General features: G+C 33.3%; 1 protein-coding gene and 1 pseudogene across 4 annotated transcripts in view; both read left to right on the forward strand.

Moving 5' to 3' along the window:
- Positions 1-21,520: 21,520 nt before the first annotated feature.
- LOC145629197 (putative LRR receptor-like serine/threonine-protein kinase At1g53430) lies at positions 21,521-42,293 on the forward strand. 2 transcript variants are annotated; one of them, XM_081681738.1, is made up of 24 exons: positions 21,521-21,887; positions 26,571-26,748; positions 27,057-27,128; positions 27,246-27,314; positions 27,407-27,478; positions 27,574-27,645; positions 27,899-27,970; positions 28,046-28,117; positions 28,224-28,295; positions 28,416-28,487; positions 28,586-28,657; positions 28,931-29,002; positions 29,075-29,140; positions 29,334-29,393; positions 29,474-29,512; positions 38,380-38,429; positions 38,503-38,861; positions 39,033-39,231; positions 39,331-39,468; positions 40,471-40,583; positions 40,667-40,877; positions 41,005-41,236; positions 41,623-41,773; positions 41,908-42,293. In XM_081681738.1, the coding sequence occupies exons 1-24, from the start codon at positions 21,776-21,778 to the stop codon at positions 42,148-42,150; spliced, it is 2,868 nt and encodes a 955-aa protein (XP_081537864.1). In that variant the 5' UTR covers positions 21,521-21,775; the 3' UTR covers positions 42,151-42,293. The 2 variants fall into 2 exon arrangements, with proteins under 2 accessions (XP_081537864.1, XP_081537865.1); XM_081681739.1 differs by lacking the exon at positions 21,521-21,887 and having other exon boundaries at positions 26,714-26,748; positions 26,935-27,128.
- A 27,840-nt stretch (positions 42,294-70,133) lies between these two features.
- Positions 70,134-72,089, forward strand: part of LOC145629198 (tRNA-splicing endonuclease subunit Sen2-1 pseudogene) — a 10,830-nt pseudogene continuing 8,874 nt past the window's right edge. Inside the window, exon 1 of one of the 2 annotated variants that reach the window (XR_014111598.1) lies at positions 70,134-70,283. The product of XR_014111598.1 is annotated as a tRNA-splicing endonuclease subunit Sen2-1 pseudogene, transcript variant X1 (transcript). The remainder of the gene's footprint in view (positions 70,284-72,089) is intronic. The other variant, XR_014111599.1, reaches the window with a different exon arrangement.

A 72,089-nucleotide genomic window follows, 5' to 3' on the forward strand; every position in this document is an offset into this window, starting at 1 on the left:
TGGTTCAACTCATCGCCTCCTGACCTGGGTAATCTGAATTACCCTTCAAAATTATACGTCTTCCTAATGCGATAAAGGACTGGAATGTATAATTGGATTGCAAACCCCTCAGGCGGCCATTTGCCTCCTGTCTTATGATAGGACAGGCGGCTCTTCGCCTTTTGTCTGATTCCCAGACGACCTTTTTCCGTCTGATTCTCAGCGCTTGACGGGCTGATAGGCCTTTTTTCCGAAACGCTTGTTATATGTGCGGCTGTGTACTTGGTTTGGGGCAATCACTGTTGTGATTGATTGACTTGCAAACATATCATGCTCTTTAAAGCATCAGACGTTTCCAAGCCAATCAATCGATTTTAAGGTGAAACCAACCACACAGCCGCCCACGGGCAAGAGCAGCCGGACTATCAATTGACGCATGCTTTTTATAAGTTAGGCAAAAGCGAAAATATTAAGCATACTTGAAAAACTAAAAATGCAAAACTCAAGCGAAAAATAATCAAAGCCGACTCAGTCGGCACATTAATTAAAAGACTACCCAACCAAACGGTTATGGTAGAGCATTGTTAACCGGACCCCGTCTGGGAAAGTGATGCAAATTGTTAATTAACCCGGCTCCTCAGCCGGTAAAGACAACATATACTCGGCACGCAGGCCAAAAAGAAAGTAGTTTGGCATACAGCCGCTGAATCAGAAAAAATAAAAATGGCATACTGCCGCAAAGAGTCATTGCTGAGCTGCAGACGGGTCCACCTGGTCATTACCCCCTTCATCTTCTTCGTCAGAAGGAATCTCATGCGCTTGACTTTGGACGGGGTGCCCAGGTTCCGGTAGCTCAGTGTTAGCCCAGGCTTCAAACGACTCCGGCTCTGGCTCGCCTTTCTTCCTCAAGAATATAAATTCTTCAACATATTTGTAAGCCAGTGCCAAGACACCATACTCCTTGTTTGGATACAAGGCGTTCCAGGCAATCTTCATCCGGGCATCGTTGTCAGCCTCACTCTCGGCAACCAGGCGCTCTTGTTTTGCCTCCAGGGTTGCCTTAAAGTTCAGATGTGCTTGGGTAGCCGCCTCCTTCAACTCTTTGACTTTAGCCTTGAGGTTAGTGTTCTCTTGGGAGACCCCCTTGAGAAATTCCAGCCGCGCCTTAACCTTGCCAAGTTCCTCTTGAGCTTTTTTTAGCGCCGTCTCAGCATCCCCGGCTTTTTGTTTGAACGCCTCCAGGTCCTTCTCGAGCTGCTCAATCTTCGACGCCTATGTCATTACTGTGGCTTTAGTCTCAAGTTCATTTATTGTACAAGAGTATAGAGCAACGTTTTCAGCGTCTCTGGCTGATTTGTTGCTCTCTTTACCTCTTCCCGCTTGCGAGAGTATGGACGTTTGAGACCGTCTACCCGCAAAAGATCCTGCATAGAACGAATCAGGTTAGATCTGCAGGCGGAATAAGACTTGAAGTTTATTTTCTTTACTTTCTTTATACCTTACCTCAGCCAGAAGGGATAGAATGCGTTCCAGATTCAACGTCTCTATCCCAAGGATGTTGTCTGTATCCTTCTTCCGGACGGCATCAAGCATGGCCTTGGCATGCTTCTGGACGTCTGGCAAGCGCGGAGAGTGATCAGCACCACAATCAACATTTGATGAGTGCGAAATATAAGCGACACCAATCTGTTGCCAACCGTCTGAGGAAGAAGTCTGTTGGGAGTGGGATTTCACTTGTAAAGGCCACCCTAACTCAGGCGAGGACTCAAATGGGTTTGCCTTAACTTCAGAGGCGGCGTGGCGAGAACCACCCACAGGCGCTGTAAGACCTCCGCCAACAGATAGGGGTTAGCAAGGTCAAGACCGAAGTCGCCGTCTACCTCATGCATCTTCCCCCCTATGCGCATCTGAGTCTTCCCGGCTTTGGCTCCAGGAGTCAAAGAGGAGGCAGACTTCTTGCTTTTGGAGGGGTAGAGACGGAGTCATCCCTTGCCCGTTTGAGAGACTTCTCAAACGTTTTTGGGATTTCGCCTCCCTGCAAAGCGGATACAAGTTAGTTATGCATCCGGAAATGAAACTTGTGAAATAAAAGAAGAGGGGGTTAGGCGTCTTACCTGATCGCAGCCGCCTGCTTCTCCGCAATATCTCTGCGGATGGTGGCGGAGGACCGTTTGGGTGTCTTCCAGCCGTCTAGGTGCAGACAGCAAGTAGAAGCGGTGCTTCCAGCCGTCAAATTTGGACACTTTGTCCAAAGTCATCATATACTGAGCGAGTGTGGTCAACGTATACCACGCCCTCCAGCCGCCTGGGTAGCGACTCAGGTAATTGCATATGGGCAAAGGCCTCCCAGCCGGGATGCAGCCCTTGGAACTCACAGGCGGCAACATACCCTAAAATGTTAGCCTAAGAATTGGGGGTAAGTTGCCACACTCCAAGGCCATAGCATCTTAAAATTTCCTTCACCTCCTCATGAAAAGGAAATCTCAGCCCGACTAGGAACGCCGCCTCATAACAGCCAAAGTAGGTGACAGGCTCAAGTCGTATCACCTAATCAAAAGTAATTCCTAAAACCACTAACTAATAATAGATAGGGAAGTAGGGTCGAATCCACAGGGAAACAAGTCTTTTTATTCCTAATTAACTAATATAATCTAGATTATGAAGTAACCAAAATATTATAATCAAAAGGAATTAAACTACGAAGATTAAGAATAAGGAGAAAACAATGAATTAAAAGGCCTAGGGCATAGGTTCACCAATAAATAATTGTAGACATCCATTTGTGTCTCCCCAAAACCAAACCCAGTGATGAGTACCTTTCACGTCGAATCATAATCGAATGAAGCGAAAGTGTAGAAAAGTCTAGTGTTGCGGAAAGCTTTTATTTTCTTTTCTCTTCTCTCTGTTTTTTGAAAACTTTATTTTAAGAAAACAGCCAATCCAGTTTGGTCGGTCCATGATATGGGTCCAATAATGGTGTAGTTGGATGGGGCTTGCAAAGACCTTTCCAATGATATATTATAAGCCCAATTCCGATGAATATTGAGAAAGTTATGGCCAATTTACTAAACTGGGCCCGGTTTGAGCTTTATGTGCGGCCCAATGATCTAGGGGAGGGCCTAATATGATTTATCATTCCTAATGCAATTAGGAATGGTTTTAGTCTTCTAGATTCTTCTAGAAGGTTCTTTTCATTCCTAATTCAATTAGCATTGATAAATTGACCTTTGTTGACTTTTCAGAGTTTTAATCAAAATCAAATAGCATTTTCGAAGAAATTATATTATTTTATCCTCTAGTACGGTAAATTTATCAGATTTTCGAAAACGCGTCGAAATCAAGCTTGGCGTCTAACCCCAGGCCTTGGCGCCTGGAACCAGGCTTGGCGCCTGGCGCTAGCCATTAGTGCCTGGCGCCAGCTAGCCAAAATTTGGCGCCAGCTCTGTTTCCTGAGCGTCGGACTCTGTTTTGTTAAATTATCTTTTTTGGCTGATTTTCTCTATAAATATCGTATCAAAAACTCCGTTTTCATTCACCAATTCTCTTCATTCACAAGTTCTCACCTACAATCAGTTTCAGTTAGCATTCTTTAAATCTCTTAATCATTCATCTTTCTCATTCATCTTTCCCAAAACTTTGTTTTCTCATACAAAATTCCGCATTCGCAAGATCTAGAAACACCTAGCCATATTCGAAGTTGCCTTCGCCCTAAACGTGAAAGGTTTTAATTTCTGAGGGTTTGGTCCCAAATCTCTCTTCCAATTATTTAATTTAATTGTTTGTTTATTATTTTCCTTGAAGTTACTAACGTGTGTATTTTGTTATTAGAAAGAGGTACGAGGCATCAAAGTAAGTGCTTTAATGATTTTTATTGATATTATGATGTAGAAATCATGTTTACATTGTTATTATGATATTCCTAGTATCATGTCTAGGTTATTTTTAATATTAAATATGATTGTTATGATGTCTTTTATTCTCTTCCTAATATTTATGATTGTTAGTATCATGTTAGGGTTAAAGATTTGATTTTTATTGCTTAGCGACATGCTAGGGTTTGTTATTAATCTCGTTAGTATCATGCCTAGGATCTTGCAATTATTATTATGCTTTAATATTAACATGAACATGATTATGATTATAATTGTTATAATTTATGATGATAATGAATATTATTATTATTATTATTATTATTTTGATGATGATTATTTTATTTATGATGATATTATTATTATTATAATTATTATTTATGATTATTATGATATTGATTATTTATTATGTTTCTTGATATTTATTTTTATTGCTTGATCACGCTTTTATGCATGTTTAAAGGGAATTTGGTACTTGTAATCATGCTTAATAAGATAATTAATAATCTTGTTTAGGGTTAATGTGTTTATAATTCAAGTGATCGCCAATAATAGATTTGTTTGTGCATTAATATTCAACCAACATAGATTAAACAGGTTTAGGGTGAATCTATTGCTTGCATGTTAGTCAGAAAGCGCACATGAATACGATCAGAATAAAGTAGAGGCCTATTATTAGGGCAGGTTCAATCTCTTTTAGGTTGGATTTGTACCTTCATCCCCGAACCCTTATTTGGTTCTAGACCTTATGGAGTTGACGATCTCTTTGATCGTTAAGGGGTGTAACCTTCATCCTATGAACGGTTTACAAGTTCCTAAAAAAACTTGTTGGCGACTCTTTTGCTCTATCTTCTTCCGTTTTGGACGCCACCGTACTTTAGTGTATGATCACAGTGGGGTTCAAGATAGGGGTTTAAAGCTTGAAATTATTCCCTACAATAATATTCCAGGGTAAACATAATAATCAATTATCAATGCTTACATTAATCAGATCATAAAGGGCTTTCGCTACGTATTACAATCACACAATTAATCTACCGGTATTAAATCTCATCTCTCGAATCTCGACTTAACAATTTATAAATTAACCTGACTATTGAAACTAAACCTAAACATTAATTCTCATCTATCAAATCTCGAATCAATATTGTCAAACTCATGCATAAAAGATCTGCGCAAATCTAGTCACAGAGCATTAAATCAATCAATAGAAAATTAATCTAGCATTGACAATTAACAGCAATAAATTACCCCTTCATATTATTTATGGATTCCCATAAACCCTAGAAATAAAACTACTCACACATAATTAAATCTAAACAAATCAAAGTAATAAAACAAGACATGATCAAAGGAACAAAATAAATAACTAAGGTTAAGGGAAGAGAAATTGTTACCAAAGAAATCTGGAATTAAGAATAGAGTTAAGAATAAAGTATATGAGAGAGAGAAACTAATCCAAAAGCTAAGTAGAGAGAGAAAATCTAAGAAAGAATTAAGAAAGAGTGAAAAATAGATCTTAAACTTGCTTAACGGAAAAGTATTTATACTAAGCAAGAATCCTAAACTAAAACAAACTTAATCGTCGAAAATTAACGCCTTAAAACAACACACGCCCGATCGGGCTAAAGGCCGCCCGATTGGGCGCGTCTTTTTCTCCACGTACTCTTCTAAACAGCCGCGCCCGATCGGGCGCGCCTTTGGCCGCACACCAGCACACTCTCGCGCCACGCCCGATCGAGCTAAGCTTGCTCGATCGGGCCCTTGCTTCACCTCGAGGCTTGGAACTTCGATTGGGCTTATTTCTTCGGCCCAATCCGGATATCCACTTAGGGTCTTGAGCATTCGGTCCAAATACCTCAATACCCCGATTGCCGAGCCCTTAATCACCGGCTTGATGACTCTAATCGGCCTTGGGCTTCAAAGATGGTCGTGCTCCTCCAATTTCCGTAGTTGATCCATGAAAACCCTGGAAAAATGCTCCAAAAGTGCAATTTCCTACAAAACTCAACCAAAACTACGAAAACACTAGAAAACACCAATTAGTAATAAAAATGGCTTTAAAGAGCCAAAAACACTACTAATTATGACCAAGGGACGGGGGTAAAATACTATATAAAATACACATATCAGTAGGCATTGGCGTTCCTCTCGTCATCTTTCCAAGAGACGATGCCTTCTGCAGGCAGCACTCGGATGCTATAATTACCGGCTAGGGGGCGCATGAGTTTAAAATTCTCTATGTCTTTGTCCATGTTTGCCCTATCTTTGACTGAGACGTGGATTTTGAAGGGGTCGTCCTTCTCACTCCATTTTTTCCTCTCCTCCACCTCACTATCCTCAAGCGGTGACATAGGTTCGTCACTGCTCTCGGAACTGGAGACAGAGCTTTCTCCGGATGACTCCTCATCTTGCGAGAAGGGCATAGAGATGGCCTCCTTACCGTCTCCCTGGTCGCATTCATCAAGAAAGGAATCTTCAGGGGTTGAAGGGGCACGCGGAGGAGACCTCTCAGCAGCCGTCGAGTTTTCCCTACCTGACGTCTCCCCCTCGGGCGGTTGCCCGCCTGAGCTCTTGCTCCTATAATCGGGATCTATGGCCGTCTGCATTGTCCGAGCCATTGTGTCCTACACAGAAACATAGACGGTCGGATTCCAAGCATAAGGGTGGTCCCAACACCCCGAGGCGGCACTCCCAGTCCTAGACTCAACCGTAGTAGGAGACCAGCTGGACCCTAACCTAGGATGTGTCGTGTGTGTTGGTGATGCATCCATTTATTGCAAATAATATATACAAGCGGGAAAAAAATGAAAAGAGCTGACAGAGACAGAGGCGGTACCTTTAGAATTGATATGTGAAGGTAAGACGGAACCGACTGTGGCAGACGGGAATGAGCTTGATTGCTTGCGCTTGACACGGGCGTAAAAGCAGACTCTCTCTCTCTATGTTTATCTCTCTTAAAGTTTTTGTAAACGTACAAAATAATGAGGTAAACGGCTATATATAGGGGTAAATTCAGGAGTACCTCCGTAATTTCCGCATAAGGTGAACAGTAAAAAATTGGCAGTAAAATCACCCCCCAATGGAAGAGTGACACCTGTCACAGATGCCACGTAGAATGCCACGTCACATCTGTGAGGGGCAAATGTTTGGGGTAATTTTACCCTGACACGTGGTCCAACCAGAAAGTGACACGTGTCACCCTAGGGTTAGTCTTAAGTGGACCAACCCCTGTTTGACATGTGTCATCCCAAAGAAATGGGAAAAAAGGCGGCCTTCATGGCCCAAATCCCAAGAAAGTTGCAATGCGGCGCAGCCCACCAATGATTAGGGCTTGATGACCTAATTAGAGGCATAATTTCCAAAGACCCTACAAATAGGGAGATTTCCTCCATTTGAAGGCACGTTTTACCATTTATTACACATTTACTCTTTGAAAGAGACATCTCGAGCTTAGAATCCGAGTAGATACCCACCTAAATTTCCGCACCTTTTTACTCCAATTCAAGTTACTAACTTGATCGTCGGAGGCGGAGCTCCAACCACCCGGAGTCTCCGTTGTTTTGCAGGTACAGCTCACGCCAGACCAGACTTTGTGACGTAACTCTCTCGAGGGACAAAAAACACCCAAAACAATTACCATTAATACAATAGGAAGTACTACTAAGGGGGTGTTTGGTATGAAAATTTGTATCATAGGAAACGTAAACAAATAAGTGTTTTCGTTTCTATTAATTTGGTATGAGCTATAAGTAACAAATACCGTTTCCAAAGGTTAACAAAATCCCCCAAATTGTTACCCTTATCCAACTAGTGGAAACAAAATGTGTTTCCCTCCTCAATTATAAACTCCTCAATTTGTTTCCATTTTATAAAGATACCAAACATATATCAAAGGTAATGTGTATCATTACCCTTTCTCTTACTTATATAAATCCTTTCCATTCCATTTATGGAATTTATACCAAACGCCCCCTAAATATGTTTGTAATAACACTCCTATAATAGTAGCGCAACCAGTGTTGGAGTAAGGTACACGTATTTAAAGAAACCCTAGACAAATAAAGTCTAACAAAACTCGTACACAAAAAGATTTTTAAAAAAAAAATAGATACAGAGAAGTACCTGAATCAAGGTTGGCAATGACAATTGGAACCCCTCCAACTATGGCTTTCACTTTCTAGTGCAACGACGATGGGATTGCCTTTAGCTCATGAAGCCAAGGATGTCCTAACAACAGATTGAAAGAGGCCTTAATGTCCACCACCTGAAACTTGGTGCGACGTTCAATGGCCCCAGTAGTTATGTTTAGTATGATAGTACCCACGGCTTGACGGCGAGTATTATCATAAGCGCGATTCCCTTGAGTAGAGGGAGTCAGTTCTTCATTCTTTATGCCCAACTTCTTTGCAGTGCGGAGTGGGCATACATTGATTGAGAGCCATTATCAACCAGGCTCATAGGAACATTCATCTGCCTACACACCATAGTGAGGTGTAAGGCCTTGTTATGTTGGTCCCCTTCCGGGGGTAGATCCTTGTCAGAAAAAGAAATCAAATTGCTAGCACTTGGCAATTTAGTAGTGAGAAAGTTGACCAGTCCTTGAGGAGTCATATCATCATCAACTCCTATTTTCACCAACGCATTCATCACAGCCTTTCGATGCTCGTGAGAGGTGGCCAAAAGTTTCCATACATTCATTTCCACCTTGGTCTTTTGTAATTGTTTGACCACATCGTTGTTCACAGGGTCGATGGGGTCAACTATTGGTTGTGATTGCGGTGGAGGTGGAGGTGGGCTAGGCTGTTGCAACTGTCCACTTGTGGTGAGAACTTTGACCTCAAGGTCTCCCCAAACATCTTCATTTGTGCCAAGAGACGAACAGGCTATATCCTTGAGATAGACGTCTTCATCGTCACTATCCCAAATTCCATTCACTTCTTCATAGCTCGAGACAAATACCACTTCCGGCAAAGGTTCATTCACAGGTTGAATGAGTATTGACGTATCAAAGGAGACTTCATCTCCCATGATAGCCAAAGCATTAGAAAGAGGACAGGTTTGAATGTTAGGCTTCTTACCCCCTAGAGGGACAGGAAGTTGATTAGCATCAATTAGGTCTTGGATTGCATCCTTCAACCTCCAGCACTTCTCAATATTATGACCCTTGCCTTGATGAAACTTGCAATAAGCATTGGGGTCATAGCTAGCGGTTCTATTCTCTGGTCGAGGTTCTGGAAACGGTCCGATTGGCATAATCAATCCTTGACCATGCAAACGGTCAAAAGCAGCATCATAAGTCATTCCTAAAGGCGTGTAAACCCTCCTTTGCCTTTGGAATCTTTGAGGAGGAGCATTAAGGGGCAGCACATCATTGATATTGATATTGTTGGTAGCGTTATTGGGCTTGGAAGATGAAGAAGAAGGAGTGTCGTTCTTCTTGTTTTTCCAAGTGTTGTTATTATTGCTGCTACCAGCAGTCTTCATCAGTTCATCTTCGATATTGATTCCAATATCGTATACAACTTTAAAGGTACTCAGAGGCAGAAACTTCAAGTGTTGCTTGTACTTATGAGTCAAATTGGCAATGAACAAGCGAACCATCTCTTTTTCTTTGGGGGGATCCACCAAAAGCGCAGTTGTTTCCCTCCATCTGCTTAAGTAAGTGGTGAAGCTTTCATTCTCTTTCTGTTTGAGAATGGAGAGTTCACGTTCAGAAGTCTTGGCCTGAATGTTACACTTGTAACGATTCATGAAGCTTTCAGCAACATCCTCCCAGGTCGCAACATGTTTGGATTCCAAAGAGTAGAACCATTGTTGACAGACGTGCTCTAAGGAAAGAGGGAACACCGTAGGGAAGAGTGTCACATCTACTCCCTTAAGAGCCATGGTTGCAGAAAAAGCCTTCAAATGGAAAAGCGGATTATCTGTAGGCTTGAACTTGGGAATGTCAGCAGTGGAAAACTTCTCAGGAAGCTTGTCCCTTATGGACGAAGGGGCGACAGGTTGCTCCACATAAGTGAATTCTTCAGAAATCTTACTCATCTGTTCCTTAATCTTGTCCATTGCAGCGGCAGTGACACTGTTATGATTGTCTTGCTCTACCGTGTTGACTCTAGTAGTGAGTGTTTGCATCATGTTAGACAACATTTCAATTGTCCTGTTGATGTTCTCGATATCTTCCTTAGTAGCCATTGGTTGAAAGTAGACTGGAGATGGATCTTGTGGAGATGATTGTGGTGGTTTCCTTGTACGCCTCTTTGGTATAAGAGATTGTTGAGGTATTGACTCGAACTGTAACAATCTACCCCTGCTTCTTGACCAAGTGTTGTGACACCGAAACAAACACACCTTTAATGACCAAACTTAACCTTAACCTATCCGGAAAAATTAATTTTTGAATTTTTATTTTTTTTTTAAAAAAAATAATAATATATGGGAGGATACTATCCGACTTACTCCGAAAAAAAACGACACAAAAAAAACGACAAAAGACTACCCTAAAATACGGTCATGAAATGTTGCACGACTAACGGAATAAAGTGTGTGAACACGACATGTGAGTGATTAAGTGAGGTTATGGACGCGTGTTATGACCGTACAGCTAGACATGACACCAAACTGGACACATAAACCACATACGTACGCATAAAAACCAAAAAAAACTGATAGGACAGTTCCCCTGGGCATCGTGTCACGATACTGACTGTCGTGACACGGTGCAGTCTACCGTCAGACGATAGAAAGCGCCGTGTCACGACACTGTTCACCGTGGCGCGGCAAGACTTGCCGTGACACGGTGCTTAGTTCCAGGTCTTTTTTGTGAGTTTTTCCAGATTTTAGTCGATTTTAGATCCGTACTTATTACTATGTGGAAATAAAAACCCTCGGTCATGGGTTAAACAAAAAATAGTAAACACATGAAGGTTAGCACCAAACAAACCATGTAGCATTTAGTCACGATGATGTAAAAAAAAGTTCACAACCTAGGGTCAAGTTCTATGTTCAACTATTGGTCAAGATTTGGGTGTCAAAAGGGTACCATGGTTAAGAGTTTGGACGCGTTAGCAAGGCTGTCTCCCTTGAGGGTGTATGCCAACTGGCGGCTTCGCGAGTTCGTGATGAAATCGAACTCAACTCCATGGTTTGGATGGATTTAATAACTCGGATGAACCTTATTGCCATGAGCGTTTTTGGGTTGATAGAGCTTAAATCACCCGGGGCTAAGACGCGTGTAGAACACACACGTGTTTTTTAGAAAAATCGAAGGAAGTTGACTGTGAGAAGATAAAACAAGCCACCGGACTGATTTTAGGATTGCTGTGACACGGCAGAGATTCCCGTGCCACGGTACCGTGACACGGCAGATTCTACCGTGGCACGGCAGTCAGAAAATCTGACTGGTGCCCTGTTTTCCTTCGTACGCAATCAAGTTTTTCAATTTCTCCTACGGGACATACCTAAATGCGACGTTAAAACGTCTATGCTTATGCAAAATGCCAAATTAATCACAGGAATATTTTTTCAAGAATCTTTCAAGTCTCATCCGCTCATCTTAATTAAATACCGATCACTCAAATCGATAAATAACCAAGAATCCTCCCCAGTGGAGTCGCCAAATTGTAGGCGTCGCTCAAAGTGTGCCTACGTTAAAGCATGTTGTGAATATGCTTGGCACTCATAGGAAGTGGGAATTGACATATACGATTAGGGACAAGGAAAGTAGGGAGTCGCCAACAAGTTTTTAAGGAACTTGTAAACCGTTCACGGATCATAAAAGGCAACCACGATAAAGGGACAACGAAGCCAACAACGATTGACCCGTGAAGGTTACACCACATTCATAATCCATGAGATTACTAACTCCATATGGTTCGGAACCACGAAAGGAGGATCGGGGATGATGGTACAAAGTGAGTCATGGAGTCACATTCGCCCGTATTGGCCTCTACTCGATTCTTATAGTGAAAAGTTATTCCTGCGATCTCAAAGGCATACAAACAGAGATTCAATTTGCTCCAAACTATTATTAAGCTAAATTGGTTGAATATTAATGCAACACATAATTCTAAAATATTGTGATCACTTGAATTAAATAACAAGATTAAAAAGGAACCTAAACCGGTTGTCCAAATTATCTTATTAGGCGTGATTTTCAATTACATATTCCCTTTAACATACAATGTGGTGATCATAAACATAATAGAATAACATCAATATTGGAAGCAATTTAACAATAATTCCAACAATATAAAATCGTTAGAAAAATAATAGAAATAAAAGGAACACAATTCTTACTTTGATTTTGTTTGCTTGGAACTACAAAATAATAAACGAGTTGATAACTTCAAGGAAATAATAATAAAACAATAATTAAATTAAATAAATAAAGTAGAGTTGATTTGGGGTCAAACCCTCAATCAGTTTATAGAAAAAATGTGCTAAGGGAACACACGGAACCTTAAAATGATAAAAACCCTAAAAAAGTATACCGCGACACGGCAAAGTGTACCGTGACACGGGAAATCCCACCGTCAGACGGGAAACATTCCCGTGACACGGTGTACTTTTGTGTGGCGCGGGAAATATTTAGTGAACGGGGGAAGAAAACGTGTTAAGGGTTTACGCGGAAAGGACACGGAAACCCCCGTGTCACAGCAGGTGTCCCGTGTTACAGGGAAACCCACCGTCAGACGGGACAGTTTCCCGTGACACGGTGGACTATTGCCGTGACGCGGGAATTTTTAGTCCGTTTTTCCGTCTAAATTCATTTTTAACCCTAATTTCGTTCAGCATTTTAATTGTCGATTGATAATTTCGGGCCATTTCTGATTTATTATTATTTGGGCTGAAAAGAAGAAAATAAGCAAATAAAATAAATAAAATGTTTGGGCCAAAATAAATAATAAAACAATAAAATAAAAAAGGTTTGGGCTGAAAATAAAAAATCTATGCTTTGACCAAACATCAAGACTGATCCATGGACTATCCAAAAGTTTGATTTAGTTAAATACGATTTTTTTAAGCACTCTCGGGATTAAATACTGAACCCGACCAATAAAGGCGGTGAAAGGTTGTTCATCATCGGGTTTGGTTTTGGGGAGACATTTTTAGGTGTCTACACTGTACAATAAAGGACTATATAATATACTCCCTCCTTACATATTACTCGCAACAAAGGAAAATTTTATGTCTCACAAATAATACCCCTTTGTTGCGATTAATTTGTAACGGAGGAAGTACATAAAATATAAATTATAAACATACAAAAAAAAAAAACATGGCTCTCCCTTCTGCTTTATTTTATTGTTCCATATCTCAATTATATTAAAAATTTTAGTATTTTTTTTTATTATTATTATTTCATGTCATCAACCTGTATTAAAAATTTATAAGAATTAATGATGTGGTTCATAAAAATATTTAACCATGCAAATTCAATTTTTAATAATAGAGGATTAAATAAATAAAATTGAAATATTGTACAATAAATGACTATATAATATACATAAAATATAAATTATAAACATACAAAAGATTGAGCCATAAATTCTATGCACCAATGTTAATTAATTCCATAAAGCTTTTGGAATACCACGAGTAGCTAAGTATTCAAATCAACTACTCCCTCCGTCCCATATATAATATAGTTTATGTTTTATTATTTTGGATATTCAAAATGTTGTTCTTATTTCAATTTTTGAATCTATGTAAACACCATTATTTTTTTTATTTTTTTATTGTACATCCTAAATTATCCTTGAATTTTGCACATGTGCGCCTTGTACTTTTTTCCACTTTCTCTATCTAAATTTTGTCTATAACTGTATTTTTCACTTTTATTAGTGTATTTAATTCATTTTATCTTTCTATTTCTTAAATACCATGTAAAAACACAAACATGAACTATATTATGGAACAAAGCAGAGCCGGACCTTCGTTGAGGCGGGTCGGGGCCAGGCCCCCCTTAATTTTTCTAAGCTATTGGTTAAAAGTAATATAATGTTTAATAATTACAATTAAAAAGTTATAGCATAGTGGTTAAGTATTGTTATTTTTTAGCAAAAGGTTGGAGGATCAAACCTTAGCCCCCCCAAACTTTTTGGCCCAAGATCCGCCACGGAGTAGACAACAAACATGATCATTGATAGAAAAAAATCAAGATATAGTCATACAACTAACAAAATGAAAATAAGACTCTGTGATAAATTTACACATAAAGTGTGTGTATGTACACTAAAAAAATTTAATAACTTTATACAAGAAAATTGTTAAAAATAAATTATAGTACTCATATGTTATTCTATGAGTAAACATAAATTACTTGTTAGAAATTGTTAAACAAATCCTATGAGTAAAAAATATAGTACTCCGAAAATCCTTTTATGCATGTAAATAGATAGAGCATCATATTAACAATTTAATTAACAATAAATCCTAGAGCATAAAAAAATTCCAGCCACTTATAAAAGAAATTGTTAAAAAATCCTAGAACATACATAACATCAATAAATTCCATGTTTTTTTAGAGAAGATATTGTATTAACATCAATAATACTCCCTCCGTATTATTTTTTTAGTGAAAATAACAATTGATGACAAATTTAAATGAACTACGTTACAAATCAGAGCATAACTTTTGCATTAAATACAAATACTCGTTTTGATTTTCTTTATTAAATACAAAATGTACATTTTAAAAAATTGGTTATGAAAATTTCTAATTATTACTGGAGTTCTAACCACCACAACAAATTTAAAAAAAAAAAAAAAAACATATCTATCTATCTATATATTATACTAAAAGACAAGCGCCTCAATGTGAGGATGACAAATGTCACTATCTCATTGGCTTATCTTATCTATAAAATAAATCTATATAATTACTGTGTACATATTTAAGCATAGTTATTTTTGTTAAAGTTCAAACAATAAAAGCAAGTTTCTATACATGCATAAGATTTTCATGATTTCCTAACATAAATATTGATTTAATTTTTTTATAATAAATATATACTTTCCAATACTACAAATAATCCATAAAATCTTTCCAATCTTTATTTATAGTTAAGTTAAAGAATAATAACTAATTTGAAGCAATATGATTAAAGTGGCATAATTAAGGAAACAAATATTTCGTATTTTGAAAGGCTAATATTGTTTTTTTTTTTATGAAAATTAAATAAAATCGATAATATTTAGTTTGACGTCAATTATGAAATCAATACAAACATTTAAAAAAAAATCAGATATACAATAAAATATTGTGCACCTATTATAAAAGCTACCATGTAATGAATGAAAGTTATTTATGCTTTATTGATAAAAGTTACCCAAAATATCAGATGTACAATAAAATATTGTGCACCTATTATAAAAGCTACCCTGTAATGAATGAAAGTTATTTATGATTTATTGATAAAAGTTACCCAAAATAATGTAAAAGTTTTTTATACAAAAGTTTTTAGTGTAAAAATTACTTTTATCGTTTGTTGTACTCCTTGACAAATACTGAATGCTGAGCCGAAATGTTGTCTTGGAAATCTTGAACATAAATTTAATTTTAATCGGCCTTTCATTTTCTATACAATGTCTTTTACAATGATCTTTTGTTTTTCTTGCATAAAAAAAATAATAAAAAACTGAACCAATAACCAATCTACACAAGAGGAATAAAAGTTAAATTGAATTAGACATTTGACGGAAAAGGGATAGATATAAAATATATTATAACTATTACTCATGTTTTAAATTGTAATATTCGTATTAACAATGCAATTACTTATAATTTTTTTAAGAAAAACTAACATTTTGATTTAAAAATCATGCATTGCTCATGTACTATACTAGATATACAACAATCATGTGCAATAATTTATGTTGTTTTATACATAATAATACTTTTAACTATAATAGTATGTGTATATAATATAATATTTTTATAATATAAAAAAGTATACGTATATAATATAATATTTTATAACATGTGTCCTCCATACCAAGTGTAGTCTCAATCACCACTACACCAATTGGTTGTTGGTGTAGTGGTGATTGAGACTACACTTGGTAGGGAGGACCAGTGTGCTCCCCTGCAACAACAATCGGAAGGGGAGTGGAACCTAATAACCTAGAACTGATCCTCAAATCTAGATTAGCCCAAAGGGTGAACCGGATAGAACACCCAAAACTCAATGCATATATGACGGGAATTAACTTATCCTTTATCTATCTTATACAAAACTCCAAAGTCTATTTTTTTTTTTCAAAATATGATAATAACATTTGTAAATTTTTGTTAATATGAAAGATATAAACCTATCAAAATGTATATATAGTTAAATTGTTTAATAACTTATATCGAATGCGTAGTTTTATTAAAATTATTTGCATGTAATCATTAAATGTGTTGGATGTTGTGTAGCTATGCAATGTCCAAAACTTTAGTTGAGCGACTTTGATTTAGTGATTGTACGGTAAAAAGATATTGACTTCGATCTTGAAACCTAATAGTCTAATAAATTCTAAATAGAAAAATTAAAACAAAAGGAAATGAAAATAGTAAATGGCTTTAAATATTGAAATAAACATAACCTTTTAAATCAATTTAGCGAATTCGAGAGACAATTTTAAGGCATTTAAAATTAAATGGGGGAAAATATATGTAAAAAGAACATTTTTAGATATATAAATGTTCATGCACTATTATAAGAGTTTTGTTAACCTTTTTATAATTAAGGTAGGGATAAATCTTAGTAATATATACTCCGTATATTTTATTTATATAAAATTATTAGTATCCATACCTATATACGAAGTATTTGTGTCGTATACTATATTTAATCAGTTGTTGGTTATATATATGACTATTATATAATATATAGTTTTTGGCACAATGCTTAACTTAGGAAAATATATGTTCTGGTAGGTCAAATATAAGGTTATTATTGTGTCTATAGATTTAATGAGTGCGACGGGTAAATAAAACATGTATATATTAGATTGATTGTAGCTACTGATGCGGATGGTATGATAAGAAAATTTTAGTTTTTTTCTCAACGGGAGATATAAATAAATTAGTCCACTTCTTATATAGCTATGTGGAGTATTATTCAATTATTTTTCAATTAATAAAATAACATTATAAAAAATTAAAAGAAATTCAAATAACATAAAATACTATTCAAATAACGTTCCTTTAATTTTTTTTTTTTATTGACCATTAGTATAAGTCCTTTAATAGTAAATGAATTACCTTTGTTTTTATTTTTATTTTTCCTACGGGTTTAATAATTTGATTAAATTTATAATCCGTGCATCGCGCGGGCACTATGCTAGTTACTAGCTATTTCCACAGCATTATGCTCTTTAACGTTGGCCGAAAATCCATTATTAACTCTTGTATATGAGTAAATCATCGAATCTTTTGCTTCCTCAATGCTACATTAAACCACAAAATCGTAGAGTATGTATTTTCTTTTTGTATGCATAGAATAATATATAGTAATAGAAATAATAATAGTAGTAGTAATAATAATCCATAGTACTACTGGAAAAAAAAAATTTGACCATTAAGTTTTGTTGTATATGTACCTTCCTAAGAAGGATGCAAGGAAATTATGATGATAACCCGTGACTCGATCAAAATCCTCAGTTGTAGCACCTGGACCATGCGAATATGCTCTCATAAACACTATATATGACTATATTTGAACAATAAAAATCGCAATTGATATCAATTTTAAGTTGGATTTCATTTCTTTAATTGTTAATTTTTGTTGGCAAAGACGAGCGATAAAATTTACCTGTTTAACTGCAAAAGAAGGCACATTGAATAGGGAAAAAAGAAGAAAAATTAAAGCAATCTTCATGATATAATTTTGTAGCACTTTAGAGGCTTAAACGAGATGGAACAAAAATGTTAAACTGATGTATCACCTTGGTTTTATAAGTTATTAATCTTAAGATATCTAACAAGCTAAAAATTCGAAAATATATCTAAATTGTCTTTTATCATTTTTATTTTCTCATTCTCCATATTTTTATCTTTTTCTTTGACTTAATTAATCAGATGGCCAGTTTACATATATATTATGGAGTAATCAAGTACTCGGCTCAGCATATATCTACTATTCTTTATGGAGTACTTGGTAAAAAATGATAATATTATTTCACATGTTACTTTGTCTTAATAAGGGACGTAAGTGAAATACGACGTACGAGTAATTATTTATTTTTCCAAGCTAAATAAAGGATACAATTACACAGAAGACAAAGTACTACAGCGAATTAGTGATTATTGAACTCAAGACTCACGAGTTCATTATCCATATTTTTTTTGAGTCTATCTAGGCGCATAATACCTATATTTTCTCTTTGCCAATAGAAGGATAAAATAGTCATTTTACATTTATTATGGTACCTTTTATGTACTATTATGAATGTAATAGTAATACCATTAGATTATAGATTGTCTTTTAGTAAGACTATTATATAAAAAGTGGTATAATATTTGATGAACAATTTACAATACTTATTTATACCATTAGAAACATATTTGTACCACTAAAACATCTATACTAATCTATTAAAAGACGTTTCTATCAACGTCCACGTGTCACGTAAACTCCCCTCACTATGTCACGTCACCTACTCAGCTACTCATAACACCACGTGGCTCCTCCTTTCATTTATTTTCATTTCATGTCATGCACTTATAATTTTTTAAAAAAATTCTCCACGAGATTTGAACTCACAACCTTTAATTCTAAAGCTAAGTGTTTTACTACCAAGCTATGTGACTTTTTTACACAATCTTTTGAATACAAAATATAAATATGTAGCAAATGATAATATGAACAACAAATTTAATGACAAGAAAATTGAATCATAAATCACAACCTATATTAATGATCAGTTTCATGTAATAATCCGGGGCATCATCCAAGCCCAAAAACTAGTTTGTATTCAAAAGATTGCATACAAAATCACATAGCTTGGTGGTTAGACACTTAAAGATAGAATTAGGCCCTGTTTTTTTTAAGTTTTTGGCAGAGTAGAGTAGATTAAGGCAGAACTTCGAACACACTGCAAAGCAAAGCAAAAGAACAAGACCTTAGAGGTTGCGGGTCCAAATCTTCAAGAGAACTTTTTTTTTTTATTAAAAATTATAAGTGCATGACGTGTATTGAAAACAAATGGAACGGATAGCCACATGGCGTTATGAATAGTTGAGTTGGTGACGTGGCGTAGTGAGGGGATTTTATGTGACATGCGGACATTGTTAGAAATGTTTTTTTAAATTTTAGTGTAGATTAGTAAAGATTTAGGACTTGTTCTCCTCAACTTATTTCAGATGCTTATTACTAATTCCTCAATAAATTCAGACCAGACCAGATAAGAACCATTATGATCAGACTAGATCAAAACTTTTAATCATCATTACTTATTGTTAAATATCGTTAAATTGCATATTAAAAAAATTATGAAAATTGCATACTACCTCCGTTTCTTATTAGTTGCAACTTTGGGGTATTATTTGTGAGATATAAAATATTCCAAAGTTGCAACTAATACGAAACGGAGGTAGTATTTTAAAATTAAAGTTCATAATGAAACAAATTCAATAAGATCCATTTTGATAATGTATTTCTTTATAGATTAGCTTAAAATGCGGTCAAATTTTAGTCAAATTATTAAATCAAATCAAATCAAACTAGACTAGATAAAAAAAAATTAGATCATACCAGATCTAAATTAGATCTCATTGTTCCAATGGAAGAGAACAAGTCCTTACCTATTTGATAGTACTTTTATGCTCATAAATAGACCTGACAATCCTTACCCAACCCGAACGACCCGACCCACGGCTCGAAATTGACCCGAAATCAATGACCTGAAAATGACTCAAACCTGAACCCGACTCGAAATAGAGTGGACCCGAATGTCACCCGATGCCCAAAATGACCCGACTCGAAACTCGAATTTAATCTGACCTGGAGTGACCCGACCCGTTTTTAACCTGAATCTATTGACGTGAATCGCCCCGACTCAAAGTGACCTGATCCGAAGTAACTCGATTTCTAAAGTAAATAGGGTGATATGGTTAATTACTTAGTTTAGGGCTTCTTTCTTTCCTAATAAGTAATAGGTACTCACTTTTTTTTTTTTTAGTGTTTTATATTTTTTTTAGCGATTTTACTATATATTTCCAACTAGGAAAATTTTTAAATTACCACCAAAAAATGTAACCATTTTCAAATTAACCACCCGTTTAATTTTTTATTTTAAATTACCACCCCTTAAATTAAATAAATGCTCAGATTACCACCCATTTCAAAAATCGAGTGGATTTTCTGTCTGTGGGCCCTACCTAACGCTTATTTTGACTAATTCCCCCCCCCCCGGCCGTTTTTTCTCTTTAAAAATGTTCTCCTAACTTCAATTCACATTTTTCTCTTTGAAATTTGGTAGAATTTGGTGAAGGAAATGTGAATTAAAGTTTAGAGAGCATTTTTAAAGAGAAAAATCGGGGAAAAAAATCAGTCAAAAAGGTCAAAGAAAGTGTTAGGTGGGGCCTACAAACGGAAAATCCACCGGATTTTTGAAATAGGTGGTAATCTGAGCATGAATTTAATTTAAGGGATGGTAATTTAAAATAAAAAATTAAACAGGTGGTTAGTTCGAAAATAATTACATTTTTTGGTGGTAATTTAAAAATTAACCTTCCAACTATTTTTTGTAAGTGAATTTATTTGTGGTGACCCGACACAAACTTAGCCCGACCCGAAATAACCCGACTCGAATTGACTCGATTCGAAATTGACCCAACTTGAAAATTGATCCTAAAAATTGAACCGACCCGAAGTGCTGACCCGAAACCAAAATTGACCCGACCCGACCCATAATTTGACCCAACCGGAATTGACCTAAATCGAACAACCCGTTTGCCGGGTCTTCTCATGAAATAGGTGCTTAGGGATGGCAGTGGATCCGGACCTGACCCGGATCCGTAGATCCAGATCTGTTTTGCACGGATCTGGGTCTTCAAATTTTGTACCTGTCGGATCCAGGTCCTACTGAGAAAAACGGATCTGGATCCGGGTTTGGCCCCTAGACCTGGACCCAGATCCGTTTACCCCTTTTTTTTTATTAAAAAAAACTAAAATTTTTTGTTTCTTTATTAAAAATGTTGATGATAATAGTAGTGATTAAAATTAGCCCTTTCAAAAGATGAATTTTGGATGCTCATATATATTGGATACATTATCGTTGTTTTTTCACTTGCTCATTTGTAACATCGTACTTTTTCGTTGTTTATAATTTTTATTTTAAAATATAAGTGTATAAGTTGGTTATTTACTTTGTGTTTATAGATTAGTTGTATAACTGTAATTTAGGTTGAACTTAATAACTTGACGAAAGTTTGAAATGTATTTCTTGACCTAAACATTACATTTATTGTAAAAAATTAGGCAAGATATATTGGACTCATTTTGAACCCGGATCTGTTAGACCCGTCGGATCTGGATCAGGGTCTCCATTTTCTAGACCCGAGAGATTCGGGTCGAATCTGTATCCTTATTACAAAAACGGATCTGAATCCGGGTCAAATCTAGATCCCTATTACAAAAACGGATCATTCGGATCCATCCGAACCCACTCCAGACCCGACCCGTTGCTATGTGCCAAGAGTTTATTACAGTACCATTTTTTAGGCAACATCTCAAAAGTTTTGATGGAAGTATGGAACCCACCTTAAATGGATAGCCAAAGCAGAATTTGACGAACCAGAATTTTAACCAACTCCGTATTTAAAATGGTCAAGCCACCCTCATTTACTTAATTATGTTGCATTAACTCTCCCTCTTCTCTTCTCTTTCGCTTTCCCGTTTCTCCTGCTTTGGTAAAGTAAAAGACTATCATCTATAATGGCGGCTTGGTTAAGAAAGTATCTTCCAATCATACTACTCGCAATCAATTTCAGCAATTGCATCATTCAATTTGGGTCTGTTATTGCTCAACTTATTCCCGAAGACGAAGGTTTGTTTATTTCATTACTGTCTTTTTGTTCCTATTTGTTTCTTAGCTATTTGAAAACAAATTCATGAATCATGTTTTTTTTTTTTTTTTTTTTTTTTTTTTTTTTCTTTTCTTTTGTTGGAGTTACAAGCGTGATAGCTACCTGCTCATGAAATTACTGATTAAGCTAGTTGAAATCAAAGTTACTCATTTGAATAGTTTACACATGAGATTTTATTTTATTTTATTTTTTCTTTTCCCACTATTTATATGCTAATTTTGACAATAGTTTTTTTTTTTTTTTTTTTTTTTTTTTTTTTTTTTTTTTTTTTTAATAAAAACTAATTTTATCATAAGCAAGTGTTATTATAATGTTTCATAACGTCTAAATTTTACTCCCTCCGTCCTTAAATTACATTTCTCTTTCTCTCTATTACTATATGAGGAATAAATGCTAGAAAGAGGAATGCAATTTAAGAACGGAGGGAGTAATATTTATTTTTATTGATATTTAAGTGTAAACATATTACGTTGATATACGAAGTATCATACCTAGGACACATTTTGAATGTGATAATCATTTTGAGACAGAGAGTATTATTTTTTCTTGTTGTTAGAGAGTGCTTGTATTAAAGTAGTGAATGTTTTAAAGTTGTACGCTATAAGGATAACGCGACTACACGAGTGGTACCCTTTTCGGCTTTTCCCATAAAACTAAACTTAATGCGTACCCGATACGTTAGAGGCCTAGATGGCTAGGCCTATTTATGGAAATATAAATGTTAGCCCAACTAACCACTTCTATAACTAATATTAAAGTAGCAACCGCTGACATCATTCATTTATCCATATTGTACACGTATGAGCTTCTCCTTTAATTTTTTCCTATCAAAACATTTTTTTTTCTTTTTATATTTTTTTTATGGAAAAAACTAAATATTGACTACAAAATAATTTAATACAGAATACTATACAAATAACTCTTCACATTTTTTTGGAAACGGTTTCACAATTTTTTTTAATAAACCTTTTGACAACCATTTACCCAATGGAATATTAATTTATGATTTTTTTAATAGTATATTGTTTTATATAGCTCTTTTTTTCACTATATCTGTGCATCGCACGGGAGTTAATCTAGTTAATTATTAATTCTAATACATTAAAATAATCACTAGAATTATTCCAAAAGTACACGTGTGACGTGTCACATCTATAAAAAAAAATTTCCCGCCAGAAACTTTTTTTTGTGAGATTACTGATAATTTTTTTTTTTTTTTTTAAAAAAAAAAAAAAAAACAACGTAGACTCATAGTAAATTAATGTTAAAAAAGGGAATGTTGATGCGGACAATCTCCGTTCGGTCAATTGAATTTCCTTTACAAAACGGCCCAACCAAAACGTGGCGGCCTTGTTTTTATACCATGGGAACATATCATACTTTAAAAATATAGATTTGAACGTAGACGAGGAAGATTAAACACTCATTTTATTACTCTTATTACCATAACATAGAGTTGTGGAAAGACCGAATCATACACTAACTTGAGAATGGAAGGTGTATGCGCTCTAGTTCTAGTTTAGGCAAGGTATATTGTCGGTTGCCCCGACTTGTTATGTAGTGAATCAATCCCCACATTCTTTTTTAGATGGAGACACCTCTTGTTAGAGATATGACTCATATGAGATATAATCAATTATTATTTATTTTTTTTTAAGACAAAATATAATCAATTTCGAAAACATGAGATAGAAAATAATCTTTCTATATATATATATATATATATATATATATATATATATATATATATATATATATATATATAAGAAGATTACAAAAGACTTAGGCCCTATTCAGTCAACCTTAAAAAAATAATATTAAGTAAAAATAAGTTCAGTTCAGTAAAAATAAGTTCAACTCAGTAAAATTAATTTTAGTTCAGCAAGGAAAAGTTCAGTTCAGTAAAAATAAGTTAAGTTCAGTAAAGTTCATTATCTTAAAGAAGAATTATAATAGAAAATTAGTAGAAATAATTTCAGTCAGCAAAAATAATTCCAGTTCAGTAAAATTAATTTAAGTTCAGTAAAATTAATTTAAGTTTAGCAACTACTCCCTGCGTTTCATAATGTTAGTCCCATATACTATTTTGGGCGTTTCAAAATGATCTACCCATATTGAATCTATTCCTTTTTTAATTTTATTTTATTTTCCTAATCTGGTCTTATAATTTCTAATCCCATTAGTGGATTGATGACGTGACAGTAATTAAATATTCTGATTGGTCATCAATCCCATGAAACAAGCATTGTAATTGATGCTTTCCAAATAAAAAATCACAACATTTAATAAGATAGAATTAATTAAGCAATTTTTGTACTAAAAAGTAAGATTCCAAATATTATTCATTCTCTTATTTTTTTGTGATTGATTCTATATGGGACTAACAAAGTGAAACGGAGGGAGTATAATTTTGTTTCGGTAAAAATAATTTCAGTTCAGTAGCATTAGGTGAAGAGAACGAGGCCTTATACTTAGATTAAATGACTTATTATCATGTTGAGGATAATAAGCTTACTAAAAGAGTTAAGATTGCAATCTCTTTTTATCTATCCATAGGGGGTTACGACTATTTCCTTTGAAGTGTAAAGGATTCCAAATTTGTAATCTTGGCTTTTAATGAAAAATCTATGGTAGCTTCATCTAAAGCTATAGTGTCTAATGATGGTGATGTTAGAACGACTTCAAATACTAGAGATGAGGAGGAGGATGAGCTTGATCGTGAGATGTTTTACAAGGATAATATGCATTTATTGCAATAGCAACAAGATTCTTTGGTATCTACTTGGCCAAAGAAGAATTATAAATCACTTCAAAAGTTTGAGTCATACGAACCTCTTAGGCATTATGACCAAGTAAACTTGGTTGAATATGCACTTTCGGTGAGACAAGGATAGTGAGAGTTGGTTAGTTTTTATGGAGGAAGAGATACATTCTCTTCATTAAAATGAGATAAGGGAGGTAGTCATATTGTCTTTAGACTGCTAGGACAACTTGTGAGTGGGTAAATAAAATAAAAGAGGATCCATCTTAGTAAGATTAAATAAGGTAGAATGCTAGGCTAGTGGCCAAGGGATTTTCCACCAGCCACTGGATTGCGTGGCATGTAGACACGTCCTATGGTTCACCAGTAGTTAGTCTTGTATTTAGGTTTATGGCGAATAGCCGAACCTAGATAAAGCACATTAGGAAGCAATGAAATGAATTTTACATTTTGAAAAGGGTACCATTAACCAAGTTTGTGTTTTGGTTGAGATACATGTTAGTTAGTGGCTTTGTTGATTCGGATTATATAGTGATCTAGATAGATGGCGTTCTACTATTGGTTATGCATTGAAAGTGCATGGCGCTCCAGGTAGCGGTCAATGTAGGCTACGTGGTTCTATTGAGTACATGGCTATGGCAAAAGAAGTTAAGGAAATGATGTGGTTGTGGGGACTTCTAGATGATTTGGTGTTAAGGTAGGAATATTAGAATCTTAGTTGTGACCTGTGATAGCCAAAGTGCAATTCATTAGGCAAAAAATTCAATCATAAAGGTAGTAGCTCTCTTATATAGGTGTATGCATCTGAGAACCTTGCAAACATGTTAACGAACGTTGTGATAGGAAGCAAGTTCAAACATTGTTTGGAATTGCGTAACATTGTCCCACGTTATGTATCACATGAAAACTTAAATGAGACTACGGGTAGTTTGATCTTGATTGAGGGTACGTATGTAGTCATTGTCATGGTGATAGCGTAATTTTGGATTTTGAGTTATGATATGTTTAGGAAACAAGAGTCGTGTTAGTTTAGTGAACTAGTGTTTATACATCTTATTACACTAAGGTTATGTTTTCCTTTATAAACCCCTACATATAAACATATTTAACTTCCATCAATAATAAGAAATGTTTCCTTAAAACTATTAATTATCACACTATCACAATACAGTAAGATAAACTACCGTTTGGGCCAATAACGGTTACCAGAGCTCAAATCAGGCGTACAATATGTTCCAATAAGTTCAATTAAGATTAGATTAGTGCACCTTTGGTGAAGAAATTATACCTTACATGGTTTTAACCAATCCTTGAGAGATTTATAACTTCATCCTTCCCAATGACCCTGTACTCCTTTCTTCCACCTTATCGTATGTTTTCTCATCACTCGCAATATAAAAGATAGGGTGAAAAGGGGCAAAGGGAAGGGGGAGAAAGTAGGAAAGCATGGGAGGGCAAGACAATAAAGAGAGAATAAACTTTTAATAAAAGGAAAAAAGAGCTAGCAATTCAATTTAGAGTTGAAGCTATAAAATATATGGGAATTTGCATATGAAGCATAGTTGTACATTCGACTATAGTTCAAAAGAACACTTGTTATTACAAAAAAATGTCATGTGCCTTCATGAACTAAGTTTACATAATGATGTTGGCTTTATATGATAAGGCATGCATGAAATAAAGTGTAGGCCATCATTTCATTACTAAAAAATTGAATGCACTTTAAATTGGGTCGAGTTTTTAGTTAAACCGTTAATATGGTCACTTTGATTACCAACATAACTTAGGTGGTCACTTGGTCTTTTACACACTTGCAGTTGCAGTATGTAGTTCAAACTTGTCGATTTGATATTGCTTGACTTTATTACTTGTTGCCTAACAGTGAAAACACTTCAAAAAATCTCTCAAAAGTTGAAGAATTCACATTGGAATGTCAACCGAACATCTTGCAGTGATAGGGGTCAGAGTTTCAATAAAACCTTCATTGACCGTATTGCTCTTAGCAACGTCATTTGTGATTGTTCATTTAACAGGGGCACTGTATGCCATGTCACAAACATGTATGTTCTCTCCCTCCCCATCACGCCGTCTTCTTTTTCATATATACTAATGTGCAATCTCTTGCTTACATGCATGCATACTCACAATTTGAGACTCTTATTGGTTGGTGCATATAACTTATTGCAATTCTAAATCATCTTAGTGTTTTCACATTTGTATTCTGATTCTGTATAAAATTGTGGTAGCATTCAGCAGTTGCCAGAGCTATCTGGCTGTGATGGGGCGAACTTAGTTGGTTTCTTATGAATTTTCTTTGGCTTGTTGGGTTCCTTTTTTCTTCATTGAAAATTGTTCTTCGAGGTTGCAGTCAATTAAAGGGTCTCAATCTTACTGGATTTATGCCTGAAGAATTCGGAAACCTGGCTCATCTGCAAGAAATGTAAGTTTTTGCATCTCATATGTAACAAAAGGTAGTTAACTGTTTTGCCGAATGTGAATTACAAGTTGAGCACTCCTAACTGGTAAATATTCTAAGGAGTTTATCTTTATGATCCAGTGATCTTACCAGGAACTATATTAATGGAACAATCCCAAAAAACCTGTCTAAAATTCCACTCGTGACTCTGTAAGTATGTGTTACATTTTTAAACACATGTTTTGACGGTTTTTTAAAAGGATATTTTCCATGTTTTTATCTGAATCCTTTTTGCATTGCAGAGCAGTTTCAGAAACCCGAATCACTGGTTCAATTCCTGACGAAATTGGACAGATTATCACCCTTCAGAACTTGTTAGTCTTGTTTCTGGCTGTGCCTTTTTATTCCAATGTCTTGACAACTAATCTTTATAGTTGACCTCTTTATTTTGCAAATTTGACTTTTCCAGGGGATTGGAAGATAACCAATTAGGAGGACTTGTGCCGAAGAGCCTTGGGAATTTGAGAAACTTGAGAATCTTGTGTGTCTATTTTTTAGTGAACTCTATAAACTGATACTTGGAGCACTTCACTAAGTTTTATATTTAAGATTGTGTCAGTGCAAGATAATTCTTGCTATGCTTCAATATGGGATTATTCAGTTCGTCGTTTCCTACTTGTCATGTTTTTGAGTTGAAGCTATTGCACTAGTTTCTTGTTGCCCTAGTTCCTATATCATATGATCATATTATACAACTCAAGATTCATTTGCAAAATACTTGCTTATTCTTGTAGAGTACTTGCTTCAAACTTCTTTAATGGAACAATACCTGAAACATTCGTCAATCTAAAGAACATTACTGAACTGTAAGTCACCTTTGTTAATTTCAATGTGTAACCAGACTCCATCTCTGCTAGCTAAGAATTGTGTGCTTTTTCCAGGAGGCTCAACGGAAACATGTTCTCTGGAAAAATACCTGATTTTATTGGCAATTTAACCACCCTGGTCTCATTGTGAGTAGATTACTCATGCAGGATTCCAATTTGCTGATATGTGCTGCTTGTATCTATACTACTCATTTTAATACATGGTAACTTTTTTTTTTTTTTGTGTGTCTAGGGATATTCAAGGTACATCTATGGAGGGACCTATTCCATCTAGCTTATTGCGTTTGACAAACTTGCAGACCTTGTGAGTATAGTCTATTATGATTCTCCCCTATCATGTCCTTTTCATCTCCTAGTATATGCTTAGCTTAAGGAAAGTACATTCGGAAGGTAAAATAGTGATGGAGTTTACTTTGATTACCAGGAGAATTTCAGATCTCGATACTTCAAGTATACCTTTCCCAAACCTTGCAAGCATGAAAAACTTAAAGTATCTGTGAGTTGTCAGTTATATGATTGATCAACATTAATAATTACATGTACCCTATCGCTAGCATTCCATTTTTCTGCTGACATTCTCTCTTTTGTGTTCAGCGTACTTAGGAACTGCTTGATTACCGGTCAAATACCTAATTATATCTCTAACTTGGCAAACTTGACTCTATTGTAAGTATAGTGTTTTTGATCTACCAGCATTTCTATTATACATCCAGATACACCCGCACTCCTTAAACAATATAGTTCTATAACCCAACTTCTAAAACATATATGTTGGGCATGGGTGTTCCTCTCCAGGTGAATGCAAGTTGTAGTGAGTAATAAATCTGTAACCGACGTACATTTATGCTTATGTTCACTTATGATATAAGTTATGACATTACCTAGAAAATATATGAAATAAAGAGGATAATTTTAAAATTTGTTCAATGACTCTTGCAGAGACCTAAGCTACAACCAGATGAGCGGTCCAGTTCCTGAATCATTGGAAAACTTGCAAAATCTTAATTATCTGTAAGAAAAATGCATACTGAGTAGTATATTTTCTAACAAGATGGTTGTTATATTAATTCTAGGCTGATACAGGTTCCTTACAAACAACTCATTTTCTGGTGCAGTACCACAATGGATATTAAACAGCAAGAAGTACTTGTAAGTTATATTTTTATTTTTTACTCCTTTCTTCAGGAAATTTTATACCACCCCGTTTACTTTTTAGTTGCAACAAAGGGGTATTATTTGTGAGATTTAAAATATTCCTTTGTGACAACTAAAAGTAACGGAGGTAGAACATTTATATGAAATGCAGGAAGGTCCAATGATACCATTGTTTTTGCTTTTGCAGTGACGTGTCTTACAACAATTTCACCGGTTCAGCCCCAACTAGTTGTCAGCAATCAAATGCGTAAGTATAAAGCAATGATGCAATGAGTAAGATGTTCTGTCAATCAATTTCACATTACTGGTCCCTTTTTAATGCAACAGGAACCTGGTTGCTAGCTATTCATCTGCGAGAAACAACGAGTAAGTTCATCTAGCAACAATTTTTGCTCTACATTTTGTTCATGGAGTAATACTTGTATAATACTCCATTTCATTTTAATGGCTATACTTTGTTATTTTTTCCACAAAAACCAAGATATTGATTGGAAAGTAAGAGAGAAAAGTAGAATATTATAAGAAAAGAAGAATAATAATAAAGTAATGTAAGCTGTCAAATGTTGTAAGAATAAAAATAATGTTAAGAAAAGAATGATAAAGTAATGGAATGTTGTAAGAAAAAGAATACTAATATAAGGTAAGTTAGACATAAGTAGAGAAAGAAGTATAAATTAGTTGTTGGTTGTTATCTCCTTATTTGGAGAAGACTAAATTAGAAAAATAGTAAGAGAAAAAGAAGGAAAGTAATTAGAACGAAATAATCAATAAAAGATAATCACGTTAATTTGCATCTTTAGATAATTAGTAATAGATTGATTATTAATATGTAATCAAATTGATTGTTAGTATTCAGAAAGTATTTTTATCACATTGTTTGAGAATAGAGCAACCCATTTCAATTTTGAGAGCATATTATCAAATATAACTATATAAGCTTATGTTTATAAACATTTTGCGAGTTATCTTATGATATTGTAGTCATATAATCGTTAGCCAATTTTGTTTATCCATAGAAGGGAAAACAAATATTATTTCTGCTGCAAGATTATTTGTGAACTTTCCCAACATTAGCTTGGGTCATATGTCTCAAAATAGAAAAAGTAACGTGTAACCATTAATCTTATATGGCCAATAATGAAAAGCTTAATCATTAAGATGAAATGGATGTTGGAAACTTAATAAAAGTTTAAGCTTATGGTTGGAGCCCATAATTGGTTTATGTACTTTATCACAGCCACTCACATGAGAATCCCTTCGGGCTTAAAGTGCAGATGTAGAATCAGCCCACCATACCTACTACTTAATATTCTACCCTGTAATGATGGGTGGATGAGATTTGAAGCTGTGACCTTGTTACACTACCTATTGTTACCATACGAGAATTAAGATTGGTGGAAAGCTTGATTATATTTATGAAATAAAACAACTATTTATAGTGCTATAAAAGAGTATTAAATGGTAATAAAATCACTAAAATGTACATAAAATCATTAATATGCACATTAATGATTTACAAAGAATAATGTCAAAGCTATTCACATAATAATATCATATGTCAAGAGATATATTATATCGCTTAATATCTCTACTATGACATGGTCGAATGAAAAGTCCAATCATAAAAATAGATAAACAATGACCGCTTGATTGGTGGATGTCACAAGACGATATTAATATTGACTAAAAAAAACGTTGTAAAACATTTCATTTCTATATCAGTGGATATACGGAAAATAATGTAAGATAAAAGTGAATTTTATAGGACAATATTTGCATAGTGTGTGCCAAAGGCAAATAAGAGGAGAAAAGAAAAAGGGAATGTTGTTTTTAAAACTCTCCATCGTGGTTGGAGAAATGAGTTTTGTGTGTTAAATAATGTATGTGTTTAGTAGTTAGTAAATAATTAGTTTGCTAATTATTAGCCTAGTTTTATGCTAACTATTAGGGTTTGGATCGTGTATACATGCCTATTTAGGGTTTCACGTTTTTCTTCTGTCGCACCCTACTTGGCCGCATTTTCTCTCTCCTGTTTTCTTCTCATCTTCGACAGCCTATCATGTTGGTTTCCAAGAACTCTTTTCACCCTGCTCTTGTAGTGTCTAATATCAAGAATCATATCTCCATTACCCTTGAAATGGAGAATGTTCAATATTTTACATGGGCGAAATTATTCAAGGTTACCATGCGCGATCTCATAAGGTCTTGCACCGTATTATTTCCTTTACCAAAGGGAAAGAGAAGGCTTCTTCGTGGATCGAGGATGATGACAAACTATGGGACCCGTGATGCAACGGTCCTTTCGTGATTTATGCCACCATATTTAATGATCTTTTACACACATTCTTGATTCAATGCTACAACAATGGAGGCTTTGAATCATTTGCATGACATTTTCCAAGACAACAAACACTCTTAAGTCGTTACACTTGAACATGATTACTCCACTCTCAAAATGGAGTATTTTTCTAATAATGTATCAGCTTATTGCCAAATGCAGCTGACTTTTTCTTCAGCATATACGCCCATAATTTCTATTATAATCATCAATGAAGGTAATAAAATAGCGATTACCTCCCAAAGATATTGGCTTTAATGGTCCACATATATTTGTGTGTAACTATTCTAATGGCGCTTTAGCTCTCCATGATAACCGCTTTTGGAATGAAAGTCTAGCTTGTTTTCTAATTGTGCATATTTCACAAACTTGTTTAGGGTCTTCTAGGTAATCCATGCACCATATTCTTTGATTGCAAAAGTTTTAGGCCATTGAAATGCAAATGCTTAAAACGTTTGTGCCATTTCCATGACTCATTCTCCATAACACCATAGTAACACTTTTGAACCTCGATGTTAAGTTGCAGCAAAAACATGCGGTTCTTAGCCATTTTCGATTTAGCAATAATTCTTCCACTATTATCTTTTAGTTGAAAATTATTACCCTCCATAAAAACAAAATATCCTTTTTCCAAAAGTTGTCCAATACTGAGAATGTTACTTTTCATATTAGGTACGCAATAAACAATAGTAATGAATGCTTCATTTCCATTCTTAAGAAAAAAATCGTATTTTTTCCTTTTTCTTCAACTTGTAGTTTGGATGAATCTCCCAAACTTACATTACCTTGAATATTCTCATCAAGGTCAATTAAAATTTCTTTTCTCCTACACATGTGGTTGCTAGCTCCAGAATCGAAAAACCACACGACTTGCTGATTTACTAGCTTCTTCATGCGCTAGTTTCTTCATTGTTTCATGCTCTAGTTTCTTCATGTAGGACTTTCTTCATTTTTTCTTGACGATTCAACAAAATTTAATCGATTGCCTTGATCCTTTTGTTTGTTCCAGAGCACTAAGATGCATAGCATTGAATGTCTTTTATTTACCGCGTTTGTTGAAACTCTTTCCACCTCTGTTTGACCCTCTCCCTTGGCAAAAACTTCTCTCATTACATTGGCTATGGTAGTTACCACGAGCTCTTCCTCGTCAATGAAATCTGCCTCGCCAATTTCCACTTCTTTGTTCATTTAATGACATCTTTGATTCAAGTGCTTTTGCTCTATAATAACTGATTCATCATTCTTCTAAATTCTTTGTTCATGTACTTGAAGGGATCCCATAAGTTATTCTATTAATAATTAATCAATATCTTTTGGTACTTCTATCGCAGGTAATACATGGTTAAATCTTTTATTCCATGATCGAAGTACTTTCTCACACTATTATTTTATCTTCAATTTTTTCTCCATTTAATTTTTGTTGGTTAACATTTGTATGTAGGCGTCAGATATTGCTCATTACTAGTCATTTAGATTTCTTTAAACTCACCTCGTATTGCTTGTAAGCGAATTTTCGAACTCTCTCGACTCCTTAAAATATAGTTGCAAGATTATCCCAAGCTTCCTTGCTTGTGGTTGCATTCGAGATTTTAACAAACATATCACGGTCTAATCTTATATAAATAAAAAAATAATGCCCTTTGATCTTTCTTCTGATTTTCTTTCAACCCATCTTTCTTTTCTTGAGTTAATGCCGTTTTTGTCTCATTTGATGGTTTTTTAAACCCATCATTAACAATTTCCCACAAATCTAAGGAACCAAATAGTGGTTTCATTATGAGGCACCAATCTTCATATAGGTCGTATGAAAATTAGGGGTACTTGTGGCTGAACAAAGTTTGTAGACATTTTGAGATAATGTAAATAATCTGGCTCTACTACCAAATGTAGGAGTTATGCAATTTATAAATTACTAACTTAAATATAAAATGATAAAATAAAGGAGAAACAGATATGGGTTACAACCCCGAAATATTACTAACTCAAATATAGGATTATTTAGGTTTGGGGAGAAGTAATTCCTAATTGGTGTGAGTTTCAAGGTTAACCTATATAATAGGGTTAGGCTTATTAGAAAATCAAAGATGGTATTGAGGAGGAAAATCAAGAGGGTGAAAATAATGATGGTTTTATTGAGGAGGAAAGTCATCATGAGGGTGAAACTTATGATGATTTATTGAGGAGGATAATCAAGAGGGTTATTGTCTTATTTGGTAGGAACTTAATAAAACAATATTTTGTTTTATATGACGAAATTTAAATTTCCTCATAATCATTCTCTTTTATCATCGTGCTTTGCTATTTAATTTGTATTGTGTTTGAGGGTGAATTCCCAAATCGCTCCATTGGACACATCCGTTATAACATTCTCTTACATAAAAAAAACTCACCCAAGCTAAACAACTTTCTAATACATATAAATGATAAGTTGTGTAAAACTAATATGTTGGACACTTTGAGACATGTAAGGAACTTAATCAAATCGTGGAGAGAAAATATATTTCTTATCTAACACTGTTCCACTTGAAACATACTCTATTTTAGAATGACAAAGTCATACCATTTGGAAAGAATTTGATTTATAGAGGATTGAATTACCTACTAACTACTCCATGTTCCATATGATAAGGAGTGTTCCGAATCTTTAGGCCCAGTAATAGCCAACTAATCATGATTATAAGCAACAATAATGGGTGAATTAGTTGCTCAACGACTTACTCAAAAACCTCCTATTTCTTTGGAAAAGAATTCGCACGTTTTGCAAAGAAGGAGTTTAAAACAAACTTCCTTAAAACGATAAGTTAAATTAATAAAGTATTTAACTAAACATATAGACCCGATTCATTCCGTTCCTTAACAAACAAAATTTTAGTTAACTCCTACTTTTAAGGTAATCTCTTTGAAATTCTTTTTCCCTTAATTTTATTTTTAAATCATTGTTTTATAAAATAAAATCATTTTAGAAAATAGTTTAAGCTTAAACTAAATCCCCATAAACAATGAAATTAAGTTATCTTTTTTACTAAAGAAAATCAGATTTTATTTAAAAAACTTATCCTTTATCAAATATAATTTAATACTCCCTTTGTGTCATATTACAAATCTTGTATTCCTTTCTGGGTAAACAAAAATTAAAAGCCTATTTCTATTTAAAAAGTTGTGCTTTTTGACAATATTACCCTGTTTTTATGAGTTGTCATCTTTGTTTTTTTTTTTTTTTTTTTTTTGTACTAATTATGTCTTTTAACATCAAATACTCTTTCTCTCCCTCTTTATTAATTCCCAACTACTATTTCTTTTTCTCTTTCTCTCTCTAACCCCACATGCACATATGTACTCCCAATCATTTGTTTTAAGGAATCTATAACCTCCTTAATTCTCGTGAAAAAATCCAAATAGGTTTGTAATGTGAGACGGAGGGAATATAAATAATAATATCAAGTCAAAACTAACTTCCTATAGACTAGGCATATATAATGCAATGCCCATTAACGTGGAAAACTAACTTCTAGAACTGTGTAAATTTGTAATTTTGACTTCTCCTTACTGGATAGCAACACTGAGTTCCTTACGATGTGAAGTTCCAATATAGTTCCTTTAGCTTTTTCCAAACAATTTCTCTTATCCTATGTTACCCGAACTCTTCATTTTACCTCAAGTACTCGTGTCAAGCCCTCGACACACTCGAACATGGGTATGATACTTGGACATTTAATTTTGTTCAAAATCATAGAATATTTTCACAAAATAGCCGATTTAGACACTTAGACACCGAACATGGGTGCTCGAGTCCGAGTAACATAGCTCTTGTCTAACATACTAAAAGATTCTTAAGAAAATATACTCCTATTTTTTTGTCCTTATGTGCTTTGGTGTTCTTCTCAGAACTTCTCTTTGCTTGTTCTACTAAGAACAATCATGGCCAATATTTCCTCTAAGGAACCACCGCTTATTCCTTGCAAATAACTTCTTCTCATTCTTCTCTGGAAGTCCATATAAAGTCCAACGTTACATTTGTACGCTTAAACTTCTTCTCTTTGTGTTCACCCTCAGGAACTAAGCACGATCTATACATTATATGTTGGGAACCATTTTCGACAATGATCTAAATTATACTCCACAATGTTCACGCTTTCGTGACTTGTTCATGCACATCTCAATACCTATATTAGTTGGATAATCATCATTTTTCACAATCATCAAAACCTTGTAACATATTTTGTCTTTACAAAATGTATTGTATGTCCTTTCTCTTCATAGAAACTTATTTTCTGCTGCTCTTCTTAACAAAACTGGTGTGAAACATGTTTTTGAAGGTGATAAGTTAGTGTTTTTTCTTAATGGGACTTTGTGGTGAAGGGATATTTGTCTGGTATACTATTTATTTTAAAAACTGTATTTGCTGCTAACTATATTAATAAAGCTTTCACTTCAGCTTATATGATTAAGTCTATTAATTTTTGGCATGTTAGATTAGGACATGTATATTATGGTTCTATAAAACGCTTGCAAAACATGTCTTTAACGCCTAGTCTACCGGTAATGGTCATACATGTGAAATTTGTGTCAAAACCAATGTATAAAAAAGCTCAAGGCGCACTGAGCCAAGAGGGGTTCCGTTGCGCCTAGGGCGCGCCTCTTTAAAGTGAGGTGCAGTATATGAGCTGTAAAAATTTTTTTTGCCTCATGTGCGCCTCAAGTGCTCCTTAGGTGCGCCTAACCCAATACGCCTTGCCCAGATCTAATTAAGCGCTCATCGCCTCGTGCCAAAACATTCCAAGAAATCTTTCAAAGCTATAAATAATAGACAATCTAAATTGCCTGAATTGGTTCATACTGACTTAGGGCCTGTTCTCTTCCGTTGAAATTCAATTCAATTCAGTTCAGTTCAGCTCAGCTTAGTTCAGCTCAGTTCAGTTCAGTTTAGCTCTTAATATATATCTAATGATATTGCTAATGATATAAAGCCAATTTTCATTCTTTTAAGCTCTTATTACAACGACGACGACGACAACAACAATAATAATTTAGGGTTAGATACTAGTTAGATACATGTATTAATTAAAACATTAAAGAGAGTGGGTTAGGGTGTTGGACTGTTGGGCCGTTGCCTCTGTTAGCTTTTCGTGTTTTTTTTTTTTTTTAAAAAAAAATTTGTTTAAATGGGTTAGATACATGTAAGTGTTTTGTGTTCTTTTGTCATAATACTATTTTATTTTTAAATTAAATAGTATATGTGTTTAAAATGTTTAGAGGTTTCAAGTTTTTAATATATTTTCCATAAATTTTATAATTATATAGTATATTTTTCGTAAATATTTTAATATGTACATTTGTATATACACATATGTATAGCAATAAATAATCAATAAATAATCAAAGATCACTAATCCGTAGTTAAAAATCACTAATTAATAAGTTCAGTTCAGCTCAGCTCAGTTCAGTTCAGTCAATCAAAACAGACCCTTAGTTGACTATAAGAATACCGAAAGCAAAGGCGGTTCTAGATATACCAAAGTGTATCGATTGAGAACCAAATATGAGGCTGAAAAAATGTTTTTGGTTTATAAAGCAGAAGGTGAAAACCAATTGGACCGTAAGATTAAAAGACATAGGTCCAACAGGAAGGAGGGAATGGAACCACCTTTTTAAAGGAACTTTGTGAGAAAAATGGAATTATTCATAAACTTTATGCTCCTTTTACTCCCCAACAAAATGGCATATAGAACTCTTATAGTGATGATGAATGCAATATTAATTAGTTCTGGTTTGTGTGATAATATATGGGGAGGGGGGAGGCTATACTTTTTGCTTCTTATGTGTTGAACAAAGTGCCCCATAAAAAAAACTTGATAAACTCCCTATGAATTATGAAAAGGCTATGCGTCTAATCTTAAATACTTGGAAGTGTAGAGATGTATTGTTAAAGTTAGCCTACCTTCCTTCAAATAGAAAAATGCTGGACCTAAAACTTTTGATGTGTGTTTGTTAGTTATGCTGAAAATAGTGCAGCTTATAGGTTCATGTTTTTGAATGATAGATCAACGCACCAAACACATTGAGATGGATATTCATTTTGTTTGTGAAAAGTTCTAATTTGGTGAGGTACCTTTTCTTGATGCTCCTTCCCGGTAACCAAAGTGCTGACCTTTTACCAAGGGGCTTCTGTGCACTCTCTTCGATGACTTACGAGACAACCTAAGCGTCTGTAACCTCCTGCTCTGCTATGGGGGTGTGAGTGTATATTTTGTGATATTGTAATTTTTGTTTATTAGCTAATTACAATGTTAGCCTTAGTTAACCCTAATCACTCTTATATATAATATTGTTTTGGATAAATGTGAAAGCACAGCAATCATTTCTATTAATCTCCACACCAATACACCATATACCCATCATGGAAGACTTGTGGACTTGTGGTTGGACTTGGACAAAGTTTGAATACGTATTTTATAATTTAACTAGTAAAGGTTACCTATGATACCAAATATTTGTGTTAGATTTTCTATGAGAAAATCCACCCTCTCTGAGATAAACCTGCAAACATATCTTAATTACAAGTTAATCTTTTTCTTTTGTTTTTCAATTAATAATAAAAGCTTTTTAATAAAGTGGCACAAAAACAAATGTTAATTTCAATTTCTACATACCTTGATAATAATGAGATGGAGAGGAGACAAATTTGAATTAATACACCAGGAATAGTTCTTATTTTCATTAAATCTTATTCTTCTATCTTTCACAATTAGAAAAGTCATTAAATTATTTACGATATACCACATTAATCCAAGACATAGTAGCTAGGGAGATTCGTCTAGAGAAATCATTCATTTATGCAAATCTCATTTTGCATAAATAATGATAGAATTGTCTAATATAACTTTTGATTCTGCAGGGTAACCTGGTGCTTGATGAAGGACCTTCCTTGCTCCACAAAGCCCCAGTGTAAGGATTGACATTGTTGCTTAATTGACTCGAAATGTTAGCTTCCTGTTTTATGTTCCCACATGTTTTTCAGATCATTCGTTGTTTATTAACTGTGGAGGAAACCAAGTGAGCTTCAAAGGGAATGTATATGAAGAAGATACAATCTCTCAAGGCCCATCAATATTCTTTTCATCTGGACAAAAGTGGGCTTACAGCAGTACAGGAACTTATCAGTTCGACGGCACTGCTAACTTTGTAACACAGACTTCTGATCCTAATGTGTCTGGTATTTTCCGAACTGCTCGATTGGCACCTCTGTCCCTCAAATATTATGGCCTTTGTATGCAACGAGGCAGTTACACAGTGAAGCTACACTTTGCTGAAATTATGTTCACTGATGACCAAACTTTTAGTAGCAATGGCAGACGCATCTTTGATGTGTCAATTCAGGTGAATCAAGAAACCAGTCGAAACTTCATTTTACATTTAATTTTCAAAATGCGCTCTATACGAAAGAATTCAGCTTCTGATGTATTCATAACTGAAAGATTTGACTTATTAAAGTGCTAATAAACTGCATTGTTCTCTGCCTTTTCTTTTTTTTTTTGTTTGGCTTGATAGGGAAATGAGGTACTTAATGATTTTAATATCGCGGCAGAAGCAGGGGGGGCTGGCAAGATGCTCACTAAGGTGTTTAAAAATGTTTATGTTAATGATGGTACACTTGAAATCTTCTTGTACTGGGCCGGAAAAGGAACTACGGCTGTTCCCCTAAGAAGTGTATATGGACCTCTTATATCTGGGATCACTGTGACACCTAGTTAGTCTATATTCTATTACAAATTACTAGCTTTCCTCTATTAATATGCTTAGATTTTAAGGCATAATTTCTGATGTCTATGTTTCTTTGCCTTTGCAGACTTTAAAGTTAAAACAAGATTGTCTGTTGGGGCCATTACTGGAATCGTACTTGCTTCATCGTTCACCATTCTTGTATCTCTCTTGGTAATTTTCTGGATGACAGGTTTCATAGGTGGAAAAGACCGTGAAAATGAAGGTAAGACCTCATTGATAACACCATTTTTCAGATTGATTGTTCAATAACATTGAAGGGGCTGATCCTGCATAATTACTTTGCTTTTTAAATAGACATAATAATATCCTGTAAACAAACAAAATTGTTGGATTTTATTTTGATATTTTACAGGAAAGATGTTTGCTTGATACATCTTACTCGTATTCTTTAGTACTGAATTCAAACAAATATTGTAGTATAAGATTTCTGAATTCTCTGAACACTTAAACTTTTTATTTAGAGTGAAAGCAGGAATGTCATGACTATTTTAGAGTGGATACACCAGATATGGCCACATCATTGTGGTTTTTATTTGGAAGTGAAAGCAGGAATACCATGAGTCCATGACTATTTTAGAGTGGCTCGTACTTTTCTTTAAATAATATTTTTTTTGTGAAATCTTGCCTGCAATTGTTCTTCTATAATTGAAAGAAGTACATATCTGTTTAGCCTTAGCTTCTAGTTGAGAACCGGGAATCTGTAGACTGTAGTTGATAAAAATTACAGTTCACTCAGGAAAATTCAAGTGAAACTATTTTTGAGATTGAAGAATTATTAAACTTTTGTAGATGAGAACCTTTTTTTCTCTTGCTTGTTCCAATATAATAAAATAAGTCTTTGCCTCCAGTGCAGTAACATTTTTAAGAAAATTCTGGTAAAGCTCTGTGTATTACTTATCTCATACTGTTTTGTTCTGGTCTGTGTAATTTATGTTGCATATTTGGGTCTGTTTGAAAAGATCCAGCATACATACTTTCTTTTTTTACAATGGACATTTTTCTTCTAAATTCACTTTGCCCCTCCCCACCTTCACTCCCACCTGAAAGAAAAAAGTTGACCCTCTTTCAATTGCTCAATATCCGACTTAAGGGTTAGTTTCTTAGCATAATTGTAAATTCTTGTCTTCTTGATGCTTTACAGCAAACGAAGAAAATCTTACATTTTGGAATGCTACTAATCTCTGTTTCTATATACAAATTGCAGAACTCCAGAGGCTAGATACAGGTTATTTTACTTTAAGGCAGATAAAAGCTGCTACAGATGGCTTTAGTCGCGAAAATAAGATTGGGGAAGGAGGTTTTGGGCCAGTGTACAAGGTAAACTATGGTCTATTTGCACAAGTAAATAGTGCATTTATGGGAATAGTATTGTGACTTGCTGTGCTACTTTCTGGCTTTAGGGTGTACTTCCTGACGGCAAAGTGATTGCTGTAAAGCAGCTGTCTTCCAAATCAAAGCAAGGGAACCGTGAATTTGTCACTGAGATAGGCATGATTTCTGCTCTACAACACCCAAATCTGGTAAAGCTTTATGGGTGTTGCATTGAAGGAAAAGAGCTATTACTAGTATATGAATACATGGAAAACAACTCCCTTGCCCGTGCGCTCTTTGGCAAGTGCCTTCCCAATGTGTTGTAGAAAGTTATTTCTTTGTGTAGTGAAATTGATTTATAGCCTGTTATGAAACTAATCAACTGTCCAATCGGTATTTTGTTTTTATTTTTTTTTTTCATGAAAAGGGGATCAGAAGTTGCACTTGGACTGGCAGACAAGAGTGAAGATATGCTTGGGAATTGCAAGAGGATTAGCATATCTTCATGAGGAGTCAAGACTGAAGATTGTTCATAGGGATATTAAGGCAACTAATGTGTTGCTTGATAAGGACTTGAATGCCAAAATTTCAGATTTTGGTCTAGCAAAGCTTGATGAGGAGGAAAATACTCATATCAGTACTAGAATCGCTGGAACATTGTAAGTTCAATTTCTCCCTTTCGCTTCTTGAATATGTTCACATACTTTGTGCATTTTAGCGCCATCTTCCTGCAATTAGCTGAGAAGACTGTAAGTGAATCAGTAATTCTTCCTCTTTTGTTAAATCTTAATGGGTTTTGGGCCAATCTTCAAACTTTTAATTCAGAAAGAGTCAAAGAGCATATTCATGATTTCATGGCAATGGGTAACAAGATCATGCAGACTCTTAACAAATCAACCGATTTAGATATATGATCTTAAGAGGGTTTTGGGAAGTCAAAGCATAATACTGATATCTTAGGCTTCTGTAAGCAGAACAATTTAGCTTGCAAGTTTAATGTTTAGTCATGACACATTATCTCATGTATTTATTCAAATTTGGACAGTGGATATATGGCTCCTGAATATGCAATGAGGGGTTACCTCACAGATAAGGCAGATGTCTACAGCTTTGGAGTTGTCGTACTTGAGCTTGTCAGCGGAACAAGTAACACAAGCTATATGCCGAAGGAAGAGTTCATATTTCTTCTTGACTGGGTAATCTACTCGTATATATTGCTTTGACATATACTACACTACTCCGGTGATTTATCATAATTTGTTTCATCATTTAAGATCTTTTTAAGACAGATCGTAACTCTATTTCTGGATTTGACTTGGCAATTTGACAGGCCTATGTATTACTAGAACAAGGGAACCTTCTTGAACTTGTGGATCCAACACTAGGCTCAAATTACTCAGAAGAAGAGGCGCTAAGACTGCTGAATATAGCTCTACTGTGTACTAATCCTTCTCCCACTCTCAGACCCACAATGTCTTCAGTTGTGAGTATCATAGAAGACAAACTGCCAGTCCAAGCACGGATTGTCAAATGTGGTAATAGCATTCACAGCTCTCAGGAGACTGCCTCATGATAAGTTGAATTGTGTGTTGAGGAGATCATTGTGTGTTGATGAGATCACTGTCTAACCAAAAGTTCAAATGTATATTCAAGGAAATTGAAAGAATTAGACCAAAAATTAAGTAGGTCATATAGTTAAGAATTTTAATTTTGTTTTCTCCATGCAGCCCTGAACAAAAATCCTACAAACAAAACATGGGTCTCCCTCATTGAACACGGTATAACCTAGTATGAAATAAATATTACACGGTATGAAAATAACATGACTTAATATTTTCTAAATAACATGGTATTATTTAATGCAATATGAAAGGAACGTTGTAATTGATTAACAAGAAAACCCACTATGAAAATAACATTACTCAATGTGAAAAGAAAATAAAGTTTACCCAAAAAAATCAAATATGTTGGCCACACTTTTTTTTCAATGAGCCATTCAAATATTATGTCTGCTATGTGGAATTAATATGCTATAATATAAAATTCATATTAAAAAGTTTCTATAAAGGAAACCAAAACCAAATTTCAATAATGGTCACACCTTTATTCATCAACTAATTTATTTATACAATTTCACTAATGTTCTTATCCTTCAATGTCTTATTTACTCTTATCCTAGAGCCTATCTTCTAAAACTAGACACCTAGTGTTAAAATAATATCCCTTACGAAATTATTATATAAAATAATATTATATCTATATGCATTTGTATTTCAATTACCCTCCTTCAAATTGAAATTTTTTTATATACCGCCGTGTGTAAGTACACACAACTAACTCAAGGTTAGTTTTGACTCTTTATTTGATGATTAAATGAACAACAATAATCAAAATGAGAACAAAATATTCATAAGTGTACAGTGAACTCAGAATGTATATAACATCTCTATATTCAAATCAGTAAAAATATTTAGACTTGAATATAATATGAAAAGATACTTGCAAAATATAAATATAAAATGTTATCTAATTTGTTGCATTAAGCACGTCCATCGTCTCAATCTCATTAAATGGTTTAGTTACACAACATAATTTCCACACACAATTACCATTTAAAAAAAAATTCCACTCACAATTAAATGTAATAACCAAAATTAGAACATTGAACTATCAAAATGTTTTAAGACACACATTACCCCTTCAAAAAAAGACGAACATTAGAGTAATTATTTTGATTAGTGCTAACTAATAATAGGACCATAGGACTTTGGAAAGATTAAATGTAGTAATTTGCATTGATTATATTTCTATTGTTTGTATTGATCATGTGCTCAAGTTATCCATGCATTTATATATGATCCTATAATTGTTTAGCAATAATCAACAAAACATATGTACCATAAACTTTTAACAACCGTAGGAAGCGACCCTTTATCCCAAAAAAATGTGGGAGTGACACTTACATGTTGCCTCTACTAATAAATTTTACTTTCCAATATTACTTTTATTTGTCAACGTTTTGTTTGATACTCCAAATTATTTTAGAGTTTTAGGCTCATTATATAGCAACTTAGCTAGAATAAACTTAGTGAACATTTGTGATATAATGTACAACATTTGAAGCTTATTCGATCATAAAGTTTATTAAGGCATTTGGTTCGCTGAATGATATGAGTTTGGAATTAGGAATGGGATTAAGGGGTTAAGTATTGGCGTATAGCGCCTATATGTTTTAGAAACATATAAGATGATAAAATGTACCACTACAGCATAATAGGTGATAGGTATTTTAGGAAAAAAATAATCAACAACAAAGGATGACAAAAAGTATTAATACATTGCATAATAATACACAAAAAGTACTATTAAGACAAATTATACTTTAAATGGTACGTTATACATGCATAATAATATACAAAAATGTATCACTGTAAAAAAACATCAAATGAAAAATAAAAATAAAACCCCAAAATATCCTTCTATATGCATGCTTAACATATAGGTGTTATGCGCCTATATGCACTCGGATTAAAGTGGTATCTCATTGGAACTTGATACTTAATACTATATATGTATATGACTAAACTCTGAAATGAAATGTCTCACTATTCCCTCTTTATTTGATACCTAGGGGAATGGAACCTCGTGGGTTTGAGGTATGTGTTTAAAATTCATACTTTTAACAACCAAATACTTACCTCCGTTTTTTATTAGTTGATACGTATTCCTTTTTAGGATTTTTTTTTAGTTGACACATTCCTTTTTGAGTAAGTTTTATACCTTGCTTTTAAAGTGTACCCTAGGGGTGTTTATAAATCGGTACGGACCGAAAAAAAAAGGACCGGACCACCCCGGACCGGACCGGACCGAATTAATCGGTCCGGTCTTCGGGTCTTAAAATACATTTTCCGGTCTTCGGTCCGGTCCGATCCAAAACCCTATAAAAACCGGTTTTGGACCGGACAGATTTTTTTATTAAAAATATGTGTGAAACCTTAAATAATGGTTAAAATTATCCTTAATAAGCCTAGTAAACTTTAACTTTATAAGTTTTTTTTACACTAAACATACAAAAAAAGACGTAAAAATGACGTTACAATATAGTTTTTCCAATACTTTTTTTGTGTTTTCCTTAACTTTATTAAAAATTTAGTATTCTTTTTTAAAAAATTCTTAAATCGGTCCAAAGCAGTCCGGTTCGGGTTTTGGACCGATTCTTTCGGTCCGGTCCGGGTTCGGTCCTAACTTAATCGGTCCGGTCTTCGGTTCTTAAAATTCTAATTTTCGGTCTTTGGTCCAATCCGGGTCGGTCTGGTCTTGGACCGATGAACATCCCTAGTGTACCCAACTTGCTTTATCACTCACTCTCTCTCCTCTCCTTAATATATGTGCTTAAATTGAACGTGTCAACTACATAGAAGCGGAGGAAGTATATGGTAAAAGTTTTAGTCATTATAAACTCATACCTCATACCTATATTTCATGAATCAAATGCCCCAAGTGTATTATATTTTATATATGAGATATTTTTTTTCTTTCTTTTGCTAAAATTAATACTACCTCCGATCCGTTACATATTATTTGCATCGATTTGACATAAAGTAGAAAGGAAAGATGTCTAATCCTTGCACATAATATATAACGGAGGTAGTAGTTCGTATTGTTTTTGTCTAAAATTTCCTGTTGGAGGGTAATTTCAAACCCAAATTCTTAAATGTGATCTGCCACATATTTAGTTGATGATGTTATCACTTACATATAAGAAACTAATCGAGTAACTAGGATTACCACGATGATCGGATGAGGGGTTATTGCAATAGAAAAGTGGGATTACTTTTGCTAACAAGTGGAATTATTCTTGTAATAGTTAAAACAAAGAATTGGGTTACTCAACTGAACAAGTAAGATTACATTATAATTTAATTGATGTTACTAGTATAATAAATTGGAGTTACACATATGAACAAATAAAGTTTGATTTACAAAAAATTGGGGTTACTCATATATTGTATAAGGGTTATTCTTATCAACAAATGCGGTCACACAACACTCGTTATGTAAAATAAAATAAAAATTACAAAAATTTCTCATTGAAAGTTTATTGGTCTATGCCCTTTATAACAAAATAATTACCTAAGAGTCTAAGACTACTCTTTAAATTCTTATTGAACCTAGAAATCTCATTTAATTATTTAACTAATCAAGAAAATCCTTTAACAAGCTTTAGTATATGGAATTATATACTTGGTCCATTTGGACACTTCATGATTCATTTTGTTGATTTAAACGGAACTAATAGTGGGTGGTCGGCTTTTTTTCCTAACTAATATTATCCCTAAATCAACGGCCCACATTTGAAGCTTAGATTTTATGTAAATGACGTATGTATAATTTACCTGAAGTGCCCCATAAGATTATATATGTTTGTGGAATTATTAGTCTTCTACAAGAACTAACTTAATTAAATCATGATTAAATAATGTTTTAAGATTTAGTCAAAAATCAATAGTTCGGATTATTATAAACAAAAAATGATTAATTTATAATATAGTTACCTGAACCGGGGTGATGTGTCGTAGGCCGATTGGGGATGCCTATGAGTTACAAATAGTAATATTAGAAGACAATGACAAGTTAGCTACCCTATTGTATTTGTTATGCTTTAAATTAACAAAGAATTGAAAGTAGATTATGGTTCTATTGTCGGAAGATTAGTGATAACTATATATGACCACTAACAAGATACTCTTGCTTTCTGTCAGAAATCATTGAGGTGAAGTATAACAATAAGATAGGGACTTTAACAAATACTAATTCTTTTTATTGCTTTATATCATGATTTTATAAAGGAATTTTTTAAGTTATATTTAAATGAAAAGTCTTGAATTTTTTCTGAGTGCTTAAGGTTTAGAGTCAATTGCAGGATTAGTAATACGTAAAAGCAAGTATTGTTTTCCACAAAGCCAAAAAAAAAAAAAAAAAAAAAACAAAACAAAACAAAAACAAAAAAAAAAAAGACAAAAAAAAAAGAAAAGAAGAAGTAAAAGCATGTATTAATTACTAAGAAATATAATCATTTTAATCAACGGTTAAATAAGTTCTGAAAACAGTTTAAGAAACATTTAGTAATTATGGGTGAGCTGGTATCTAGTCAACAATGATGGCAATGAGCTATTTGAAGACTGAATTGAATTTTTACATACTTTAACAATGTTCTTTTTTAATCGCAATATTTTGAAATTTAACACTATATACATAGTGTGTACTATTTAATTTTGACCGTTTTTGTGATTTATACATTAAGAAAAAATAGAAACCGTTGTCATGCAATATATATTTTCAAAATACCAATTTTTTATTTTGTGAAAGATAATTAAAATATTTACTATTACTTGTATAAAATGTGCACTTGCAAATATGAAACTCCAAGCGTTAGCTACAATTACAAATAAATGGAAGAAGTGTAAAATAGCTAAATATATTACTCTTTCTGTTCCTTTTTATTAGTTATGTTTTGATTTTTTTGACACTATTTATCCCACTTCTATTGGGGAGCAGTAGCATCGGGTAGAATCTCCTAATTTATCTATGCTAATATATTAAAAGACGTTTATAAAAACGTCCATGCGCCACGTAGACTCTTCCAAATTACGCCACGTCACTTCACTAACAATTCATGACACCACGTCAGTTTACAGACAATTGATGACACCACGCCACCTACCCATCACCGATTACAACATGCCACATCATCACTAATTATATAAAACATGAATATAAGAGGATTCAAACCCCAAACCACTTAAGAAAAATTGACTATTAAGCCATCTAAGTTAATTATCAATATATATATATATATATATATATATATATATATATATATATATATATATATATATATATATATATATATATTCATATAGGAAAAGTATTGTGTAGAACGGACTCACGTGAGTCCAATCATACCCAAAAAAAATTAATTGTTAGAAATTAGATAATAATGGTCAGATTTTAGATAATAATAAATATTAGAAATTAGATAATAAGTGTCACAAATTAGATATTATTGGTCAGGTATTATTAGATAATAAGTATCAAAAATTAGATTATATTAATCAGATATTAGATAATAAGTATCAGAAATTAGATACTAATAAGTGTCAGAAATTAGATAATATTGGTCAGGTATTAGATAATAAGTACTAGAAATTAGATAATATTGGCCAGAAAGTAGATGTTTTCTCTATGCCATGATCAACTGAAAGTCCCTGACATTCTAAAGTGCAACAAAAGCCTTGTGAAATTGAATTTAACTGGATGTTAATTATCTTGTGAAAGATTACAAAGATGATTTGGAGTCAGAGTTCTCGGTCTTAGAGAAGTTGATCTTGAGATATTCGGATATAAACGATCAGATGCTTACTAAGTTAAGGAGGATCTGCCCCAGATTGAGCTACCTGAATCTGCAGAAACCAGGAACGTGACAGAAGCAGGGGTAAAGGAAAGGAAGTGATGAAATCGTGTAAACGTCTAAGATACTTAGCTTGTCCTTATGTTGTAAGAATACGGATATCAATGTAATAGCATGGAGGGAGGAGGGAGGAGGGGGAGGGGGAGGGTCGCCGGTCGTCGGGATGGGGGGGGGGGGAGGGGGGTCGCCGGCCGCCGACAGGGGACTAGGCAGTGGCATTGGAAGGGGATGAATGTGTGCATTATAAATCGGACTCTCGTGAGTCCGTTCTACGCAAAACCTTCTCATATATATAAGTATAAACCACATGGTGTCACGAAAATAATTCCGTGTTTTTCATTAAAGTATAGCAAGGGTATATATATAAAATAGAATAGGGCACATGAGATAGGCCCGATAACTATACACTATACACACAATAGGCCCTAACACCCCCCCTCAAGTTGGAGCATGCAAATCACAAATGCCCAACTTGCCAAGTAAATACAAGAATTGACTTTTACTCAAAGCCTTAGTGAATATATCCGCTAATTGATCCGTTGTCTTCACATACGACGGACTAATGATACCATCCTGAATCGCATCACGAAGATAATAACAATCCACCTCAATGTGCTTAGTACGCTCATGGAAAACCGGGTTCTTCGCAATATACAACGCAGATTGATTATCACAAAACATACTCATAGCACGGGGATGCGAAACACCCAAACTCAGAAGAAGGGCCTTCAACCATTTCAACTCATCAGTAGTTTTAGACATTGAACGGAATTCGGCCTCTGAAGAAGACTTGGCCACAGTGTCCTGTTTCTTAGTCTTCCAAGATATAGGAGAAGCACCAAGAAACACCAACCAACCAGAAATAGAACGGCGCGACAAGGGACAACCTGCCCAATCTGAATCACACCAACCGGTAATATGTAAATCACACTCTGAACGCAAAAGAATACCCTGACCCGGACATCCCTTCAAGTATCGTACTGTACGAAGTGCCGCTTCCCAATGATCCTGCCGCGGGTGTTGCATAAATTGAGATAAAATATGCACTGTGTATGCCAAATCTGGTCTAGTAAAAGACAAATAAATCAAACGACCCACAAGCCGTCGATACTGCTCTGGATCAGAAAAGAAAGAGGACTCTGATTTCGCCAGAGTATGATTTTGCTCAATAGGAGTACCTGCCGGACGAGCACCGAGCAAACCAGATTCCGCAATGATGTCAAGCGTATATTTCCGTTGGCATAAGAATATGCCTTCCGGACTACGAGCAACCTCGACACCAAGAAAATACTTCAAAACACCCAAATCTTTCATATGAAAACAGTCACTTAAGTATGACTTGAATGTCAAAATCGCAGAAGAATCATTACCAGAAATTATCAAATCATCAACATATACCAGAACACTAAGTTGAATAGACCCAGATTGCAGAGTAAAAAGAGAATAGTCAGCGTACGATTGCACAAATCCGTACCTTTTCAGAGAGGCGGCCAATTTAGAGTACCAACAACGAGGTGCTTGTCGAAGACCATACAACGACTTCAGAAGACGACACACCAAACCAGATTGAGAACTAACCATAAAACCCAGGGGGAAGTTTCATATAAACTTCCTCATCAAGATCGCCATGTAGAAATGCATTGTGAACATCCATCTGATGCAATTCCCAATTCTTTGCAGCAGCGACAACAAGAAAAGCCCGAACAGTGACCATTTTAGCAACGGGAGCAAACGTCTCGTTGTAATCAATACCCTCAACCTGATGATTACCAAATATAACAAGACGAGCCTTCAATCGCTCGAGTGTGCCATCGGAATTAAGCTTAACCTTGTAAACCCATCTGCACCCAAGAGCTTTCTTGCCCGGAGGTAATTTTTCCATTACCCATGTTCCATTATTTTCCAATGCATCGATTTCCTTTTGCATTGCCTCTTTCCACCCCTCATGTTGCATTGCCTCCTTGAAATTACGAGGCTCAACCACCGTATCAACAGCTGCAATAAATACACGGTGTTGCACAGAAAATTTATCACAATTCACAAAATGTGCTAAAGGAAAAAAAATTTTTTTTTAGAGTTTTAGGGTTTAGAGTAATTTAGGCTCCGATACCATGTCACGAAAATAATTCCGTGTTTTTCATTAAAGTATAGCAAGGGTATATATATAAAATAGAATAGGGCACATGAGATAGGCCCGATAACTATACACTATACACACAATAGGCCCTAACACATGGTTTAATTATTTTACAAAAAAAAACACATATTTTAATTCAAAGAAAATGAAACATAAATTACAATGTATATTAATGATCGGTTAGTTTCATGTATAATCCGGGGTATCATCCGGGCCTAAAAACTAGTTCCTAATTAAAAAGAAACAAGAAGAGTACTAAACTTTACAATTAAGTACAGTCTTTCCTATAAACATGAAACTTTTTTTTTTTTTTTTGAAACCATGAAACTATTTTTAAATGAACATTATTATAGATAGATGAAAGTCAATAAAGCAAATTTGAAAATTTTATCTTCTACAAAATGAACAATTGAACGAACCTGAAGTTTAATCGAAATGAAACATCTTGTTATCTTAATGTGAATCAATATCATAAAATAATTAAAGCCAACTCGAACATCTCAATAAGATAAAAGAGAAATTCACACCCTCAATTTGATTATCTCATTTTGATTATAGGTAAACTTCATTCCAAATGGATCGGATAATAACACTTTATTGAATAATATGTAAGGAATAATCTATTTATGAGGAATCTTGTTTAATTAGTTTCATCAAAAATTCTCATCTACTATCTTGAAAAATGTGGAATCTGATACTAATTACAAAATATCACTTAATTTAAACTTGAGAAAATTTTGAGGGGACTCACGTGAGTCCGGTTTATAATGCATACATTCACCCTCCACTCACGTAAAAAGCGGTAATATTGTCTTATTTCTGATAAAAAATTATCTTATTACTGACTAAAATAGTCTTATTCCTGATTAAAATTACCTTATTCCTTACTAAAATAGTCTTAAACTTGATAAAATTTTCTCTAACGCCCACATCAAGTTCTTGAGCGGCAACAACCATTCTTCCACATATACCCTTGGAGGAACGATTGATTCTAATGCTCTCTTTACATCAAGCAACTATCATGAATATACAATTTTCAGCAAAGAATTCTCACAATCCCTTAAGATCGGAAACATGCATCGCCAGAAGAAGTGAAGAAGATGATGGAAGAGATGGACAAAGACGGCGACGGTTACGAAACACTCTAAGTTTCACGTCAGATTTGGGTGCAATAAAAAAAGTGGAGAGAGAAAGAAGTAGATCATCTTCATCGCCGGTAAGTTGGGATGTGCAGGAGAGGAGGCGGAGAGTGGTGGAGGATCTGCCGCCATTGATGGGCGGGAGGAGAGAGAAAGGGGAAGAAAGAGAATAATGATGGTGGACTTACATGAGTTCGTCTCGCCCAAAACTTTACCTTTAAACTATAATTGACTTTTACTAATAAATTACCTCAATTGAATCTTCAAATTAAAGCTGTTGAATAATGTTGTTCCCAAATTACAATTTGTCTCAAGCTTTAATTATGATGAATGAAAATAAACAAAGGAGGTAGGTAGAATGAGAGAACAACTAGAGAACAATAGAAACCGAAAAAAACCTATGTGAGAAAAATAAAGTAAAAGGGCTTAAGTTTTTTATTTTACCTATATATATATATAATTTAGTAATACATGACAGTACATAGCATTTATAGTACATAGCGGTACCTGTCATATGATGTATAGACTCTCCCAAAATATATCGAAAATGTATATTGTCTATGAGGGTTTTTTTTTTATTTTTTTATTTTTTTATTTTTTATTTTATTATTATTTTAAAAAAAAAATATTGTTTTGTGCTATTATTGATTTGTAAGAGCTACTAGACCTTTTTATTTTTTATTTTTTTATTTTGACAATCAAGACCTTTAGTTAGTAAGCTTATGATTTGTTGTTGTAGTCTGAAAATTTGTGAATTCTTTTTGATGAATCTATGATTAAGCAGTTTCATTAACTTTAACTTTTTTTTTTTTTTTTTTTTTGTTTTTTATATACATATAAAATATATTGTATTAAAAACAAATAATATCATGTAAAATGTTGTTAATAGGTATTAATTCAAAATTTTATAATATAAATAACTGTTTTTGATAATTTTTAGCAATATAATATTGTATATATAATGGTCAATTTTTTTTTTAAGAAAAACTATACATAATTGTCAAATTAGTTCATTAATTAACAATTTGGAAATTTTTTAACATTTTAGTTATTCCGAACACAAATTTTTATATCTAGTTGACCACACCGTGTGACCAGAGTAATTTGAGTTACTCGGTCAGTGATTACTCGGTTAGGGATTATTTGAGTGATTTGGTCAGGGGTTCGGTCAAGGGCTAATCGGTCAAAGGTTAGTTGGTTAGGGGTTATTCGGTCAGGGGTTACTTCGCTGTAGGTTACTTGAGGGATTACCTGAGGGATTACTCGGTGAAGGGTTACTTGAGGGGTTACTCGGTCAGGAGTAACTCGAGTAACCCCTGACCGAGTAACTCGAGTTACTCTGGCCACACAGAAAAATCCCTCTATTTCGAAATAGTGGTATAGTAACAAGTAATAAGTCAGTTCGTCTTGTGCGTGGCTGGCCACACGATGTGACTGGTTGTAAAGAACAAAGTGACCCCTGTAACAATGACAAAGTATCCCTTGTAACGCTGACCAAGTAACCCATATAACCCTTATTGAGTAACTCATCATATAACACTAACTGAGTAACCCCTACTATTTATTTAAATTCTAAACAATATAAATCACAAAAGACCGTCAAAAGAGTATACATCTAAATAGGGTAAATTTTGAGATTAAAAAAGAACCGAAAAAAAAAAAGCGTTGCCTAAGAAGAATATACGGGAATTAGTTGGCAATTGGCGATAGTAAGTGCTGCAAGAACTAACAAGTTAACGTCAAAATAACGGCAATAATAATATAAGTTGCAATCTACATTTTCATGCAGATATGGGGTTGTAAGTCAATAGTATAAATGCTTCACCAAAAGCTTTTCTTTGTGTATACGTGCAAGTGACTTTACTGCATACATAAACATACTATATAGTTATTATGTGCAAGTGACCAATTAAATAACGATAGAAGTTGGTTTCTTAACTGATTGAGATTACTCACCCCATGAAAATCAATCAAATTAAGTTATCTTAATTTGTATCTAAACATGATAATTATTTACAAATAGTTTATCTATTAACATCAACATTTCTACAAGAAATCAATATGCATCTATCAATCTTTTCTTGGTGGGTATAATATCGATTTCTTATATAAATTTCAAACTATATTCAATCTACCGACTTCATGGAATCGTTCCTATTTGCTATATTACTCTTGTACGTTTCTTGTTCATGTGCATAATAAGAGCAATCCTTAAAAATGAGGAACTTTTCATCCTTATTTATAACTAAATTCAATGTATAGATTTCGTGGAATTGTTTGTATTTGCTTTATTACTCATGTACAATTTCTTTTTCAGGTGCACATAAGAGCAATTATAAAATTAAAAAAAAAAAAAAAAAAAAAAAAAAAAAAAAAAAAAAATTATTACTTTTTTTTTAAAAAAAAATAAAATAAAAGAAAACTAGATTCGTATTGAGTTCATATAATTGTTCGTATATACTATATTACTCATGTATGTACGTTTTCTTGTTCAGGTGCACATAAGAGCAATCCTTAATTACAAAAATAAATGAGAAACTATTACCTCTTCCTCGTACTAGAGGGCGGCTACACTTAATTACATAATATATTGTAAAAATTAAAAAAAATACACAAAATATGACACATATCATCTTCAGATAAGTTCCTTCCATTAAAAATATACAATATAATATAATATTTTAATATACATAGTTGAAAATCAGGACACCGTACATTTTTTATATCGTCACCTAAAATATATTCAATACTCGTAATAAATAAACAACTTACATTAAGTCTTGTATATGGTTGGCTATCTAGTATTGTCACACTTGTTTATAAAAATAATTATTATTCAATTATTCGTGTGAGTAACTTAAATTTTTTCCATAAAGTAACACCATCAATTAGTTATTCAAGAAACCTTTTTTTTCTTTTTCTTTTTTTTTTTTTTACTATTAAAAGATTAATCCCACTTGTTTATAAGAGTAACCCCATTTTTCAATTACAGTATCCCCTTATCTATCCTTCAAGTGAACCCCATTTGATCATCTCTGTAACCCTTATTACTTAATTAATTATTTGTTTGTAAAATGGCCACACCATGTGACATATCAGAATTTGTGAACAACTTATAATATTCTACTCAAAATAAGGAGGTATTAGGTATAAATAAAAAGAGTATGAGAATAAACTTATGTATAAAAAGTAATATCTTAGTCCTATAATTCCTATCTTATGCAATGCACAATATCAAAGCTAGTTTTACATAAAGTCGAATTTGAAAAATAATATTATCATTGTTAGATCACATTTGACTCTTGCGTTGATTGTCAAAATCCATTAATATTAAGGTGTATTTTATTCATTTGTTTATTAGCTAGCTATCGGAATTTATCTAACTATTTTATTTAAACTTAATAGCACTTAGAGCCTGTTTACGTTTACTGATCTGAGCTGAACTATACTAAACAGATTGAAGTTGAACTAAACTGAATAGAGCTAAAATGAATATTTTATGAGAGAAGAAAATTAAGAGTTAAACTGAAGTAATTGGAGCTGAACTGAAATTAAGCTTACTTTTGTTAAAAAAAAGTTATAAATTAAACTTAATTTGACTTAATTAGTAACCCTTATCAGAAAAATTATTGTTTTTACTTGTATCACAGAAAAATTTACAATTTGAGAAAGTAATATGATAAGAATGTTTTTCAAATTAAACTACTTTTCAAACAGACATATAAATAACCTTTTTTTTTTTTTTTTTTTCCAAATATACTGTTGTGATTTTTACCAAAACCAGATTGCAGTAAATCTATAACATGTGTTAATCTTTGACCACAAAGCTATAATGGCCTTCTATCTATTAAAAAGTTGCATATATTCATTCATATTAAATCCTAAACTAGAAAGGGTGGTTGTTATTTGTCTCTTACATACTTAAAAGATTTAAAATTTGATCATTTTCACATGGCAATCTTAATTAAATTTGTCCTATTGTTGTGAATCATAATTAACACGTTTGAAGCCAAAAACTTAGAAAAATAGTTGAACCAACCCTAATCTTGTTAAAGTAAGATGATGTATTTTTTAAGATAATGCATTTTTTAGGAGATTTCAAAGCATGCACTCATCTAAATATAGCAAAAACTAAAGCCTTAAATTAGTAAGCCATTTAATTCTTCTTCTTCAAGACAGCTAATAATTATCTCTCTTTGTCTTCCATTTTAATTTGTGCTCAGCAACATGTACACTAGTAGAAAATGGTCCAATTTTTCCTTTTTCTAATTATGGGGTTTAAGTTATACTTGGCAAACCAATTTACAGTGAGAAACAAATACACTACATCTCAAATTTAGCACTTGAGCAAGTTTTATATAGTGATAGTGACTTCATCAACCAACTCATCAACATTATTAAAGCTAAACCTTGTAATGCATTGTGACTTATGTATTATGAGTACTAGAATAAATTTAAACTAGTACGGATGGAGTGTAACTCAAAATTATGTGTAGTGTAATCCTTTCAATTCAGGCATATATGAACTGAGTGTCCTATATGTAAATTTGTAGGTAATATAACTTTATCAGTACCCTAAAAACCGAAGGACTACATAAATTGTATCCCTACCTTATAAAAAGTGGAAGAATACTCTTATGAATAGTGCACGGACATTTATATCCCAAAAAATGTTCTTTTACATATTTACCCTCATTGAATTCAAAAGCCTTAAAATTGTCTCTTGAATCACCAAAATTGATTAATTATTTGTGTTTATTTCAGTATTTAAAGCATTTTTTTAAAATTTTTTTAGAGTTTAGACTCTCCATTTTTTACACTCTCCATTTTTTACAAAATATATAATTATATGATGACTTGTTTAATTTATTTTATTCGTCTCATCAATAAGTATTTAAAAATTACTATGCAAATAGATATAATTAAATATATATACAAGCAAATATGCATAAGGCATAAAGACCACCTATAATAATTCTCCTTAAAGAGCTAGCCATCTGTGAGCATCGCGCGCGTAAGAATCCCTAGTAAAAAGAAAAACAAAACACACTCCATAAACTTTGTATTGATAACACATTTTTATGGATTAATAGGTAATTTAATTAATTAGTGATATATTCCATGCACCTTTTTTTTTTTTTTTTTGGCACATATGCCACATAGATTTACAACTATATCACTAGATAAATTCTTTATTATTTAAAGAATCCAATGAGTTTATTAAAGATGACATTAATAACCAACTTACCTACACAAAAGGAGGTAATTTCTTTTTATTTCTTAGTATAACGGTATAACCAACAAGCTAAATTAAATAATATAGTTTTATACCATGTACCAACTATACATAAATTAAATATACTACCATCTTGGTGTAACTGTAATGTATAGTATATTCTTGATCCATTACCTTAGCTTAATTAATCTCACTTTCACAAGAAACAAGTACATATATAATTTGATTGAAACAACAGTAATCATCAACTAGACCATCATATATTATAAAAGTATATAATGCTAAAATAATTATTTAATAGTGTAACAAACAAGTAAAACAGTTTTATAATTTATATAAGTCATAACTAGTTCATAACTAATTACTAATAAGATTTATAATTTATATTAATTCCTCGATCTCTAGTTACATGCATTTTCAGATGCTCAAAAGAGAACAAAATGAGAATAGAGGAGATTAGAAAGGCAGTAATTACATAAGCCGGCTTTGAAATCATAGATTAAACGAAATAATTTATGTTTAACTAAACTTAAATATGTGGATTTTGTTGATCATCAAGAAGCTAAGTGTTGCCCACCCCAAGAAAATCAATAAACTTAACCTCTTTTGTGTTACTTGCTTGTTCTTCCTCTTTCTCCAATCTTTCGAGTAATGATGATCGCCTTATAGCTGTTGATGTTGTTGTTGTTGTCATCACCTTGCTTTGGCTAGAAAACGGAGAATAGCCAGAAGGTATAATACCCTTGTGATCGGTACAATAGTTGACTCCATAAGACGAACTACCAAACCCTATTCCACACTGACTCCCATCCAATAGTATACTAGAAGGACCACATGATGAAAACCTTGTATTAAAACCATTTGAGTGCTCAAATATTGAGCTACTAGTACTATTGTTGTTAATTCCGCGCCAATTCCCTAGTAAACATTGTGGTTGTGTCAATGAAGCTGATGAAGATGATGCCCTATAATTTCGCAATTTCCTCTCATCATTTGAATATTGTTCGAACTTGTACAATCCATGACCATGATCATTGTTCTTTAGGGTGCCATAATTGTTTTGAGACTTCCAAGTTTTCGAGAGAAAGTCATGAGTTGATGAAGTGGTAGACAAAACACTAGAACTACTAATTAAGCTTGATCTCTTGTTAGATTGTTGCTTGGACCGTTCTCTTTGCATCCTAGCCATGATAACATGCCAATGGTTCTTGACGGCATTGTCTGTTCTACCAGGGAATAATCGCGATATTAAGGCCCATTTGTTCCCATGGATCCGATGAGCGGTCAAAAGCCGCTCTTCCTCCTCTTCTGTGAACGCCTTTCTATTGATTCTTGGGTCCAATTGATTGAACCACCTTAACCTACAACTTTTACCTTTAAAAAAAAAAAAAAAAAACTTGTAATTAGTCCATTTCACTTGATGATATAAAACAATAAAAAGCAATTCTCTAAAATTATTTTTATTTTATTTTTTTTCTAATAAACCTAGATAGGATGCTTAAATTTCACATCAACCCCATGAGCAAATTAATTATATAGATTAAAAAAAAAATCCCAAATCAAAGAAATTGATGTTTTATTTGTTTATGTCTATATATTTACAAATTATATGAATAAAACTCCTGTGTTAATAATATCAAAATCACTCGAAACATGGAATTCGGCTTTTAACAAAGAAATAGCTAGAAGGGGAATTTGTAAGTACCTGATCTTCCTTGGAGCTTCTCTGCTAAGGAATTCCAATTCTGAGGGCCATACTGCTCGACAAGTTTTCGAAGTTTTTCGTCTTCTGCTGGTCTCCAGTGACCTCTAGGACAGCTGCTAGAAGATTTCATCTCATTATCATTATCATCCTCCATTTTTCTAGACTTTTCAAAAATTACTTGCGCAACAATAACAGTCAACAAACATATAGAGCTTCAGCTAGTGTTTGCTTATTATGATGAACAAGGATTCGAGGAGGACGAGGTGGTGGCGGACGAGGTGGAGGAGGAAGAGAATTAAAGACAGCTGAATAGGAGAAGTGTATAAATAGGAGGGACAAGGAAGAAAATGGGTTAACAGAATAAGAAAGTGAGTAGGTTGTGTTTTTAGGGTTGTGGATGGAAAGTCATTTTCATTTTTTTTTATTGTAATAAAAATATATTTTTATTTTAGACCATGCAAAAAAAAAAAAAAAATAATAAATCGTGGATCCTTGTATCCATTGGTATGTACATACATACTACATACTTTTATTGTTTATTTTATGTAAACATTAAGAATGTCTCATTTAAAAAATCGAGATTTTGATCATGAATATTCACCAATACGCATGTACTTAAGACTAAAATAATTGTCTTAAATAAGAATAATAGTTTCATGCAGATGGCAAGTCAAGTAATTAAAAACATTTACCATAAGCTATTATTAGAAATTGAGATTTTAGGAGGTGACACTTAGATTATATAAGTAAGAAGAAGTAAAATAAAAGTTGGTTTCTTAACTGATTGAGATTTCATAACCCACGAAATTAAACACTTACCTCGTCAACTAAACATGAATTAATTCTAAATAGTTTATGCTTAACATCATGATAATTACACTTAGAGACAACAAAAGAACCAATGAACAAGTTAAGGTTGGTATTGGTATTAAATCAGTTTCTTAATAATTGATTTTATATTATCTTATAACCCATCAAATGGTTGTGTTACTCAATCGATAAAGATTTGTAGCTGTGTTTAAGTTTACCTTTAATTGTTTTCAAAAAAAAAAAAAAAGTTTACCTCTAATAGTTTAATTTATACTACATATACGTATATAATAATATGTAGTATATGTACGTATTATGGAATATTAAATGGGTTATCCTCTTAGGAAGTCATAACTCATAACACTATTTAAATTATACACAAAGTAAGATTGTCACTACACATTATATTTACTTAACTAAAGACTTATTTACATACGCATCAAGACTTTATTTCATTTTTGTCTCTAAGATAATACTATTTAGCATTGTCATGGATTTTCTTGTGCAACATTTGCAGTAGATAGAATTGAACCGATAATAATGCTCCATTAACACACCACACACACATTTTTACATTTTCAAACCATGCAAGATCATTTTACAAGTAATAAACCATGAAGTGTTAATTGCATGCCACTAATAGCATTTGCGTACTTTACCCTTAAAACATATATACCTTGAGCAACCAATGCAAGGAATAATATATCACTTTGCTAATAGTCTCATGGATGCCAGCTAGCGTACCTGATAAAATAAAAGTATTGGATCGATCAAAGTGGTCCCTAATATGTAGGATCGATATCGAATTTCGTGTAATAATATGCTAATGGGCGATAATTATAAATACCCTTTAACTTTACAACTCTTTACCCCCAAAAAACATCAATATCACTTACCTTGTTTTTCAATAACAGTTCTATATTATCATCATATCATGTTAACTACTCCAATATAACCTTATATAGAATGGTCATATGTAGCGCTACATTTATAAATCACTAATAATGTGCTTCTGCAAAACTCCATTTTTTGCAATAAAATGAGCTCATAACTTTCAAATTCACATTTTATTTCATTATTTTGGTTACATTATCTTAAATGCAATTTGTTACAAGGTAGTTGAATATGATGCTAGCTTCATTTAATTTTACTATGCAATGTAAGACTTCTTTTTTGCTATTTAGAGGTCTTACAAAATTTCAAGGGATACAAAGAATGGCGATTTACAACTCATATAGGCATATGGTAGATGAATTTAAGAATATGACTTACCAATTTAAATCAAGTTGTTTCTAAAAGAATTAGTGTCCTATTGGACCACATGACCTCTTATATATAAGACAATTTTTTTTTCTTTTTTAATTCATACAATTAAATTTATTTAAGTTTTCTCAACTAATTGCATATTGGATTAACTCCACTAATGAAAAACTAACATATTTGAAAATTTGAATGAAGCTGGGTGGAATTATATTTTTGCAGCTCATTTTAGTCCTTTGATAAATAAATGTATAGTAATTATCAAAGTAGCAAAAAATAGCATTCGATACCTTGCACTTGGATGTATATATCGAGAAATTAGGATACATGTTCACTAACAATTATATACAAGTAACTAATAATACCAAGTTGTTTATAGATGTCTAAACACGATGCAATTTAGTTTAGACATCGCCTAATAAAAATAGTACATACATACACCACTACTACATTATGCTTTAAACATTCCAAAATAATACATACATTGCTGAATTAAGTTTTAGATGTTCCTGAAACCGCGGTAACTAGACTACTAGGGGCCTGTTCATATTTACTGAATTGAGCTGAACTAAACTGATTGGAACTAAACTGAACTGATTAGAGCTTAACTGAACTGAATTAAGCTGAAATGAATATTTTATGAGAGAGGGAAATTAGGAGCTGAACTGAACTGAACTGATTAGAGCTGAACTGAACTGATTGGAACTGAACTGAAATGAATTGAAATTAAGTAAATATGAACATGCCCTAAAGCTCATAACCTAACAATTGCTACTAATTTTTTCACGGTAATAAACTTAATGAAATTAGTGACAATAATTTATATAAGTACACCAAACGGTTATACAAGCAATGATACGCTAATAATTTTTTTAGTACAATTTTACGTTGATAGATGCGCCTTTTTTTTTTTTTTTTTTTGAAAAATAGATGCATATATTTAAGTGTCATCTAATCTAGAGAATAATTAATGTATTGCTTATGCCTAAAGTATCCAATGGAAAGGGTATGATCCAAAACCGCACAATGAATAAAGAGAAAGTCTAAATGTACAACCAACCATTTTCTGGGTCAAGTTTGTCTATGCACTTTACCTAAGACTAATCTCTAAATTTTTGTTTTTTTGTTGTTTTTTTTTTTTTTGGACGGAGACTAATCTCTAAATTCTTATTCAGCTAAAAGCTTTAAGTATACATAAGGGTATATAAAATATAATTAGATAAATCCATTCAAAAAAAAAAAGTATATATATATATATATATATATATATATATATATATAATTAGATAAAAAATGGGAAAAAATGAAAGGGATGTAATTAATTTTGACGAAACTAAGGAGTTAAGTGGTTTTTTAGGATGCAATTGAGACTTGAAAATAGTTTTGAAACTATAATAGTGTGTCCATGCAAATAGACGGGAATTGTAAATTTGAATTATATATAAATGTTAGACTTGTTAATTTATTTCTATTATTTTTATGGAGTTTGTATATATGTAGATATTAAACTTTCTTTTTTTTTTTTTTGAGAGAGAGAGAGAAAAGATAGCAATATTATTAAGAAATTAAAATTATTTTTATTAAGGAATTATTGTTTTTTTTTTAAATTTTGTTAAGATATTAACGAATTAAGGTAGTTAATGGTTTTGGAGTAGGAATCTATCTATAAATAATACTAAAGTAACTACCACTAACATCACCATTGCCATGTGTCAGCTTCTTATTAAAAAAATTTCCCTCCAAATTTTTAAAAGAATTTATTATTTTTTTTCTCCATTTCAATATAAAGCTAATGTATGAAAAAGATAGATTAATTATATATTTTCCTAAAAATTTTTATGACTAAATTTACTAACTACAAATTTTCCTATGGAGGTTAAAAAAAATTAAAAAAAAAAAGAATAAAAAAAAGAGTAATAAAATTGATGGTGGGGTCTTTTGTTTTCCTTCTTTCCTATATATATAGAATTTTATTCATACATTTTATCGGTGATAGTATGAGTTTGAATTTTAACCTATTATTAATTCTTTAAATTTTTTATAATGAAACAAAACAACTAAGTAGATAAAATGCTAACATTTTTTATTTTAATTATAAAATTAATTAGAATACTTAACATCATTTTTTTAGCTCAATTTATCTAACATGAGAGATCATTATTTATTATGTTTTTCTTAAATTATTTATACTATGCACATAAGAGCAAACATTTTACTGCTAAAACCGTGAATCGTACGGGACTAACCTAGTGACAATATTAATGGATATTCGCTAATCCGATCCACCCAGTTTAAAAAGATGAAAAACTCAAATTAAATGGATGATAAGCGGGTGATAGATCGGATCGAAAGTGAATGGTACTATGCTCCACCCACTAACGATCCACCCACCCATTTAACATAATTTTATCTAAGATTTTTAATCAAAGAAATATGAAATGTGCAAGAAAATCACCTTTTTTTTTTTTTTTTTGTAAATTAATTTTTTCAAACAATATGTTGTTAATATTTCCTTTTATTAATAAAATGAAAAATATTATTACTCCCTCCGTTTCACTTTGTTAGTCCCATATAGAATCAATCACAAAAAATAAGAGAACGAATAATATTTGGAATCTTACATTTTAGTACAAAAATTGCTTAATTAGTTCTACCTTATTAAATGTTCTGATTTTTATCTTTGAAAAGCATCAATTACAATACTTTTTTAATGTGAGGAATATCAATCAAATGCCATGTCATCAATCCACTAATGGGATTGATGACCAATCAAAATATTTAATTACAACCATGTCATCAATCCACTAATAGGATTAGAAATTATAAGACCAAATTAGAAAAATAAAATAAAATAAAAAAAAAGAAATAGATCCAATATGGGTAGATTATTTTGAAACGCCCAAAATGGTATATAGGACTAACATTATGAAACAAAGGGAGTATATAAATAATCATAAATTAGAGTTTGTATATGTGAATTTTTTCACTTTAAATATCTATCCATTAGTCACCCAATCCACCCGTTTCATCTACGGATGACGGACAAAGGGATACGGATGATGGGTAAAGCGAGTGACGGATGGATGTGGATGAAGCGATTTGAATAATGGATGGATGTGGGTGCATGCACGAAGCTCCACTCGATCCAAATTCGATCCATTGATCGACATCTCTATTTTAGAGTAATAATAATACTTTTTTGGTTACTTTGTAGGAAACTTGTTGCATGCATAGTCTTGTTAAATTTTGACCAAAGCCTTAAAAATTCGATTGACCATAAGTCCACCGAGACTTCGTCCTCAAGAGCTATTGAGTTTATGATCAATGATATCAAGAATAATATGGAAAGATTGTATGCAATAATAACATGCAGAAAAAATATAAGAAAAAAAATTCTCCATTCGCGCAGAAGAACTAAATTCTGAATTGAATTCTCAAATTAATAAATAAATTGATAAATTTCTTTGGGGACTGGAGTAAAGGAATGTGAAAATAATCTAAGTTTGTAAAACTCATTATCGCTAGCTTCTCTACATTTGTAGATAAAACTTGATATGTGCTCTTTGCTTCAGTGGACATATTGTCTTCGCCACAAAATAAGGTGAAGTTTGGCCACCAATAGAAAGGATTGTCGATCAATATCTATCCACTCAGACTTCTGATTCTATCCCTTATCATATCCTTAATCCTAGTTAGCGTAACATTTCCCACTAATCGATGGACAAGGTCCTCAGTCAACATGCCTCATGAAAGGCACTTGAGGGTCTAGTGTCCTCCTTAAAAAAATTCCCTTGATTTGATAAAGGGGCAAAAGGTAAGCCTTGAAAACTGCCCAAGTTTGGGGATGCTTGGTGGTGATCCCATCAAATGCATCCCAAGTGTTAGGTATCCGTGAGGTACGTACTGAGTTTAGGACTTTAGGGGAGGTTGTAGGAAACCATCGATCATTTCCTGCTCAATCTAAGGCAGATAAGTATACGTACCCTCCAAGATTATTGTGCGCAAAATAAGCATTGTAAACACCTTAGGATGGCGTTTGTGGTAGAAAATTTTGTTGATATTATAGTAGTCTCACAGTAGGTTGTCCAGAATAGGAAGCACATGGAGATTAAGGGCCAAAGCCAAAATACCAGCCTACTTCTAATAATCCTGATCAAGGTACCTCATTACTCCTACCCTACCTCATGTCATCCTTAATGCCAGATAAGCATCATAATTCTCTTGTCTGATGTCGAGAAGAAGTTTATAATTGTGTTTCGTCACTAGAGGATACTAAATATGGGTTCTCTCATCATCAAATAAGGATAAAAAAGGCTCTTGTGTGATAGAAAGAAGAAGGCAAGTTGCCAAAAGAAATCTATCTAGTTCCTTGATCCCAACAGAATGTTAATTGGCTCTCTTGAATGGGGTACCCTAAATGTATCAGGACTAGAGGTCGGATATCCTGTTGGTGGTACTAAGGAGTTCTTCATGAAGGAAATGTGTCCTCGACTCTCGTGCAATTACTAATATAATATGGATCGTATTTTGGAGATAATAAGTTCGTTTAGTTGGGTCGTCTTTACGTCTTGCTAGAGACCAATATTGATCATTGGGTTAAACCAATGCCAACTAAATGGATCCTATGAGGTCACGCGTTACAGTGTTAGGTCGAACAAGAATACCGAGTCCAAAAGTTGGGCTTAGTGAATGACTGGTCATAAGGAGTAAGATAGGAATAAGTCTTGCCCTAATTAGATAATATGATTGTATAATAAAGGGCTTGGGGAAAAATAAAAACAGACGTTCATCTTTCATAAAGAAACAACATAGTATTTTTTTTTTCCTCTCTCTCTCTCTACAACCGATTAGAAGTTCTCCATAGAAGAGGAGATTAATCTCTCCCGTCCAACTAGCATTGGTGGAGGTTCGATCTACACTTGTGGACCAATATTAGAGGAGCAACAATTGGGGCTCTAATCTCCGCAAGAAGGTAGAAGAAAGCTTAGGAATTCACGCATCAAAGGTTACTTCTAAACTATTATGTGATCCTTTATTTATATATGCATGAGATCCTGTTTAGGTGCGTATGAATGAGATTCATGAAATTCCGCTTAGAGTACCTGAAAGCCTACACTCCATCCTTATTCACTACAAGAAAAAGGGGAATTAGCAACTGATTTTTGCGACTACAATAATAATCAGTCAGATCACAAAAATATTGAAAAGACGAGTAGTCGCAAATTTTGCAACAAATTTTTTAGTTGTTGCTATGTGGTCGCTAATCTGCGACGCTCTTATAATTTTTTGCGACTAAATTGTAGTTGCTATGGTTAATTTTGAAACAATTATTTAAAAAAAAAAATGTGACTACTATTGCAACTAACACGGTATTCGCTACCATTGTTTTTAAAATTTATTAAAAAATATAATAATAAACAACCCTTAATATAATGGAAAAATTGTCAAAAATAATACAACCTTCTACCGGGTCGCCAAAAACAAGTTAATCTTTTGATTATATCTGAATAATAAAATTTTTTGATGGCCTCTGCTTTAAACAAGTTGTTAATTACAACTTTAATCAATCACATAATACTAAAACAGGCACCAGGAATGACACGTGTCATTTCTTGGTGCAGTCATTTTCCCTCCAAAATATTAGTTCTTTGCCCGAGCAACGCTCGAATATTCACAAGGAAAAAATTATTTTTATAAATTACTATAAGTTTGAGAAGTATCTATATATGTTATCAAATTACTATAGATTAGATATGGTAATGTCGAGTACTTATCTCTAGTTTTAGTTTCCTGACATCTTATGAATTTAAAATTGAGGTAAAATCCTTTTTTAGAGTAGAAAACAAACAATACATTTTATATATTAAAAATTTAAGATTCAAGGGAATATACCAAAAAAAAAACCTAAGTTGTTATTATTGCTCTATTCTTTTAGGTTGCATTGTTTTATTTTTTTTTTAATCAGCTATGTTATTAATTTTTATGAACAAAAAATAGAAAAAAAATAGTTTTAGCGGAAAATTTTTTAATAGAAACGTGACACGTGTACTTTGAGGATAAGGCTAGGATTACTTTAGTATATTAAAGTACTAGTATAGAACCTGTGCAATTGCACGGTTTTAAAAGTTTAAATACTACACGAGTAAATCTTATAAATTTAAACTGTATTAGTTAATTTAATCCACAATAGTGAAACCTCATATTATTCATTATTTCATAACAATCACTTTCACAATAACGTGTACCCATTTATATTCATGTGTATTTTTGTCTTATCATACGGGTCAAACCCAACTCATCGACTCGTTTTAATGGTTATTTGAGTTTATTGATTGAGTTTGATCATTTGTCTAAGCTACCATTCGACATTCATTTCCTTATCTCAATTATCCATCTCATATAACTCTTACACAAATCCATAACAACCTCCTACACCAACTATCGATTGACACCAATTGCATTTGCATAACCCACATTATCGTCATGCCACGTACGTTGACCTAGCTTGCATCTTCCTTTAATATTTAATGTTTAAAAGTATTTTTTTAGGATTTTTTTGAAAATAACACTACAAATTTTACAAAAAATGGATTATACCACCACAAAATCTCAAATTTGTATTATAACACCAAAAAAAAAAAAATCAAAAAATTTGATATCACCACCAACTAACGATTTTTTGGACGGAATCCGTTAAAAGGACTCATAATGGACACGTGTCAATAAAAAATTTGTTTTAAAAACAATAAAAATTAAAAACAAAAAATAAAAAAGAAAAATAACACAAACCTTAACCCAACCCATCCCACCACCAGAACCACCTATCCCAGCGGCCGACAACCCAAACACACTTGCCAGAACATCCTGACCCCACCAAAACCGCCGGAACCTTCTGAACCCACAGAAACACCGTCTCCACCATCTTCCCCGGCCCCCTCCTCGCAGCCTCCGTTTTTGTAAAATAAACAATAAAAAAAAATCAAAACCCTAACCTAGCCAGGCCAGCTCCACCACCGACACCACCCGCTCCAGCCTCCGGCACCTCTTTAGCCCAGTCGTCGGCACCAAAACCGCCAAAACCAGCCCCCCTCCCCAATAACCGCCCCAGTTCCGCCAAGTTTCATAGATCTAACAGCACCAACCACGAAATTCGCACCAAGAAACCACCTCCGCCACTACACACAACCAATTCACACCCCTCCAAACCACCGAAAATACCGATTCGCACCGATCTAGTGGATTGTGGTTGGTATTTGCGGTGGTTCGAAGGGGCTGAAGTTCGAAAATTTGGTTGAGATTTGCGGTGGCTAGCATCAATTGCAACCTCGATTCTGGGGGGAAGGGGTGGTTTTCGGGGAGGGGAAGGGGGGTAGGGATAGTTGGGCTGGTTTCGCCGGTTTTGGCAGGGGAAGGGGGTGCCGGCGACTGGGCAGGTGGTGCCGGTGGTGGATCTTGGCTGGACTAAGGTTTTGCATTTTTTTTAATTTTTCTTTTTCTTTTATGAAAATTTTCTAAACCAATAAATTTATGACACGTGTCTATTGTAGGCTCCAATAACGGATTACATCCAAGAATCCGTTAAGTGGTGGTGAAATCCAAATTTTGAGTTTTTATGTGGTGTTATAATTAAAATTTGAAAATATATTGTGTTACAATCCATTTTCTGAGAAATTTGTGGTGTTATTTAAAAAAAAAAAAATCCTTTTTTATTATTATTTTTTATTAGTTAGGAATTGATGATTTGTTTCGTAATGATTTATGTTGTAGGCATATAATGGCTAAAAATATTATTATTAAGGATATTCGAGTAAAAAAAAATTGAAAAAAAATAATAGCAAAATAAATTAAATAACAAAATTATTCTAAACCGTTGGGTTGACCCAAAACTTTGAGTTACAGTTGAACATTTTTCGATTCGTAAAATAAAGTGACCCAACCTGAAATGACCCGAGATCCGGAATGCTCAAACCCACACCCGACCCGATTGACTGGTCCATGTCCATCTTTTAATCAAACTAATTTAGGATATTATTTCAAGTATATGTAGATTTCTTATTTATAATTTTGCGTGAAATTTGACAACTTTAAAATAAACAGTATAAGTTACATTTTTTTGGCAAAAATTTGACTTGAAATCAATATTTTGACAATTTATAGAATATATTACAAAGTATATTTGTATATTGACATGATATGATGCAATTTTGTAAAACATTATAAACTTTAGGAATTTTTTCAATATGTATGAGTCGTTTATAATAGTTCTTTTTAAACTTATTTAGTTGATACTTTGTTAAGTATGTGTAAATTAATACTATTTGATCAAATATTTCCGTCAATAATTGTAACTTACTAAAAATCATAAATTATATGATGCCAAAGATATTTATTAAGTATCCATACGTAAGATTTATAGAAGATATATAAAGGCCATGTTTAAAAAATATTTTGACATAGAAAATTAAACTCTTTAATTTATTTAGAATAGCGGAAATGGGCGGGATTGGAGCGTAATAAATTCTAACTATTCTAACTTTTATCTTCCAATTTTCTTTGAGAGATGTGAAATTATTAATCATGTCATATGCCATTTATATAAATGATAAAAATGCAAATTTTAGTTATCGTTTCTTAGAGTTATACTATTATTGCATCACTATTATAGGAATATTATATCATAATTTAATTTATAAAAGATTTTGTGCAATCAATGATTGGAATTGTAATATATTTAGTGCAATCAATAAATAGTGTTAATATATTTTGTTATAAATTGATCTTATAAGTATAAGAATATATTTTAAATTATATGAATATACATATTTATAGCGATTTAGAATATCATAATAAGATTTAGTTGATATATGTAAGATAAGAAGAATAAGCGGGAAAATTTATAATCAAAGAGTGACATGTGTCAAGTTGTAGGTTCAGCGTCCTCTGTTTTAGTATATACATAGAATATAGATAGATTGATATGATTTGTTATTGGTTTTCTTATATCTTCAATGTATATACACAATCAACTAAAATTTTATTCTAAATATTATAATTCGTATCTTTTCTTACCAAAATCTTTTAAAATAATATTTGTATAATATAATCGATTTCCTATTTGAATATTTTTTTTTGGGTAAACATACATTTTTTATATAATGAGGGCCTGTTCACATTTACTTAATTTCAGTTCAATTCAGTTCAGCTCCAATCAGTTCAGTTCAGTTCAGTTCAACTCCAATCAGTTTAGTTCAGTTCAGTTCAGTTCAGCTCTTAATTTCCCTCTCACATAAAATATTCATTTCAGCTCAATTTAATTCAGTTCAGTTCAGTTCAAATCAGTTCAGTTCAATTCAGTTCAGCTCCAATCAGTTCAGTTCAGTTCAATTCAGCTCAGTTCAGTAAATGTGAACAGGCCCTGAGATGCATTTTATATTGTGCTGAGAAAAATAAACTAATGTGACTATTTTGTTTTCTCCAAAAAATTGCAAGATCACTTTGACTATCAGCTAAACTCTATTTCCTCTATTTAAACCCATTTTACCATATCAAATCCCTATTTTGTTTGATTTTCTTTATCACTTCATAAATACCATTGAATTAAGGACTATAATATCAAAAATTATTATTATTATTGTAGAAAGTCACGTATTATTTTAAAACTATTTCAATAATAATATACAACTTTTATTTATGCAAAATTAAATTTTTTGGTTAAATTCGTGCATTGCACGGGCACTAATCTAGTTATAATTTATATTTGAAACAAAATTATGATTTATACACAAGAACCAACTATCACTCCTTAATCCTTATTCACGTACAGCACATACTGTTCTTCCTCAAAAAAAAAAAAAAAAAAAAAAACCAAGGCCAAGTTCAGAACTTCCGATCAAATCCGTCGCCGGTCGTCTTCATCTGCCGCCGCTACGCCACCACAATTCCTCCCAGGTTAGTTACGCATTCTTCCCCTTCCTACCGATCATTCCATCTTTTTCATATTGCAATTTGCTAATTGCGATTTTTGGGTTATCATTGAGTTTTTTGTCCAATTTCTTATTTTAATCTGATTTTCATTGCGAATTGCGAATTGATTTTAATCTGATTATTGATTGAATTTCGAATTGACTGAGTTGCGAATTGATTGAATTGATTTTGATCTGGTTTCCATTGCGAATTGATTGAATTGATTTTAATCTCGCTGTCAATTGCGAATTTTAGGGTTATCATTGGTGTCAATTAATGTCAAACCATTCAAAATCGATTTATTATGCAAAAATCCCTAATTATTTTCAATTTCTTTATGTATACTTTGCTTTTAAACTGTCAGCTGCGTTGCAAATTAGGCAATATAGGTAATTAATGTAGTTTTTTTCATCTACAATTGAAGAGATTTAATCTGTATCGCTGTTTCTTTTACTATATTTTACCATGCTGTTTGATTAATTTCTGTTGACATACGGTGACACGAATGTGTATACATGATTGAAAATCCCTCCATTTAAATTAGATTGCCCCAACTATTGAGTAGTGGGGAGGATTGTGGACTAGTGGTTGTTAAAATTTACGGCCAATCCAATGCATTTACTCTATGCAGAACTGAATGATGCCAGAATTAATTGATCCGTAACTATATTAGTTATGCCCACGCTTAATGCCGGATGATTTTCGGTATCAGCTTCTTGTGGCTCTTCATTATCTGTGATATAAACTAAACTTTTGTCTTGCTGTACCAAAGCAAGTATCCTACTTCTTTAAGGAAAGAGTTGACTGTTATTATGCTGATGTGTACTTGTGTAGCTGTCGACATGTTTCGCTGCTAGGGAAAGAAGAGACTTCAGTTAAAATTCCTAGAAAATTATCTTCAGTCACTATCTCTTAGGTTTCTCGTTAGAACTTCAGCTCCTATGCTTTAGAGTTAAGGATTTTGTTAGTTTTTTTCATCTACAATCGATATGTTACTTGTGCTAGCAAAGAGTGAGAGAAACGGAGCTGCCCATCAAGGGGTGCCCCTGGCGGGTTAATGAATAGACTTGAAAATAAGATGAAATAATGTGCTTTGTTTGTTTCATTATAAAAAGTTGCTAATTTATAATCTTTTTTTGCACATTGAACAAGGGACTTGTTTTAAGGAAATTTTGTGGTTCTCAGTAAAGTTTTTGTGTTTACTACTTTTCCTCCTGTATCACTCATGTTATTTTATACATTTGACTGACCTGATAACTGTCCTTCATATGACAGATACCTTTTTCTTTGATTTTGAAATAACTTCTGTTTTTGAGCCTAATTTGCTGCTGGTTGGTTGTCATGACCATGGTTGTGGGTGGTTGCTTGAATGATGTGGTGTTAGTTAATTGAGTTGTGGGGCGGCAAGTTAGGGGCTAGAATAACAGTAGGTTAATTGAGTGGGGAAGTATTTTCTTTCTTTGTTGCTGAATTGTGAAATACCTGTTTGGATGCAGCTTGTCATGACCTTCCCCAAGTATTATCTGTATAGCTTTTCATGATCTGGTTATGTCTGCTTCCCTGTTTCTGCATTTAGTGGTATATTGTAGATTAGTGAGGCGTTTTCTAATTACAGATAGCCTGGCATTTAAATAAGTATAGAAGATAGTTCGTAAGTCTTATCAAATTATTAGTTATTGTAGATCTGACTAGTTGGTTTCGAACATGAGTATTTTCAAGAGCCCTTATCAATTGTTCTGCAACGGACTACGTGGTACGAATATAGAAGGAAGGTTGTTGGATTGATTGAAA

Source organism: Chenopodium album, chromosome 4 (genome assembly GCF_948465745.1).
Source record: "Chenopodium album chromosome 4, dcCheAlbu1.1, whole genome shotgun sequence".
In the NCBI taxonomy this organism is placed as follows: Eukaryota; Viridiplantae; Streptophyta; class Magnoliopsida; order Caryophyllales; family Amaranthaceae; genus Chenopodium; species Chenopodium album.

Excerpts from the sequence above, each read along its gene's own strand:
- LOC145629197 (XM_081681738.1), top strand. The coding sequence starts at position 21,776 with ATGGCGGCTTGGTTAAGAAAGTATCTTCCAATCATACTACTCGCAATC. Across the intron at positions 39,232-39,330 it reads TGGGATCACTGTGACACCTA|ACTTTAAAGTTAAAACAAGA; the intron begins GTTAGTCTATAT and ends TTGCCTTTGCAG. Across the intron at positions 41,774-41,907 it reads TCATATTTCTTCTTGACTGG|GCCTATGTATTACTAGAACA; the intron begins GTAATCTACTCG and ends GCAATTTGACAG.